This window comes from Lutjanus erythropterus, chromosome 15 (genome assembly GCF_056507025.1).
Source record: "Lutjanus erythropterus isolate fLutEry1 chromosome 15, fLutEry1.hap2, whole genome shotgun sequence".
In the NCBI taxonomy this organism is placed as follows: Eukaryota; Metazoa; Chordata; class Actinopteri; order Lutjaniformes; family Lutjanidae; genus Lutjanus; species Lutjanus erythropterus.
Window position 1 is genome coordinate 11,253,559 of NC_139331.1, and position 72,089 is coordinate 11,325,647.

Here is a 72,089-nt window from a genome sequence, read left to right on the forward strand (position 1 = left end):
TTTTAATCAACTGGCATCTATCACTAAACACTGCATAATAAAGCTTAAGCTGAAGTCTGGGTTTTACTGTGGGGTTTCTATTTTTTCATTATATTTAACTTTTTTTAATATTACAAATTCATTATTTACTTCTCCGTGCCAGCATTATATTATCTACAATCATCTACTACTGTGTAGAGAGTATAAGGCTCCCGGAGCGTTGTTAATTCCGTATATGGGTCGTCATATTTACAGTTGGCCTAATTCAGTAAACAAGATCACTGAGCATTATAACGCTGATGCGATCAGTACAAGTTTATTTTCCTCTTACCACCTCTAAACTACATTTCCCAGCAGCAGGCATAATTATTGGTCGTCATATTCGACACGAAATCTCGCGGTATGTGCGGTTTGACCCTGCCCTATGTCTCGCGCACTCGCAGCTCCAACGCTCAGTATATAAAGCAGAACAACGACGGAAGGAGGACGGCTGGGGAGTCGCAGCCCGGGATTGTAAATAAGACCGTTAAAACTGTGTTTTATTTACAAAAGTGATGCCGGCTGTTTTAAAATATCGTTCCCAGTTGTTTTAAGTCGTTTTTCGTACTTTTTGGCTCTATTTCTCGCCTATTTCCGTGTGGTTTTTACACTACGCGTATAATGGCGAGCTCGGCTAACTCGAACCCAGTGGTAAGGATCAATCTCTAAGGATTGTCAGCGGGGAAAAATGGGGGTAAAGATGATGGAAAAGCTGTCGACGAGCTGGTTTTTATTTATTTCAGTACAATTAATCTGCTTTAACAAACACTTCACTGTTATATCAAATAAAATTAAGACTTAAGTTCAGCCAATCGGCCATTTTAATCAGTTTTCGAAACTAGAGTGTTCTTTCAGATAAAACCACCTGGTAAGAGCAATTGCTATCGTGAGAGGGAGCTGTATTTGGTTTAAAAAAATCAGAAAATAAGTGAAAATTGTGTCAAGTTTAGCCTTACAGGATTAAAATGCATTTTTAAAAAGTAAATTTTGGGCTGTTTGTCAGATTGGAGCTTTCAGGAGTTGACCAGTGGTTCATTTTAGGGTCTTGGGCTTCTGACATTGTGTGTATGGATAAATCAATTAAAAATATAGATTATCTGTATGTTCTGGTTTTGCTGTTACTTTAGTTAACTGTCACAGCACGGTTTGTGTCGATGTATCGGTTATGAAAGGACAATTAGAAAATATAAGCTTTTTTATTTATATTACTGTAATTTTGATATGCAGATGTACGCAAAGCACATCGCCACTATCCACTGCGAATGAATTAAGCTTATTTTGTTGACAAATTAAAGTCTTTTTTTTAGCCGAAAGTCGTCAACGCTCAGTGTAACGCCTCATCATTGTGTCCACCATTCCACGACAAGAAGGCAGGGTTGTCGTCCCAAACCACCACTTTTACCCATCTCATAACAATTTTCTCCTTCTCCCCACCGAGAAAGCCATATTACATAGTCAAAACTGAGCACTGATAAGATATAAAACCGAAAATATACTCCACATTCCGCCACATGAGGTACAATGTACGGGGCCGTCGAGAGCGCGCAGTTCGCCGCTCCGTAAAATGGCTTCCACGTCTCCCCTCGCTCCGGTTCTGGCCCTCCTCCTTTCTGCTGCCTGGTTTTATACCGCCATATTGGCTCTCTAATATAGACTGCCCGGGATGGGAAGGTGCTACTCGACGCTACGTCACCGGCTCTACATATAAACACCAGACTGTGCTTTAAATAGTGGAGCAGACGGGCCGAGGGGGAGGGAAGGAGAGACCGAGGTCCGTGCTGCGGACATTGGGGACAATGCAGCACAGTGCGGTGGCCTGCTGCGTGTCTGTCGCTCTCGGGGCTACATTGTGCCGCTTTTCTTCTGCTGTTGACGGTTGTGTCGTCTGTAGACCTTTTAAACGGGTTGTTGTTGTTTTGATGTCTGCGCCATATGTGCCACGGTATCCCGAGAGACGTGCTGTATATGTACCTTATCGCTTGTGACAGACGCATATAGAGCTGGTTCTGATGGATTAGCAGGACAAACCACAGAGCCGTGCATATGTTATAGCTGAATCCCAGATTTTTTTAAACATGGACTAGTTTCAGAGTTGAGCTATCTCTGTACAACAGCTGTACAGATTACCCTATTATACTTATTTATGTTTATTTAGCAAGATAAAATGTAATGTATCATTACACGGTCTGTTATACATGGTGTTACTGCAGCTGTGAAGCACTGTTTGTACCTGATGTTTAATTAAAGGTTCAGTGGGTAAGATTTTGTTGTATCTATTGGCAGAATATGGCATAAATTGAATTTAATACTCTTAAGCATGTCACCTGAAATTAAGAATTGTTTTTGTTACCTTAGAATGAGCAGTTCATCTACAGAGGGCGCAGGTTCTCTTCCACAGAGGCCACAGTGTTTCTACTAAGCTTGTCAATAGTATTGGAAGTACTGGCAGTTGTTGAACACCACATTTAAAACAAAACAATATGAAAGTACTTAAGCCATGAAAAAAGAGATGCAAATGCTCATTCAAGACTTCAATTCAGTCTTTACTGAAATCGGGTTTGCAGTATATAAAACTAGACAGTGTTCAGCGGTGTTTTTTTCTGTACCAGCATCCTGTTTTGTGTGCCTAAGACTTTTTTTTATTTTTGCTATCTTAGGGTGCGTTCACCAAGGTTCATTTTTTGAGACACTGTGCACATCTGGTTAGTTTTGGTTTCACATTGCAATTGAGTAAACATTCCAAAAAACTTGACAGGTCATTCTGACGTCCTGCTGTGGACTGCGTCTGCCTAAATTTGACATTGGTTTGTAGACGGGTGTGTGTCTGTAATTTGGCAAGTAGCCTGACTTCTGTGGCAGTGTATGGAGAGACATGAATGAATAGATTCCCGTTGTTGTCACCATAATATTATTGTTATTATTATGGCACTACTACCAACAGTTCCACCATGAAACCACAACTGTAAAGTGTCCGCTTTTTTATGAGGTTTGATCAGTTGACTCTTTATGAAGTCGTCAGGCTAGATGACAATTAAACACGTGGTCTCGTCCTGTCCTCGTGCTCCCGCAGCTCATTTCATTTTTCCTTCATCTGACTCTGATGACATCCCATCATAAATTTCCTGTTACTGGTCCGAAAGTCTGAACCATCCAAAAAACAAACTGAATTGTGGTTCAGTTTGAACCAGATGAGACCCAGACCAAACTCCAGGACTATGGTCTGGACCAAAAATTACACCTGTAATGTATGGACATAAATGTGGATATTGCAGGAGCTAATTTCATTGTCTTTAAGTCTTACCTTCCTGCGACACACCTGTGACACATTCGGGTGTGTGGAGACCCCCGCCCCCCACCATCACCCCAGTATTTTTGCCATGTGCAAATTTCGCTGCCATTGTAGTTGCTCAAACATGCTTGGACAGGACGGGTGCGGCAAGGGGTAATTAACTGGTCACAGCTAGATGCCACTAAATCCTACATACTAAGACACTCAATAGATTATCATTATGTGTGTGTTTTTGTTTTTTTGGCTGGTAAGTGAAGAAAATCTAACAGCAACTTGTGACTGGTGCTGTGTGTCCTGATCATTGTAGTAAATCCCAACTGGTAAACAGATCACAACAGAAAATAGTACATAGTAATGAAATGTTTTTTTCTGTCCTTTTTTTGTGTTCACTTCCTCATAGCCTAAACTATATAAGTCTGTGATTGAGGATGTGATCAACGAGGTGCGAGAGCTGTTCCTGGATGAGGGGGTGGATGAGCAAGTGCTTCTGGAGCTGAAAACGGTAACTGTCCCCAGCACTATTGTTCCTCCTGCATACAAGCCCTATAGAGGAAATGTTACTCGTGCTCGTGTGGTGAGGTGTGCTACTCAATTGTATAGCAGGAACTAGCTGGTTTCAAGCTGCTATATGATTTCCCAAATGTCAGCTACACATTTGAGAATTCCACTTATACAGTAGTGAAGTAAATCTTTGTGAGAATACCCCAAATGGATTCATTGTTATAATGAAAGTGGTACATGACAAACTATCATGAAAACCAGGAAAATCCATGTTGGAACCAAATCAAACCAATTCTAAAATGGGGTTTCTACAGGTTCTTAAAAAGTTTAAAAACAAGTTCAGAATTTGACAGGTCTTAACAAACGAATGAATGAAATTCAAGTTACTTTTGTAGAGCTGAAGTCTTCAGTGTCGTTCTTAAATTACGGCTTAAATTTAGCTTGTTGAGACCTACAACAGCTACTGGTTGCCCTTTGCCTCATGTTTGATAAATGGTTCCTCTCTTGTGACTTGATGCTTCAGCTATGGGAAAACAAGCTGCTGCAGTCCAAGGCAGTTGACGGCTTCCACACCGAGGAGCAGGCAGCCCTGCAGGCCGCTCAGCAGCAGCAGCAGCAGCAACAGCAGCAGCAGGTTCAACAGGTCCAGCAGGTCCAGCAGGTTACCCAGCCAGCACAGACCCAGCAAGTCATCCTGCCCCCTCAGCAGCAGCAAGGTTGGTCAGCACTGGCACGACTAAAGATCTGACATCTGTTAATGCCATTTCTACATACCACAAAAATGCCCATTTCAACATGTCTTATTCAACCTTGTATTCTTCTTGTCGTGGAAAATTGCTCTATTAAAGGGATTGCTTGACAGAATGTGATACTCAAAAAGTGAAGTTATTATGCATAACTACCTGATTAGATTTTAAGAGCTAGTAGCTGATTCAATGACTTGACCAAATCAGTTCTCACAGATCGTTCTTTGCTCTGTTCAATCTAATTTCTAAGGATACTATTAGTAGCTTTATGATTTAAACATTTTTCTCTTCACAGCTCCCCAGCAGCAAGTCATTGTTCAGGATTCAAAGATTCTACAGCACATGAGTGCAACAGGGATGGTAAGTTGATAATTTAGAAAATGAACATTAAGTTACAGTTTGGGCTCCTTAATTGGAATTTGTAAGACATCGCAATCCAAATACTAGAGGGAATTTGCTTGGGAAGTGAGCGTGATGTATTTTATTACAGCTTGTGAGTATGGCAGATGTTACCCCCTAGTAGGAACCAGTTGTTGGAGAGGATGTGGAGAACAAAAAGAAAATTATACAAATACCTTTTTTTAAATGTCCATTGGTAATACTGTTAAGGGAAGACGTTTAAGAAACATTGATGAATATCTTTGAGTTAAATGAACATCTGAAGCCAGAAAATTAATTATGATATTAATTTACCGGGGACAATAAACACTACTGACATCCATCTTTATAACATACTGCATGTGACAGCCATGAAGCAGGTGATGAGGACATGGAAACAGCAAAATCCACTAAACTACCACTATGGTTAACAGCAATAGACCATATTTTAGATGAGGAAAAATTAATGTATACAATTAGAGATGACATACAAAAATGAATAACATCTACCCTAAAGATAGACTTGGTAGAATGTTTAATTGTATTAATCTAACCCAAGATTTGTAGTAGATAGGCGTGTTTGAGCAGAGGGGCTGGGGATTTATCTGTGAAACCCTTGAATTTTCTGTATCTGTCAATTTTGCATCATTTGCAAATAAAGACTTGTTTTGTTTTTTTTTTAAAAGTAAGCAAACCAAAAACTATAGTTTATAAGCAGTTATAGACAGTTTGATGAAGGGCACTGAATAAAACTATGCAGAAATATCAATTTTAATCAAACAGATTTTCTTTCTGTTTATTCTCAAGATTCTTTTTGTTACTTGATTAATGTAACAATTAATTTACGTAAAATAAATATCAAAAACTTGTCTCCTTAATATTTCAATGTTTTATTTAATCATCATTCTTAAATATATGAAGCACATTGGAGAAAAGATATTTGTGAAATGTCAAATTTTTAAATTTCCACCCTGTTTAATAGACCCTATTTGTCAGATGCCTGATAGGAAAAATACTGGATCTCAGATTCAAAAAGATTTCTGTTAACCCTGTCCCTGAACTGGAGAATCTGTATTTTTATTTAGGTATTTGACTTCAAATTTGAAATGGTTATGATATGTATTTAATTTCCCAGAGGAGAATTATGCAGTTAAGATAATCACTGATAAATGTATCTTTATCAGTTGGGTGAGGAAAATAACAAAAGCCACTTTGTGTCTCATACATGGCTGTCAAAGTAAACAAAAAATGCAAAACAGCTGAATAACAACAGTGGATGATGTATGGTGTTAGTATACTGTAAGAGAAGCAGTGCAGAAATTACTTTGAACATGGGGGCAACGAAGAAATATTTAAAAAATCAATTAAGTGCCTACTACTATATTATGTTTGGGTGGGGACAAGAGTAAACAGGATGGTGCTGTCTGTCTGACCTGACAGCACTCCAGTGTTTTCACCTGAAGTGGTCGTGCAGAGCAGTTGTAGTGCACTGATAAGCTATATCCAATTTGCAGAGCTTATAGAGCACCGCATCGTTCGATCCCTGTCTAAAATATTCCCCTCACTTCTGAGGATCCCAGACAAAGTCTTTTAGCTGCAGCGTGTTCTCCAAGGGAATCACGCTTTGACTGGGCGCTGCCATCGCAATGTGCTGACTTATGTAACGGTAATTAATGAATTTCCGTTCATGATCGCGTTGATGAGTCATAGAACACATTGCAGTAAATGCAGCCAAGCACAGCACGTCTTTTTGGGGACAAACTTGTCTGTGAGAAAATGCCATTTCTGATGTCTTCTTTTGTTGCAGTACAACTTCTACCTCAAAAACTTACAAGCACTATATTAATTTGCTTGTATTGAGAGAGAGGCAAGAATTCAAAATTATTGCATGCTTTTTTGCATGCACTTTTAGCAGTCAGCAAAAAAGAGGAGGATTTTAATGTTTCTTTTCAGGCCTTTTTTCTTCAGAAGAGGATGACTTGTCTAGTAAGAGACAGATGGGGGGGCAGAAGGACATGAAAAGCATGAGAATAGCAGAGAGGAAGAGACCTGGATTGCAGCGTCGATAAAGCTGGAGATAATACATCCTCTTACATGCTCCTGTTGTGTCTCACACACCGACAAACACACCTTTTCCTTCATCAGTTTTAATTTCGCACAATGGAGCATCAACACTTTCTTCCTTTTTATGCTTCCTACTCTCGACACTTTAGTTTGGCCAGCCATCTGTTAATGTCAAGGCTAGCATCTGTGCAGTTGTAGTAAACCTCATTTTTTAGTCTTAATTCTCAAATGCTGTTTTTAAGCTTCACTTGCAAATTTCTAACCTTTCACCATCAAACCTGGCAGATAAAACGAACAAATGCAAATGAGTAACGTCTGCTTTTATCACGACAGCCAAGGGAATACAAGTATTAGCACTTTAATTGTGAAGATGTTGTGCTGTATTTCATAAATATATTAAAATCCCTCCAGAGAAATGTACTTAACACTAAAGTCAGAAATACCTGTGTAATTTTAATACAGCTATAAAGCATTTACTCCTTGACAACCTTCAAACTTGTTTTCCACATTCTTGAACTCTAAAAGCCTGCTGTAGGGCTTTTGCCTGTGGAGTTGGTGTTTATGTTTATGTACCTCATTGCCGGTGTGTTCTCCTTTTCTCCTCTAGAGTGCAGCAGCTACTGCAGCAACCCTTGCTTTGCCCACAGGAGTCACCCCATACCAACAGCTCATCACCAGCCAAGGTAAAACACGCTCACAAGTTTACCTGTGCATCAGATTGTGCGGACACACTTAGATATCGAAAAGCACTCGTGGCTCTACTGTCTTGTGGTCTCTCAGGTCAGATCCTGCAGGTGGTTCGTGCTCCCAACGGGGCCCAGTACATCATCCAGCAGCCCCAGCAGCAGATCCTCCTGCAGCAGCAGATGCAGCCTGGTGGTGTGCAGGCACCGGTCATACAACAGGTATATGCCCTATTACACAGGAACACCTAGCTTCAGACAGTGTTTTATTATGAGACAGGATAGGTGATGAGTTTATTTTGAGTGTGTAGTCTTTTTACATAGTGCTCCTTTAAATTCAAGTTGATATAAAACTTTCAATAAGCAGATTGTTACAGTTACTCCCTAATTCAAGTGTTTTTTTCATTCACTGGATTGATTGCAGATTTGCCAGTGATGTCCATTTAATTTCGCTTGGGACACCTCATACGTATCTAAATATAGACCACTGATCATACCTGCTGCAGGTACATATCATGTATTGGTGGATTCATCATAATTATCCCTTTCCAGCATGCTTGGTATCTCTGGGCGTATCTCAGCCAAAGTTGCCGTAAAGTAAATGAATAGATTCATCATAGACAGTCATAGATGGACAGTTTTGATATTTCCACTTCTTCTACTTGGTTTGTTTGGTTTTTTTTAAACATGTAAAGGAACAACCCGACCACGCATTTGGGATCAATAGGAGCTTGTATTATGAAATTTCATGACCTGAGGTGTCTCATCTTTCATACGTCCTGACTTTATTTTGCACACATTTTATTCATGGGGTGCCACTGTGTCTGTTAATTTAACCACTTGTGCAGAAAAATATTTTTTCACATGAATCCATTTCATATGTGGGAAACCTTAGAAAATATAAAAAACGGAATCACTTTTGAGGGTCTTCCCTCTGGCCTGAGGCCCAAGTACCCCTAGTGATAATCTAAAGTATTGCAGAGGGTATGTGAGTTTTTTCTTCTATTTTAATTTTGATTAAAAATATATAATTTGTGCATAATTCCTAAAATAATTACACCAAGTTCAATAAAAAATGTACGTTTGATTCAGTCATATTGTCTTGTCGGTATTCCTTTTTTTTAATGTGATCATTAACTGCAGAAAACTGTCAACTGTTGTAAAACCTCACTGAGGAAGAAAACAACAAACGCAATCATAGTCACAAAGAGCAGGAAGCCAGTTTTGGTATTGAATGACAGACGAAAATGAAGAAAATGGATTTGTGGTTGAAATGTAGCCATAATACAGCTGAAAACGCAGAAGCAAAAAGGATGGGAAAACAGAGCCAACAAAATACTGTCAGCATCAAGAGGAATATGTTTGAATGGTATTTACATTATACAGCCTTTTTTCCTACCAAAAATGTTTTGGGCTGCTGAGGGGGTACTAACTAAAACATTTTTCATAGGAGAGACATTGAAAAAAGTTAGAGAACGACTGACTTTAGCGAGGCCTTTGAAAACTAAAAACAGGTGTCTGTATCTTGTTTATCTTTGGTCTTAAGAACAACAATCAATAGCTCATAGTACAGAATATAATCATGTTGACATTGATATCCTGTGTCTGATCTGACCATGAAAAATAATACTGTTTGACTGAACAACTGTGGTGTTTCAGCAGTGGAAGAACCAACTGGTGGAAATAATTGAATTATGGGAAAAGAAATGTCATGAAAACAGAATAATTTCTCAACTAGTCAACCCTCCACATTTTCCCTAAGAAATATTATCCATGACCTTTATATCAGTCACTTCTCCAGTTGAACCAGCAGTAGTAAAATGCCATTTAAATCTACCACTGCGCCATTAGCCAGAATCTGACTTTCGCTGCGTTTCAACAAAACCGCATCACTGCTTGAAATTTACAGTAAGACAGTAGACCAATATTTATCTTTTGTAAAACATGGCTTCTTCTTGTTTACTGTGTCTGTGCAGGTCCTGGCTCCTCTGCAGGGAGGCCTGCCCCAGCAAGCAGGAGTCATCATCCAGCCGCAGCAGATTGTCTTAGCTTCAGGAAACAAAGTCCAAGGCAATACACAGGTCAGCACTTCTTCAGCTCCTTCATTACTGATTTATTTGATCTTTTATTAGTCAAAATCAGTGTCTGTTTTAGACTGAAGTATGTTGGTTGTGTTAATATTACTCCTAGCATGCACAAAGGTGGACAAGAAGCTTGATTTAAAATTGTTTATTTTTTTTATATCTATTGATCCCATATTAGGGCTGCAACTAACAATTATATCTAATAAGCTAGTTAGATGATTGACATTATCATTTGCTCCTCTTGGGTCTTTTTCCCGTCAGGTGATGCAGGCAGCAGCTATGGCGCAGCAGCCCGGTCAGGCAGCTACAGCTCAGGTCCAGCAGGTTCAGCAGGCCCAGGGCGCAGCTGCACCACAGGCCCCGGCCCAGCAGCAGGCCCAGCCCCAGGCTCAGCCCCAGCCTCAGCCCCAGCAGCCTCCCATGATGCTGCAGGTGGACGGCACCGGAGACACGTCCTCGGAGGAAGACGAGGATGAGGAGGAGGAGTACGATGAAGATGACGAGGAGGAGAAGGACAAGGACGGAGGAGAGGACGGGCAGGTGGAAGAGGTGTGTTCTGGTAGGAAAGTCTAACGGACAGAACAAATCCTGCTGTTTAATGGCAGCTGTAGTACAGTGTTGGATGTTGTCAGGCTTGGCAGAAATAATTAGAATTGCTCTTAGTGAATCAGTGTTTGAAAAAAGTTCAACAGGCCAGAAATCAATATAATCTAAGACGTTCCGCTCGTGTTCAGGAGAATAAAGATGTCATACTGTATAATGACATTGTCTCTTCCCTAGATAATAAATATGGATCATTTACTGGTGTGATTCCCCTACAGCAAAATCAATGGGACATTTCAGCTTTCCAAGCTCAGCCAGTCTTTGTTTTTTAAGGCTTTATAGAGCAGAAACTCAGCTTCAAAGGCTTTTGCACACGTGCACATGATTTAATGTTGAACTTGTTGGTTTGGTTTCATCATCAGGAGCCTCTGAACAGTGGGGACGATGTCAGTGACGAGGAGGACCAGGAGCTGTTTGATACAGAGAATGTAGTTGTGTGCCAGTATGACAAGGTAAGAAATGATCGTTTCTGTAGGAGAATCAACCAGCATGTAAAGATATGCAAGTGCCAAAGTTGTAATTCCCTGATATCTATCTGTGGAAGTCAGTATTGAAAGTTTTTTTGTACATTTGAAGCTTCTGTTAAGGTTTTTGAATGACGATTCGAATGTCTGTCATATTATATGGTGTCATGACCCTCAGGTCTTTAAAAAGTCTCATTCAATTATCTGAATTTGAACTTAAATGGACACTGGACCTCAAAATCAAAAACATATACATATACTATACAAAAGTCATGACCTGGTGACTCAGAATAACCCACAGACCTTGTTGTGAGCAGTTTTATGTAGGAACTACTTTCTTTATGCAGTAATCTACTGGAACTAGTTTAGAATCTACCAGATATATTTTCTTTATAATATAAAGAAAAACAATTTTACATTAAACTGCTAATGATTTTTTTTTTCACATGTATTTTTTTTTTTTTTTGCAGCAGAAATCACTTTTGCATTACTTTTCATACATGGCAACAAGGTCCTGTGACTGTGTAGCGGGCATAATAAATATCAACGTCAGTCTTTTGTCCTAGAATCTCAGAAGAGATTTATGGCAAAGAAAAATAATACCGGATAAAAATTATTATTACTATTGTTTTCGTTTTTAACTGTGGTATCGAATTGGGTATCCTTGGGCCTTCTTCAATATTCTATCATCAAACATAATTTTGATTGTTTATGTCTCAATATCATCTGATTTAATGTGATGAAGTGAAATAATCATTTTGAGCATATATGGTATGTATGTAATTATGTAATTTACCACAGTTGTAAGGTGCTTGAAGAGCTTGAAAATACACCTTGAAAATTCTTAAAGTGCTTGAATTTGACTTTGGAAAAGGTGTTCACTGGTTTTTGGTATCAACTACTGAATTTCTGGTATTGTGATATCCCTAGAAACTGTGCAAAATACTGGGTTTAAACAGACTGGATAGACACAAAAAAGCAAAACAAAAAGCTGTAAAAAAACAAAAAGCTGAAATGTGATGATTTAGTATTCGTATGCCAAGGTTGTGAATGAAGCCTGGAACTCTTCAGTATGATGGATATAAACTGTGTTTTTTGCCTTGAGTGCAGCGTTTAATCTCCAGTATCATACAACCCCAAGTGTATTATAACACGATTTGATGCTTATAAATAAGTATTGGTGAATGCTGGGTAATATCTCAGTGTTTGTGTCCAGCTGAGCCTTCAGTGTGTGCAGGTTAAAGACATTAGAGCCTGCGTCTTCTGTAAGATGAAACAGTGTCCATCTGTCCTTGACGCCCACAACCTTCATTTCCTTCTCTTTGCTCCCCAGATTCACAGAAGTAAGAACAAATGGAAATTCCACCTGAAGGACGGGATCATGAATCTGAATGGGAGAGACTATGTCTTCTCCAAAGCCATTGGGGATGCTGAATGGTGAAGAAGTAGAAACAGAAAAAAAAAATCAGGAGCAGGAATTCTGTAACTCCTTCTATCCAGTTAACAGACACTTCAATATCCTTCCATATCCTGTGACTGGATTCATTTCAGGAAACTTCTTCTGAGTCTCTGAGAACTCTGACAAACCCAAAGGACTGTGAGGTACTGTAAAAACCCGGGTGTGGTCAAAAACAAAAACAAAAAAAAACAACAACAACAAAAAAAAAACACTCAACTAGCCTTGCAGGATGAGAAACCTACAGGGGAAGGGGAAGCCTGCAAACAGAGCATTGTTTATCTGTTTTTGCTTCTTCCAGGCTTCTCTTTCTTTTTTTCCTGAGAGAATTCACCTACATCAGAAAGTAAAGCATTTCACATCGTACAGGTGTAGTGGACCAGGGTGACCTGATCTGACCTGCCCCGCCACAGGAAGGTCAGAGGTCATTCATTATAACCCCGTAGATGAGAAACACCATCGTGATGCACTGTAGTCGGTTGACTGGATTGACTCGTGTCTACATTTAAGTCCAAACTTAGTGCCACCAGTCAAAATTGCTGCCTTTAGAACGGCCAGAATCACCTTTTTGGCTTTGAATTTTTTGTTCTTGGATCATAATTCTGTCTCAATTCATGTTTATGATAATGGTGCTCCAGAGTGTTTTATGTAGTTAACAACCTGTTTATTGTTTTAAGCATTTTTTTAAATGAAGGGTTAAGACAAAGAAGGTAAAATTACAGGAATTCTAAATTAAAAGTTGTTTAAAAGCATTTTTTAATCTTCTAAGCAGTGCTGAATCCAAGAAACTACTGTTATTTTCCTCATCGGCTTCTCTGGAGCTTCATTCCATCTGTATCCCAAAACAAAAAAAGAAAAAGGAAGAGCAGATCCAACACTGAAATCATTTAAGAATTGTACAAAAATGTCTGAAAGTTTGTCCTGTTGGTGTATCTTCTTTGCTCTTATTTTAGTTCTCTGCAGCCGTCTGAAAATTTGCACTGTCAAGTTTATCAATGTGTTGTGAAATCAGTCAGTCACGTTAATCAGTAGCCACAGCGTGCTCTGTCTTCTGTCCATTTGTGTGTATGTGCGTGTCTGTGAGACAATGACTGACTGTGTGGGAGTGTGGTGAGTGTCTGTGTGTGTGTCGTCACCGCTTTTCTCTGGAACTGTCTATTTCTCTTGCACACCCAATAATCTCAAAATGTCACAGTTGAAACAGTTAAATAGAAAATTAGATGATTTTTTTTTTTTGGTGGGGACAGGATGGAGTCCTTTTTTTTATTTATTTATTCCTGAAAGTTCATGAAATGTTCTATATTTTGAAGAGGTTGGAAAGCCGCACCAAACTGTGCTCTTATAATCTAATAAGTGTTCCTTTTTTTTCTGTTGGCTGGACAAAGCTGCATTATAACGCTGTGTTCCCAAACCATTTCGTCCACCATATGTTCTCCTGTGCTTTCATTTTATCCATGAATTTTAAATAAGAATATTTTCTATCGAAGTGAGTTGAACTCGGGGGCCCGTGTGTTTCTCTGCAGTTTGTTTTTAGTGCCCCTGTTGCAGCAATTTGAAATAAAGTATGTGTTTTTTGACTGTTGTGTTGATTTGGTTGATGGTTGACTCCATAGAATAGTGTGTGTTTTTTGAAGAAACCGCATCAATACCAAGGAAGCACTGAAAAAGATAACTGGTAGAACCATGAAGTGAAAAATAACATATTTCATACATTTTCATGATCTAATTGGAATAAATGGATTTTATTTAAGATTTTTCTTTCCCCACTAAAAAGTAATTGCATTTCTTTTGTGTTATGTTCACTGAAAACAGCAGTTGTAATGTTACGTTTAAATAGACACTGTTACAATGGCCCATCACCATCCTCAAATGACACAAAATGTACCATGAGACTAAAGTTTCCAACACATTTCAAGTAGAGCACTGTTTCAAGAAAAAACATCAGAGAGAAATCCCAGGCTTTCAGGTCAGCATTCAGTAGCTTGTCATTAATTTGATAATTAGTCACCAAAATCTGCTCATAGTTGGTTAATTACTTTACGTTAATCTCCTTATCATTGAATGTTGCGTGTGCCTTTTGAACTTTATTTCAGTTTTCCAATATTTGCAAATGATAGATGAGCTGATGAGAGGGATGTCTATTAAAAATGTATTCACTGCTTTCTAATTGTTTTGTTGTGTGTGTTCTAGCTGCTGTTCAAATGATTAAGGAATTGTATTGTTCTTATTATTCATTTAATTTTTTTTTTAAATTAAATCAAGTTTGGAAAAAAGAACTCAGAAGCTTGTGCTTTGAATAAGTCTCTTTGGCAAAGTTGACTTTTCCCCAAAAAGAAAATGTAACTCTTGCAGCATTTTAGTAATTTTAAACAGGTGAATAAATCACTGTCAGTGTGGACTTATTTATTCAGACCTAATAGTCTTCAAGCATTTGATATATTACCTTACTACACTGGATATCAACCTTTTTGCCTGACTTGCCTCCACAGCTCTATCAGATGAAGTCAAGTGCCCCTTCATGAACACCAGCTCCATGCTCAGAATGTCTTTATAGTTCTCTGTTGAATTGAGTTTCAAACTGGATGTTACTCAACACTATTCATATGTACATTAATATTACTAAAATACTATATTTTTATTCACACAAATTTTTAATGTTTGCTTCATTTATCCATTATTACTTTCAGCTGTTAACTATTCACCATTCATTTTTAGCTAACTACTGTAACAATTTATTAATTACTTTCAAATATTTCAACCTTTCATCCTTAATTATAAGGCTACTTATTAAAGCTAACATGTCTGCATAAAAATGTGGACAAACCCTTGACATGTTACAAATTTTGTTGAGTTGCCTACTGACATGTTTTGAACACAGAGAAATCCGTATTTTATTCAAGATAACAGTGTCTCCTGCTAGCTGTTGCTAGCTAGCTGGATATGTGTCATGTGTCATAGATTGTGAACGAAAGTCGGTGAACATGACCAAATGTAACGTGAATAAAACTTAAATATTACCCCTTTCATGAACATGGTTTCTGCCTGAGTCATGTTATATATTTTCATCATCTAAAGTGAAGAAAACTACATGATCCAATGCTACTTCACAAAATCATCAAACTACATCTTTTGTTATTGTTTTAAGTGAGAAAGACCACCAATGACAGAATGAAAATATTCTGTGATTAACACTACCCATTACTTTTGGCAATTCTTTGCTTTTAGCTAACTATTCATACATTACTTTTAAGTTCTAAGTCTTTCATTAACTCTTAGTTTTAGCTAGATTTCAACCTTTCCCCCAATAGGTCTTTTTCACAGCAGCCATATTGACATGAGATAGCAGAGTAAACACAGGTGCTACCAATAATATTAATTAAGATTAAGTTCCATTCAAGTCAAACAGAGTCAGGGTGCTGCTATTGTGCTTGTTGGCTCACTGGAAAGGCTGCTACACTGTTGACTGGGACCTAAAACAAATAACACTTGTGTTTACCCTGCTATATCTCATTCTAATATGGCTGCCATGAAAAAGGTCTCTTTTAACTGTTGGTCCTTTACTTTTAGCTATTCCTTCTTTCATTGTTTTTTGGCTGGTGCATTTATCCTTTACTTTTAGCAATTGTGACCATCCATTATTTACTTGTATTGTTGTAACAATAGCTGTTCCAGCGATTCAACATTACACTTATTTTTAGCTGTTTTCACGGCTTTGCTTTTAGTTAACTTTTGACCATTTATGCATCATGATTCACTATTTCATCTGTTTATCCATACCTAATATTTTATCATCCATTATTTTTTAGCTGTATTTTGTTATTTACCAAAAAAGATAGCTGTCTGACTTGTCTGCCTGCTTGCTCACTGGTTTTCACACAGTGTTCATGTGTCGTAGCTGACTCAATATGAGTATATTCTGAAATCTGGAAGCTTAATATCTGTTTTAATTAGTCGAGTTACTCTAATCTTTACACATATGTTGGCTAACTTTTTAGGCAGAAGTACACCCTGGGGCACAGGGAGCCCCAGTTGGGAAGCACTTCCTTATTACATCTGATGCAACATGGACTTGAGACCAAGAATCTGGCCCAGCCTGTCTTCAATTCCACTTCTCTAGCTGTATAATCCAGCGTCTGGATGGCTGTCAGGGTTAGCAGAGCATGGGCGTTCTCCCTGCCTTTCCTCTAATTCCTACCCAAACTGATACAATCCCTGTGTATTTCCTAACGGGTAATTATGAGATAAAGGTGTGGTGCTGTCTGGGATTAAAGCCGATTCAGAAACTACATGGAGATTTTTGCCCTTGATTGTAAATGGATTTGAGGCCGGCTGTCACTTCTACAATATATCACGCTTCACAAAGACTTATTCAGCCCTGAACAGACCTAGTGGAGGAAGAATGTATCCCTGGCTGCCTGTGATGAAGTGGGCCCTGTTGCTACTCCTGGGCACTCAGACATAAGAGTCTGAGCTGCTGGCGAATGAGCCTTATAATGAGGCCCTGGAGATGTCTAGCTTAGGCTCTATAGCTTTCTCTGCTTACCAGCTAACAGACGGTGACTGCCAATCAGCTGCATGGCAAAATAGAGTTTGTAGGCTTCATTGGAATGTAGTAGCCAGGCCTGTTGGCTGTGCTATGTTGAGTTTACCGTGTAGTCTCAGAAAATGTGAAGCTCTTTGGGACAAAGAGCCTCTATCCATTTCTAATGGAGATTCCTCCTTTCCTGGTTTCCCTCATGGTCTTATGTCTTTTACAGTGTCCCGTTATGAATGTACAGTGGTGTGTCTGATAGGTAAAGGTGGGAGAAAGTTCTTTTACAAGTCGCAAATAAATCTCAAGTCTTGGCTATGAGGTCTTGAGTCAAATAGACTTGCATAGCTAGACCTAACTCCACAATACTCAGTGCTGGAGAAAGGTTTGGCTCCTCACATGATCACGCTGCTATACAGGAAAGGCCCAGGATGCAGAGACGGTGCCCCTGCAAAATAGCTACTAGCTTGTTTATGTCTGTACCGTCAGCAAACCAAGTGCTAATTTGCCATTTTCAGCTTGTATGTTGCTAGCTCGGAAGCTGTTTCCAGAGAATTTTGAAAATGCAGATAGTGGATGATGCAATGCCTGAAACAATAATTTCTACCATATTTTTAGCCTAAATCTTCACTGTAGATCCTTAGTTCGGAGCCACATTCATGTGTGCAAGCACACCTTGTGAACTGGGTGTGTGTGGTGTGACAGTGTGCTAACGGCATGCTGGGGCTTTAGGAGACTTGGATTACGCCAGGCTGTTTGGGGTTGTTTTTCTGCTTGAAAACTGGTCACCATTCACTTCCATTGTTTGGGAGATTCTGCAATGCCGTTTTCCTGTGAAACTCCAGCAGTTTTGCAGACTAACAAAATAAATCAGCATGAGGTAAAGATGGCAGTAGGCTCCAATTGAGGTGCTTGTTGGATGTACAAACAGCATCTGAAGCCAAGACCTTTCCAATAATTTTACATTCATGCCCACTTCAGAGTGGGTGTGTTGACGTAAGAAAGTAAGGAGGGTTTGGATGTCTCTTTAGAGCTTTTTTTTCTCTTCACACACTCTTTGTACAAATAAGTACAACAGAGGTCATCTGCGATCTTACTCCTGTGCAAATCTGCCATGTCTGTAATTTGTAATGTAAAAATTCCATTAAACATTAAACACAGAGGTCCTGTGATGTTAGTCGCATGAATCTGCATCTTGATTATTTGGGGTTGTATTTTTTTTTAACATCTGTTTTCTGTTGTCAGACAACTGAGCAAGTATGAAATTTGATGGCAGCTCATAAAATGCTGAACAGCAGTCAACAGCTGTGCTGTGAGATTGGCTATATTGATGTTTAAAATGACTGATGCTTACAGAGGTTCACTGCAAATGTGTATTTATGCCCGTAATACATGCAGAAAGTGGAGAAACCATCTCCAAACTATATTATTAATGTTGCTGCTGAAGAACAGGTGTTCTACTTCTGAAACGCTGATTTTACGCAGCGCTTTGACTTTATATCTGGAGAGTAACGTCAGTAAATTTGAGCAAAATACAGACTTTGTTTATCCTGTGTGAATGCACCACATGAAACAAAGACATGGGGGGGTAATTTCTACACCCAAGGTCTCCTGGTATTAGTAGTCCCTTGCAAATAGGGCTTTAGAGAAAAAATGAAAGTGCATGCAGATATCTCTGTATTAAAGAAAACCTTGTCCTGCCTTAAAATGTGGTTGGTCAGTATAGCTTATACCTTTTTTGCTTTTAGACATGATCAGAAGACAAATCACATGACATGGTTTGTTTTTAGTATAACCCAGCCTTAAAGTCATCAGACTCAAAACTTGAGTCTGGCTCAAGTTCAAAACATGTTATTTGTGTTAACACCTCTGCTGATAGGTGAGATTCCTTAGGAAGAAAATAATGCGGAGAAAGCTGGATTTTATCTTTGGCAAAAGAAAGCAGTTCAAATATTGTGCTGCAAAGTCTCCAAATCTGCATTCTTAGTGCACCTCAGTTGCTTAAGGCCCCGGCATCTTTTGGTATCTATTAGGAGATGCTGTAAAAATTAAGTTGTCACAAGAGCAGTCCTTTGCAAGGATCAGTGCACAAGTAATTAGCCTCATTTGCCAGTTGCAGCCACCAAAGTTGGCACACTTGGGTAATTGAAATACTTTATTTGTTGACAGAGGCCTTTAGCCAGGTTTTCCTCTTGTGCACATTTAATGAACAATATGGCATTCTGATTTAGTCATTTTGGTTGGATGCCATGCACTCCAGCTGAGCAATGCCAAGGACTTTGTAATGGCCAAGACATCCACACATATAAGGCACAGAGTGAGATTCTTTGTCCTGCATGGTGGTAGATTGTTCATGGATCAGCTGTGTGTCTTGGTGAAATCTTTAGTGACAGAAGAAAAAACTCTAGTGTCCTAAATGTTACTGAGTAGAACTACTTTCAGTGCAACACAGGGACAAATGTTTTCACTTACTTTAACTTAATGGTTTGCTCTAGTAGTCACTCAAGCATTTTCTGTAAGAGAGAGGAACTTGACTCTTCAAGAGGACTGTCCATGCCTACTGGCCCACGGAACAACGTAAGGAATGACGTCATAAATGCAGGGATTTTATGTTCCCAAGAACAAGAGCTGGACGGATACTGTACTTGAAGACTGTGACCTCCTCTGAGCCGCCAGAGCTGTTCTAAACATCCTGACAGAAATCTCAGTTTCTCTGTTCAGTCCCACTCACAATTCTTTTCCCACTGTATTTGAGTTTAGCAACCTAATCTGGTGTTAGCGAGGTGCATCGTCGGATCCTGCCCTGCTTATTTGAGGAACAGCTCTGAGATGGGTTTATTTGAAATACCGGGAAAGGAATGATCAGGCAGGCCTGAGAACCAGCCACATGAAGGATATCAAAATAAATCCGGACCAAGTCTCGATCAGTTTGTTTGGCCCTCTCTGACTATCGGTTAGACTGTAGACCTTCATGCACACAACCTACAATTCTCTGATATTTTTATTACATACGTACTGAAAAAACAAAGCCATCAGGATTTGCTTGTCACTCACGTAAATGTGCAGTGACTTTGATTTTTATCAACCTAGACAAGCGCACACTTGTGAAACAAGTCTGAAGTGTGAGTTAACATTAACTGGCAGTGGAAGGGAGGAGGCCCTCACAAATGCAGCCAGGCACATCATTCTCCATCTCCGTGTGCTTAGCATTTGAAGGGTCCGCACTGGGTTGTTGTTAATGGGTGATTGGAAGAGATGGACACGGAGCTGTGGAAAACATTCAGCTGAAAATGATGTCCTGTTAGTCTGTTCGGAATTTACAGTGTGAGTCAAGTCTGGAACACAGCGAGCAGATGCCACTCTTAATTTTTTCAACTTTAAAACTAGAAACCCTTCCAGCTTTGAGGTTTTAACCATTTCAAACTCACTGATGCTATAAGAGTGCCTTAGACTGATATAGTTAGGAATTTTGTTCTATATTTTTCAAGCTGAAACAAACTGTACAGCAGTCTGGTCAAATATCTCCACAAAAGGGTCTGAAATTATCCCTCTTTCCTGGAAAGTCCCCCCTGTTCATCTGTATATTTCCTTGAAAAAATGTCACCCAGCAGATGAAATGCTAACCAGATGTTAAGCTGCCATTGGCAGAGGGTGTCCTTTAACTCATAATGGCTCAATATCGCACAAGTTTCAGCGGTGCGGCTCACACGTGTCTCAGCTGTATTTGCTTTAAGCTCTCCCTGCAAAGGCAAAGCTATCTCTGCTGATTGTATAAGTCACTTGTTTCCGCAAGAGGATGGAAAAATATCACGATCATGCTAGAAAAACAACCATGACATTCCAGTGGAGAGACAAGGGTTTAACAGTATATATTTGTGATTATCATACCTGTCTGTAATTTGTAGAAAATTGCTAATAATCAAAATATGTCTTGTATTTACTTTTGTAATTGGATCACATGCCCTGGAGATGAGGAGTTACCTCTTCAAACTGTTTTGTTTGATGAATGTGAAAAAAATGAAACTAACAATATATGGTTACATTGAAAAATTCACAATGACAATAAAAAGAAAAGTACTCAAATATTTTATGAATCTAAGAAAGTGATACATCAATTTGTTATAAGCCACATAAAAGTACAATTTCAGAGTGCAATTGCTCTCTTTCCAGCATGATAGTTGACATTTACTTTTGAGTTTCAGGTATACAAACAGACAAAGTGTCCTGTTTTCAACCATAAATCACCAAAACCTATTGGTTATTGACATTACATAGAGAGGTATTGATAAGACAATAAGAAAATGCAGTGTTTCTATAGTTTCATAATCTGGATAAAGTTTCCACTGTGAACGGCACTGAGCCAGCAGGCTGTCCTTGACACAATAACCAAGTATAAATAGGGCTCTTCAGAAAGGTCTTACCACAGGAAAATTAAGTACTGTTATATTTCCTTGTCTGTCAATGCCAGACTATGCAGAGATAATTTGAAATTAAACTCAAGATATAATTAAAGATACTGAAAAAACAGATTTTATTCATGTTTGAGTTTTTATCTTTGATAATCTTCCTTTAATAATCTCTGCTCTACTTTAGCCAGTCCCTCCAAATACAAAGGACTATAAGTGAGATGAAGTCTGGCTCATATTTCAGCGACACTTGATATTCTCCAACAACTGGAACCATAAAATCATCACAGCCGAAATTGTGAAAACAGCTGAACTTGGCCTGAAAATTGAAGCAGATACCGAATCCTGGAGCTTTCTGTTAAATATCCAAACAGATCTGTCCACAAACACTTCAAGGCCTCTCCTGTCCCACATGATGCTGTCCTGCTTTACGACCTCAAGCTGGTGTTTGGCTCACGTGTTCAGGCTCTGGCTCTCTTCAGGGCTTGTCTGCTGGCAGACAGCTTGCTGGTAGGTATGTCCGGAGCACTTCTTCAGGTGGATGGGCACCTCTTGTTGACTTCCACCTTTCCTAATCTTGTCCTTGTCTCTACGGACTTGAGATGTCCCACTGCTGCCCTTTGATGAGACTGTCTGGCCTCTGAAGAGTTGCGCTCGCTGCTGACAAAGGCCCACCTTACTGAGCAGGATGAATACATCCCCCCTGAAGGCCTTAGTGAAGATGGCATAGAGGAACGGGTTGGCACAAGAGTTGAGCGGATAGAAGAGCACCAGTAAAATCTTAGAGTTGGAAACGGTGATGAGCGGCCGGTCCAGCACAGCTGACATGGCATAGAAGGAGATAGGCGCCATACACAAGAAGTCAGTAAAGATGAGGATAGCCATACGCTTGGCGATGTTGGTATCCTTGGATCCAGAGTGGTAGTGAGGGTTGTGCACTGCGCAGTAGATCCTGAAGTAGCAGGCACAGATAACCAGAAAGGCCAGGATGTTGAGGACCAGAACTGACAAGATGTAGACCTGAGCCACTGTGGACTGAGTGTCCATCGGGAGACAGATGCTGACCTTCTGGTAACTGCTCACCCCAACCAGTGGGAGCAGGGCCAGGAGGAGGCAGAAGATCCAGCCACCCAGCATCACAGCTGCAGCGTGATGCAGATGCAGTTTGCGATCTAACCGCATTGCAAAGGTAATGGCGTACCACCTCTCCAGAGTGATCACCGTCAAGGTGTAGACGGACAGCTCGCTGGCAAAGACCGTAAAAAAACCTGCAAGTCCACAGCCAGGACCCGTCTGCCAATCTATGGCATGGTTGAAGTATTCGGCTCGGGTGTAGAGGTCTACAGATGCAATCAGCAGCAGATAAATCCCCATGCACAGATCTGCGAATGCCAGGTGACACATGAGGAAGCGGGAGACAGAGAGTTTGTAGTGACTGGTGAGTAGCACCAGGAGCACCACCACATTTCCAAGAACAGCCAGCAGACTCACAAACCACACGGACACTCGCAGGAAGCCAAAACCCATTATGTCCTCACAGGGATTGAACTCATCGGGCACTGGTGCACACGCAACCTCCTCTCCCTCCTCACACACCACATAATCGTAACGACTGTCAAAGTCTTGGCTGGTGTCCTCCTGGGGGTTCTTGAGGGTCTCTCCAAAACCCACATCCTCATCTGGCTGACCCCCAAAGTAGGCGTGGTAGTGGAGGCTGCCGTGGAAGTCATCTCTCCTCCAGTCTTGGTGGGACTCTGTGTGACCTCCGTCATTTAGCTCCTGGTCTGGGACTGTTTCCACCACGCTGTCCCCTTGGAGGGAGGGCATGCGGAGGGGCCCCACAGAGCGCTTGTGATGCTGGTCGTAGAAAGCAGTAAGGTTACAGATGATGTACTCCAAGAAGCTGAAAAACACACACAACACAAAAACACACATAAGACTGAGTCCATAAAATAATGCTGTAGTCCTGAATTAGACAAAAAACACACCTGACTTCACTGCAGACCAGCACTAAATGTCAAATCAAATGAAATAATTTATATATCCAGTTGAAGAAAAGTGATTCCTGTTTTGAGAGTCATTATTAGTCTGGCTCAGCCTTCTTCCTACAATAACAGCAATGACTGACATTAATTATGGAAGTACTGTAAGAAGTTATAGGTAAACACGTCAGGAGTTGATTCAATCCCTGCCAAAATCCACACCCTGCAAGTGCAGCTGCCCCACTCACTGTGGTAGATCATCCAAATATACCCAAAAAGCAGACTACAAGAGCATTTTATTGGACACTGTTTGTCTTATGGGCACACTTCTCGTGATGCTTCCACTTGACTTTTCTGACTCCCATGAGTACTTTGGTTGAGTACAAAATGAAGAATTGATGAACGCTCACCCTCGCTTCTTTTTGAGGTTTTTGAAGCCGCAGCAGTGGCTGGGGTAGGTGAGGTTGGCGATGGTGAGGTGCTTGAAGGTTTTGATGGGCGGCAGTTTCTTGAGGGCCCAGGCATCGTGGGCTTTCAGCTCCCGGAGAGAATCCATACCTGTGGTCGGGAGGGAGGTGATCCCTGTTTGGGACACGTCTCTTTAAGACAGAAAGGAAGTTAAAGAATTTAAGAATTTAGATTCAATAGATGCATTAACATTTGTGTTTTTGGTTGTAATATTGGTAGACTCGTGATGAAAGGAAAGTGGAAGGCTCCAATAATTCTTGCCAACGTTCCTGTATTTGTGAAGTCGGTGTTATACTTTCAGCAATTATAAGTGTGCAAGGGTCCACTAGGATCTGCATGGAGTAACTTTTGCCATAAGAGGGTGTATACAGAGGACATCTGCATATGCCTAATTATTTGTGACCATGCAGATTTGTTCACAGATTTGTCCACATGGCCGCTGTACTGACCCTGTAGACACCGATCTATTGTGGATATGTGGAACGCAGACTCCAGAAAGTAGTATAAACAGAACTACTACGCCTCCATGGAGTCCGCAGCTATCAGCAGCTGTTCATGGGTTGGGCGAATGGAAGAATATATTGGGGACTGGTCATTGGTCCATCACTGGTTGGTCTTCTTGGATGATTTTGGTCATTTTATGTAGCTAATTCAATGGTCTGCATGAGAGCTGCTTCTACTCTCATTCAGTGGTACAGTACGCACCAACTGAGCCGGGGTGGGAGTGAGAGGAAATCAGCCTGTAGAATCAGGATATTTTCACATCGAACTCTGTAAACTGTGGATTTATTCTAACCAAAACCAGACTTGATGATTATTATAACAGTGGAAAGACTGAGACCTTTTTTTTGGTGAGTTTTATCTTGTTTCTGTCTGTCAAGGTTAAATGAAGTGTGTTTTATGGAGTTAACAAGGCAATTTATGCATGTTTTAGTTCGCTAAAGAGAAACTTGAAATCAGAAGGCTTTTGGCTCTATTCTTCTGTTTAATAGGGAAAACAGGCGTGAGAACATTTCTCTTCTTTTTTTAGTTCCATTTGTTTATTTATTGAACGTAGTGAATGTAACATAACATAAATTTTTGGTGCACACACATACCTGCACAAATATATTGGCAATCATCGGTAATGCCCAATGTATTTGTAAGTCTCCGTTTGGGAGCATAATCCAGCCTTGTCTTTTCACTCCATACGTTACTCCATGACCCACTCACACAGCCTTTCCTAAGCAATCTTTTTACCTGTTGTGAAGCTGCAGGTTTCATATTCAAAGGTTGTTTTGTGATTTCACAGATGTATGCTTTCTCTCAGGAGTGATAAAATATTTGCCCAGGTCAAAACCAATGTTTAAATCAAATATTTCCACAGACTGCTTTTCTTCTTCGCTCGAGCGTATGTTAAGTCCGCTGCACAGGTTGTAGCAGTGATCAGCGCAGTCTGTGGAAATACTGGATTTAAATGTTGCTTTCGCCCTTGTCAAACAGTTTGTCTTTCCAGGCAGACAGAAGACACCTGTGAGATCATGAGAATGTTTTGATTTTTCCGAAGGTCTACGTAGGGAACTTCATGTGACCAAATCACAGAGGAGTACGGAGTGTTGAGGCCACAGATGGGGCTAAGCTACGTCCCTGATGCAGTGGATAACATACAAGAATGCACTTACTGGATGCTAATAAATAACGATGAGTACTATACTTTCATTTGACTACCTGAAAGAGCCACCCAGCACCTTTAAACACTGGACCAAACGTACTATCAGCAAATCTACAGAGGAGCTAGACATGATGAGACCAGAGAGCTCAGAGATGGATTAAACAACACCCTCCATCTGTTTCCTTGAGTGAAATCCTCACTCTTTCATCATCTTTAAACAATTACATGTGGTATTTCTTGCGCTCGGCCGTCATGCCAAAGCCAGCTCAACCTCATCGGGACAAAGACATGCAGGGGATTGACGATCTCACCAACATCCTGTGTGATCCCATTATCAGGACATTCCGCTGTTCAGCACCGGACACTCCCCCCCTTCTAGGGGCCAAGTAGAGGCCAAGCTCTCTTTTGCTTTCTTTAGTTTCTCAACCCATTAAACCTTTAAGTCATTGTAAGTGCTGCTCAATTTGATTAAATAAAAGAAACACAAGCCATGCAATTTCATATCTGCTAAGTACTCAATTGTTCTTTTTTAGTCCCATTTGCTCTCCTCACTTCTCTGTCCTTTGCTCTCTTTCCTCTCATGGGGCACATTGTGTAAGGCTTTGAAAAAAAAAAGGCAGCACAGACTCTATGAGTGTCAGTCTGATTTTGTCATTCCCAGATGTTTAGCTCATGACCTCATGGAGGTGACCTCACTCAGGACATGTTCCTTAGTGGAACAGAGGAAGAAGACCTGCACACGAACCCATTTACCTAACCAGACACTTAATGGCTAGATCAGAGCCATAACAGCAACTAGATAGCCGTGGTAGAGGGCTTTGGCATCAAACACCTTTAAAAACAGGGACTCGGCTTTAAAAACCCTGAGAATGACAAAAAAGGCGACAGTATCAAAGAAACGTCAGAAGTTTCTGCCTCACACGCTTGCACACAATGCGTTTCAGATTTCCTGGTTGAAGACACATCTGTGCAGGAGTGATTTTTACTCTTTGATGATATGCTATCCCACTTTGCAGACATGTCTCATCTAGTCTGCACATAATGAAATAGGAAATTTAACTTGACATGGTGTGAATAATGACATTACCAAACTAGAGCTATTATTTACTGATATGAGTTCAAAATGGTTGCTCTGTGTAAAGTTGGAATGTACCATTGAAACTGTAATATTTGTCTTTCTTGCAGGGAGCTAGATGAGAAGATTTATATCACTTTCATATCTGTCTGTCTGGTAAATACAGATTATAGATTCTGTATTTAATCAGTGAGCGGCGCTTCCAGGTGTGGAACGTGAAGCCAATGCCTTAAGTACTATAGTGCTGCAGAGATGACCTGGTCAACAAATCTTGTTCTCCAGATGTGTTTTTTGTACACACCAACACATGTCACATCATCATCATCAATCAATCAAAATTGTAATGCAAAGATTATCATACCCTCTAATTTTGAATCATATTGCAACATCTGCCAAAATAATAAGATTATGACTTTTTTTTACCATATTGTGCAGCCCTACTAAGACTACAAACATAGTTAATAAAAGGGGCTCAAATTTTCAGCCCTTCAGGTACTTACAGAAGCATGGGGCCGCTGATGGTCCCTGCAAAAGCCCTTTCATCCATCTTGGTAAGATACTTATTCCTGTGAATGTCACTGGACAGGAAAGCACATATTTAAGTTTATTAAGAGAAAAGCTATCCTTCACGTTTCAATCAGACTGACACAGGCGAGGCATGGCATAATATTTTCCCAAGCCTCATCACTGCACACTTCTCTGTTTATTTTCTCTCATTTCAGAGGTGAAACATGACAGAAAAGGGTCTCACTCACGTTGTTGATTCAAATTAGGCAGTATAAGATGTGATGGTGAACTCTTTAAACACTCTGCACCCTCACTACACATCTCCTTCAATCCCTTAAATCTAATAAGGATAATAAGACCTGTGAGGGGTGTGTTTGTCTTGGTCAGGCTGTGCTGGGATCAGTTCTCCCCTCAGAGCAGATCAGGCGCCAATGCAAACACCCATGTGCGAAGAATCACTAGTCGCCGACCAATGGCTTAATTGGGCTCTTATAAGAACCTGGGATGTGTGTAGGTGTTGTAAAAGAGGAGAGGGGTCTTAAATTAATATCATTAATGCCTCATATCCTGAATGTGCAGGATTCTGGACCAGAGTGTGACAAGAAGAAAGAAAACATGTTACCCGTTGTCTCGTAATTTATCCAACTGAAGCTATTGAATGTACACGTGTAAAATTGATTTCTCTGAGTCTGACACAGATCTCGGGGTCCAGTGTCACTGAGTGTATGGGAGAGGGGAACTCTTAATGCAGACTTCCTGATACCCTCTTTTGGAAACATATTTTCCCATGAGAACTCTAGCGTACTAATCAAGAGCTGGGCTTAGGCCCTTTTTGAGTTCATATGAGAAGGCCTGTAGAGACCCAACTATGATCCCGCTGCTTTTGTAGCGCAATTTTGGGCAAGAAAAATATACATGCCAGATGTCAGCGATGATTTAATCCAGGCAAAATAGTGAGCAAACTAATTTTTTGAGAACTGTAAGACCTCTAAATTGACTTATTTTAAAGTCCCAATGAAAGACATTGTGCCAGATTAAAAATTAAAAAAGTGATTTAAGATTTTAATCTTATAAAAACACTGTTAAAATTGTGAAATCTTATCAACTGAATAATAAATAACCCTTGAACGTAATACATGAGTAACAACTCTACAACATTGCTCTGATTATTATTATGAAATTGTTAAAGAAATAGTTTAATATTTTGGGAATTGGGCTTATGTTCTTTCTTGCTGAGAGTCGGATGAGAAGATTAATACCACTGTCATCTCTGTATGATAAGAAGGTAACACTTTATAATTACCATCATTAATAAATGGTAAATTGCTGGTTAATTAAACTGAAGTTAATAGTTATTTTACTGTTAACAATGTAATGATATAATAATAATGTTTATTAATTATTAGTAATGCTATATTTTATGCAATTTAATCACTAGATTGTGTACTATAAATTAATTAGTTATGAACTATATTGTATCATAGCTGATTAAAAAAGAAAACAGTTATACTGTGATTACATTACCAGATCTGATCACAATTTATAGCATCACTAATAATCAGTAACATTACTAATTATCATTTCATTGGGTTTTTTTTGTTTGTTTGTTTGTTTTTTTGTTTTGTTTTGTTTTGGGTTTTTTTAACAGTGAAATAGCCATGAACTAAAATTTAGAATTTACCATTAATGGTAAATGGTTATTGAAGTGTTAAATAAATATGAAGCTACAGCCTGCAGCAGTTAGCTTAGCTTAATGTTCGCATAAAGACAAAAACAACTTGTTTTTACACTTAGCTTTGTGTAAGGATTAAATGAGATGACATGTTAATAGAGTGCAGCAGGGATGACGTATTTTTGTAGGCCAACCAGTTAGCATCGCTCATGTTACCACCATAAAAAAAAAAAAAAAACGAAAAAATAAACCAAAAAAAACAAGGGGATTTTTCCATTAGATTTTGGATTAGTTCAGAAAATACACTCTATGAGGAACAAAAGTTTATGATACTTACATATTTTGTTCAGCAAGATAATCTCAAACGAACACTCCTTAGATGATTTTTGTAGCATAAATGCAAACGCTAGAATTAAAAAGTTAATGTTGCAGGCTATAAACAATTTACACCACATTTGTATGACTCAGTATTACAAACACTAAGTGATGATTGTTTGTTGTGATGATGTTTAATGTCTGCGACAACCTGCAGTCTCATTAAGACACATACAAGCTTCAAATTTTAGCAGTGGGGTATTTACTGACATATTTTATATTGCAGAACCAAACAGACAAATAATGCAAAACCCATTCAAAAAAACCACTGACCTCAAGATGACGTGCTAATCTGCTAACTAAGTTCCTAATTTTTAGGACTGATTCCTGCAGCACCTCCCGTGAAAAACCTGTTGCTGTTACACTAATCTTTTTGTAAGGATTAAATGAGATATGACTTGTTAATAGGTCAGCTTTAGCAATGCTGATCAGTGGATTTTCTTACCTTTAAACAAAAGCAGGCTAACTGTTTCCTTGTTTCCAGACTTTAAGCTTGGATAAGCTAAATGGCTGCTGGTTCCAGCGATACATTTACCTCTCAGAGATTAGTCGCAGGCTATCATCGTTTTCATCACACTCTCAGCAAGAAAGCAAGACAGGATATTTCCCAAAATGTCAACCTATTCCTACAACAGTTGTCAAATTAATCATACAAGGAGTTGGAGAAGTTCACATTACATAAAATACCTACACTTGATCTAGCTTGGTCCCATTGAAGGCATGATGCTGGATTTCTCTGAAGCCGTTTCCATACAGCATCCTGAAACAAAATAAGTTTGTACAAGAACATAAGAAAATAGCACTGATTAGAATTTGTCTCTTTAAGTTTAATCTGCTGGATGAAAATATCTTCCATGTGTCGATGCTTCAACCAGTGCTGCGCCGCAGTGACAGAGATAAGTAGAGCCTACTTATTTCACATTCTATTCTGAGGTTTTATATGCCTGTGCAATTTTGCGGTTTTTAGGCCGACACTTTCTGTTTTGTGGATTAAAATTGCAATCCCCCTCCTCTCGCTCCCAAACCTAACTGCATACATGTGATTGCCTGTTGTGTATGAATGTCTGTGTATTTGTTTTTGCTATCTTTGGGAGATTCGAGTGAGTTCAGAGTGAGGACATGTTTTTAAAATGAGGTAATTTTGACCAATCCCTAATACTTCTAGTGGATATTTTTGGGTTTGGATTGGATTTAGGGATAATAGTACAACCATTACGCAACACGACCCTACATAAATTGCAACAGAAACTCTTTCAACTGTTCTAGTCTCATAAAAAATTATTTTTAACATCAAAAATCTGATGCAATCCAAGTGGGGGAAAGTATCGAAAAATAGTGAAATCAGTGATACCACAATTTCCAATTGGTGTCCATGTAAAAGAAAAAAGATTTAAGCTTCTTATTTGGTGGCCACATTAACCAGAAAGTGATGTACATGAGACATGGAGCTGGACGCAGTACAGTGCATGGACAAATGGAAATTCTTAACCCTTGATATGTGGTTGCGTAATTGGTCGACTCTGTGGGTTTGTTTTCTTTCTGTTTTATCATTTCATTTTCCAGGTATTCCTCAAATATTTAAGTAATATAAAAGTGCTATTTTAATTTTTTTTTATTCTATGTTGATCAGTTCTGACATTTATATGGATTAGTGCCATTTTATGTTGCCCTGTGTACTTGTATACTAAGTGTAATAATATAGTGATTTAAATGATTAGTTTTGGGAAGCATAAAAGAAGAAACACCTTTGAATCTTCACTTAGAAGAACTTTTTATTGGTTAAAACAGAAACTTTTGAGGAACAAACATTTATTAGGGTTTTTTTGTTGTAATTTGTGTGAGGTTCACCCCTTTTTCTCCTCACAAAATTACTATAATACTAAAAAAAAAGGCATTTTTGGCAGGATTATATTTAGGTGATTTTCAAGTTGCAAGTTCATATTTCCTTTATACATTTTGTTTAAGTGTATTAATCTTTTTGTAGATTTATGTACAGTGTATGGATGTGCATGTGTGCATGTGGTTGGTCTTGAAGATATCTTACACTGTCAGCACATCGCTGGTGATGCCACGGAACGAGTTGCTCGGGATCTCAGTGATGTAGGGATGATCAACAATTTCCCTGCAAAAGAAGACACCGAATAGAGAGGAAATGAAGTGGTGTTGTAAATAAATACCTTTCACTGGAAAGTGGCACAGGGAGGAATGTAGCTGATGAATGTTTTCTCAAGCATTACGGCTGAGTAAGAAAATTAAATTAGAGTTGAGAGGGTGATGACACAGAGATGTGAAGACGTGTGTACGGATGCGGCTCATTTCATGCAGAGAGTTACACACAGAAAGACAGATGCTCATTGACTCAAAAACAAAGACGCACGCACAAGCACATACGCACAACTCTGTTTATGTAACATTTGGTGTAACACACAATCAAATTTATGATGATAAGTGGTCTTGTTTGTGGTAGCATTTCTCAAAATTGATACCACATTTCTTATAATCCCTACAATTTACAAATCAAGAGATGATAATTTTGTCCATTGCCCTATCATTCTTTATTCCTTATGACACTGCAAAAAATCTGAAAATCTAAAAGCTCTCTTTGCAGTGGAAGAACACATTCATCTTTCTGTTAAGCAGGATAAAATATAGTGCAGGAAGAAAAGCTGATAATGGCTTATCATCTTGCTGACAGCCTTGTTGGTTTATGATAGCCTGAGTAATGGCTCTGAATTAATGTGGCAATGAATCGCTGACATTAAAATGCTACAAGTAGCAGTTCTAGCGAGCATAAATATTGATTAGTGTGCTTAGTAGTTTAAAAGTTATAGCAACTTACAGTATGAAGTTCATGTCGTTAGAGTGGATGTTGCTCAAGTCAGGGAAGAAAGTAAGACCGGTATTGAAAATTCCCCTGAACAGCGAGAGTATAAAAACAGTCAGGACACAGAGTGGACACAACAGAGACAGCACAAGCTCCTGTAAAGATGTTGTGAAAAATGGTATGTGATTTTCTTATTGTTAATACTTTATAGGATTGTGTCAAACAGTGTAATGCAAATGGAGAGTGACCATTGCTATCACAAAAATAGTCCTAATTATCCTAGTTTAGTAGATGGCATAATTTAATAATAACCTGCCCAAATCATTTACTGGTACATTTATTTGTGACACCAAATTGTGTGGTTACAAGACAGGGATTTTTAAAGGACCGGTGTGTACGATTTAGTGGCATCTAGACTCCACTTCCAAGCATGTATGAGAAACTATGGTGGCTGCAAAACTTACAGAAACACAGATGGCCTTATTTAGAGCCGGTGTTTGCTTTGACCGTTCTGGGCTAGGGGAGACCTGGGTGAATTGTAACAGGGGGCAATTGTAACACACTAAAGTCCTCTAGTCAGAAACAAGCTAGGGTGAAGAAGACACTAAGACACTCACTCTGGACATGCTCAGTAAGCTTCTCTCTCTGTCTGTTGAAAAGAAGCAGGATCATTTCACCTGGGCAGAAGTTTTCAACAGAAACCTGATTTTGAGGTGAAAGTTACTTTTTGGATGTCCAGTATTTTTCTTCAGCTTAGGTGACAACAAATCTAAATTTATATCAGTTTTATATCTCAATTATTGGTCAAAGATTAACATAAACAACATATGCTAGCTAGCATACTAAATTTTATCATGGCTACAAGACCAGGGGCCATTGTAACACTGAGTTACACTGAGTTACAATGGCCCAAAAGCCACATGGCCCAAAATAAGCACCTGTTTGACTGTTTTGACATACTTTTCTGTCAAAGACTTTTGCTTTTCATGCATACAAAGCTGGACATCTTAAAGAATTTGAAAGAATTTGAAGGAAAGAATTTGGAAATAGTAATACTCTGATTTCTTGCAACAAATTTAGTATTCTAGTCCTGTCCTTATTAAGTGCAAATAAATTAATAGTATTATTAATTAGTACACATGTATGTGTTTCTAACATCAAATGATAACTAGTGTATTTTAAGTAGTTTTTGAACTACAAAGGAGGATTATAAAAATGTTGCAATTGCCCCTGGTCTCCCCTACTGTAGAAACATGACAGTACAACATGGCAACCCATGTAGATATGAATGGTTCATTCTAAGGTAACAAAAAAGACTATTCTTATTTTCAGGTGATTATACACTAATAAAAACATACTTATCAATATATACCATTTCTGCCATATGCTTCCAATAACCCATTAACATTACACACTGGACCTTTAAAGGACTTTTAAGTCATTGTGAGATCAGACTGAAGTACATAGTTTTGATCTGCTGTGGGGAAACAAGAACCCATAATTTTCTCACCAAAAGTCAATAATTTACATGAGGTTAACAACTTTCATTCTCTCCCCAAATACTTTGAATTTCTTCTAAAACGTTCAGAGTGCAGTCACTTTTCTGAGGTCAACCTGTACCACTGCATTACACTCAAATAAAGCATGACTCAGTCTCACCCGTACCGTTACACATGATGCTATGAATAGATCAAAATGTCTAAATTATTGCCAGACTTAAGAATTTTAAATATAGAACCCTCATTTTTTGGATTACCATAATTTTATCAATATGTGGAATTCAATGACAAAAAGGGTATGACTTTTTTATAGGACATGCAATGGAAAATACTCACAGGTATTTGAGGTTTGGGAGATTTTTAAAGGCCTCTGGATCAATGTAGGTCATACTTTTTGCATTACGTATTTCTCTGAAAGAACAGAAACAGAAAGGCAAAAATGTAACGAAAATGCTCTTCCTCATAAAGTGAATAAATTCAGAGCATAGTTAAAAGACAGAAGTGCGTGTGGTGGTCATGATGAAGTTATTTGGACACACATTCAGGAACACACGCTGTCTTTAAACTTGCTGACAGAACAGCACAAGGTGCATGCCAGTGTGCGAGAGAAGGGAAACTGGGTGCAGACAGCCAGGGCCGGAAGTAGAGTCCAATTAGTGTTTCATTAGCGTGTTTACTCTGGTCCGCCCTGGGCTGAACACCTCTGTGCTGTCTGAAGCCATGTGGTGCTCTGGAACGTGTGTGCTGGCCCCTCTTCACACACCTGGCAAACCGCACTGAGCCCAGCAGACAGACGTGGTCAGGTCAATGGAAGTCTCTGAGTGAGAGAGGTTCATCTTCTCACTGTATTAAAGAGCTACAGTGAAATACCGGAGGGCAATTTTATCAGCTATTATCACCACATAGTCTGTCAAACAAACTACAAAACTTTGTCATAACTCCAGAGAATCAAGCAGAGCAGAGCTGCTGGGAATTAGATTTTCTTTTACCCGGGTTTTCTCTTGATAAAATTTCTGTGGGTGGTCTTTTTCTGTCTTCAGCCATGGTGACTTTGGCTGGTCGTGTTAATCAAGCAATTGGAAAAGGTCTGCGCTCTTGAATCCAGCCTTTCTAAAAAGTAGAATCAGATTCATGCAGCCAAGGTTAACAGTACCATCATCCCATAGGCAAATGGTCTGCCCTGCACAAAAACAGAGAAGAGGCTGTTCAAATGTAAAAAAAAAAAAAAAAAAAAAAAGAGAGAGAGACAAATGTCAAAGAAAAGTGCCCATTTTGATTGTAAGGCCATTAAGTTGTGCTGATGATGCTCACAAGGCTGAAAAGTTCACTTTTATCTTATGGCTTTCACACATTGTCACAGTTGAGATATGAATTAAATGTGTCCTTTTTTGCATATGGATGTACCGCTTCTAGTTTTCTGTCACTGTTGGGGCCTTTTCACACACTTTTCACACATTTTATCTTTGTAGTGCATCACATATTATCACCTTTCAAAGTTGTCAAGGTGAATATGTTCACAAAATGTTGCATATTTAGTCATAAAGCAGACACGGGATAACATAAGCATTTGTTTAGAGTTGTTTCAGACAAAAGTAATCCCAATATTCTCTCTCATTTTAGCTCTGTGTTTGGTCTCCACCAACTCCTGATGGAAATCTGGCTCTTTCATCAGAATTAGAACCAGCTTTATTGGCAAGTCGGTCTCACATACAAGGACTTTGCTTTGGTATGTAAGTGCATTACAATAAACACAAGCTTAACACCAATAAAAACTAGAGGGGAACTCAAAGCGTGCAGATGTCTGCCAAGGACAATAGTCCACACTTCTATGATATGCAAATCTGCAAGCGCAAACTTCTCGGTCAATTTTAGCAAAGCAGATGTAATCAGCAACAGACAAACTTCTATATATTTTCATATGTATAAGGTCCACAGTCGTCGCCTTGGGGTTAACCATGTCACAGTCTGCTTTCAAGTTGTTAACCTAGCTGGCTTTGAGCATTAATGCCAGTTAGCAGCGCCAAACACAATCACATGAAGTTGCAGACCCAACAATGCTGCTACCTGCATCATTGAAATGAATATGAACTTGACGATTAGTAATAACTGAATTACTTTCTCAAAAACGCTCAACAAATGTTTACAAAAATAGCTCTCTCATTCAGCTCTGTGTTGCAGACGCTTAGTGATTATGTCAGTAACATTTGGATGTGAGTAAGAGTAGAATGAATTGCATGATATAGTAAAGAGTAGTAGTAGTAGTAGTAGTAGTAGTTTTTTTGTAATCCTGTTGATAAACAGCACTAAAAATATGCGGTGGAGGTAACAATGTGTACGATATGACTGTTATTTAAGAGAAAGAGCTGTATAGTAGTTTTATACAGGACGTGCAAAATACTGACCAGCTCATGTGTTGAAGTTCATAGTATTAATTTAAAGAATATTCGGAATACACGAGATAGAGTCTACAACATGTGCAGGTGTGTGGACTTTCCATTAATGTGATATATAGAGAGGCTATATAGAGGGGTATGTCAGTGGTCGGCCCCAGGCCTTATTGATGAGGCTGCAGAAGGGAAGAAACTTCTTATGGCATGAGGTTTTGGTCCTGATAGATTGCAGCCTCCTGCTGGAGGGAGAGTCTCAAAAAGGTTGTGTCCATTTAACTGCTAAATGCTTCACTATGTTCACTAGCTAGTCACTACCTTTTTTGCCTGCCATTACGTGTTTGGCAGAGCTTTTTTCTCCCCTAAAAACAGCTTATTTTTGTTTTTGGGAAAGAGAAACCCATATGATTGCATCAAAAAGATAAGATTAGGGCAGCTGTGGCTCAGGAGGTAGAGTGAGATGAAGTAAAGATTGGTGGTTTGATCCGCAGCTTGTCCAGACTGCCTGTCAAAGTGTCTTTGTGTCAAAGCTGCTGATCCCCAAATTGGCCAAAATGGCCGTTCCATCAGTGTGTAAATGTGTGTATGATTGTGCCACTGAATGGATGAATGTGACATGTAGTTATGAAAGTGCCTCACAATAAAAAAAATCAGCTTAAAGATGCTATAAAGCTCCATAGAGCTGAGGGACACTGCAGAATTGAATCTACACTGTTGACTGTATATAAAGATGGATGACAGCTCTCCAAAGATGAAGCCAAAACATCTTAATTGCCCCCTGGTGGCTGGCTGCAGTATAGGTCATAAAGCCTTACCACTCCGTGGCAGCAGATGGGATCTGGGCCAGAATAAAAACTCAAAGAACACGGCACATAAATTTTTCTCAAAGATGGTTTCTGTCATTTATATAATAATATACAGACGTCTTAGTCTGACCCACAGTTGATATAAAAATATTGATTACACAGCTTTAACAATCCAATTTCTTTCCTGTACATGATCCAAACAAACTGCTGTTATTGCTGTGATAAAGATGAAATACACTCATTCCTCTGTGCCAGATGTTTCACCACAAATGAGCAAGAATATAAAATCTTTCAAAACTATGTTCATTATTTCACTGTATCATTTGCCAAAATATCACCAAAACTGAGATTTATCTCAATAAAAAAACATTTAAAAAATGTTTTGCTTCCCAGCAAAAACCATAAATTCCTAAAACTGGTGGTTTATCTCAACGGTGGCATGATTCACACTTCACCCAGCCCCCTTCCCAAATTCTCAGCTCCGACTACAGTCCTGGATCCACAGCTGCTGTCGGCCTGAAGCAGCCAACAGGAAGCAGAGCATTAATTTGTGTCTGACCCTGAAGGAAACCTGAGAGAGATGCCATTATCTGATGTATGGCACTACACCACACCAATCAGTGGCAAATAGGCCCTGGAGATCCAAAATACACCATCAGAACACAGATACAATCCGGTTTGAATTATCGTTTCTGTCTGCACTTTGATGTCTGAAATTCGGCAGCCAATAAGGAAAGACCAAAGGGAAGAATAATTAAGATAAAAATGACAGCCAGAACACACACACAAGTCATGTCCAATTAATTTATGTAGCTGTTAATTATAGTTACTGTCTCAAACGGCTACACATTTTATACAGTAATTGAGGAGTGGAAACAAATAAACTGCTGTGTTACAAGATGCTGTAACTTGGAACAAATCATTCACATGGGCAGGAAGTCTTGCAGTAATATATGAAGTGCTAGGAGGTGTTCTGCTGGAAAGTGTGTGGTCCACCCCTGAGACTCAGCCATAAATCTCTATCCCATAATTGAGAATAGAGTGCACCTTGCTCGACTTTTTCCCCTGAGCTGCTTCAACGAGAGCTGGAACACGAAGAAGACGAGGAGAGGAGCCAAATACCGGCTGTTGTTTGGCCTCTCTGCTGCTCTAACACGCGTATTCTGACTGTCTGGTTAGAGTCGGCTCAATAATAATGGTCCAGATAATACAATCCCCAATTCCAAAAAAAGTTGGGACGCTGTGTAAAATATGAATCAAAACAGAATGTAATGTTTGCAAAAACCTTTTAAACTATATTCAATTGAATACAGTACAAAGACCACTGTGATACATCACATTTTCTTTTAAAAATGCTCAGAAAGCATTTAGGAACTAAGGACACTAATAATTTAAGTTTCTCATTCTTGCTTCAAGTGCTCCACATTGCTCTGAGGTCTCTGTTGTTGTATTTTGTGCTTCATAACGTGCCACATGTTTTCAATGGGAGACAGGTCTGGACTGCAGGAGCCACTTTAGTACCTGAACTCTTTCACCACGAAACCACACTGTACTAACACGTGCAGAATATGGCTTGGCATTATTGTGCTGAAATAAGCGGGGATGTCTCTGAAACAGACGCCGTCTGGATGGCAGCATATGTTGCTCCAAAACCTGTATGTACCTTTCAGCATTAATGCTTTCACAGATGTGACAGTTAAGGCTGATTAAGGCATGGCATAGGGTACACGGCTATATTGTAAGTGCAGCATCAGTCCGGCGTTGGTTCAGCGCAAAGGTATAAATCAGCCTTTAGCTATGGAAACTATCACACATGCTGGCTTTTGAAGTTAATGCTGGTAACAGTCAGGATGGTTTTTCTTCTCTTGATCCCTTTGAACATTAAATATCCTGTCTTTGTACTGTATTCAGCTCAATATATGTGGAAAAGGATTTGCAAATCATTGCATTCTGTTTTTTATTTACATTTTACACGGCATTCTAATTTTTTTGGAATTGGGGTTGCTAGTTATTTCATCAAACTGAATTGTTTGTCATCTAATTTGCATGTAGTAATCCCACAACAGGGTATTCTTTTTCAATTTCTTTAATTGCCAGCGAGGGAAAAACTGCTCTGCACCCCTCCGATGAGGAGGAGCAGTAAGTGGTGTGCAGGAGAGAAATAAGCTTCTAATGTGTTTCTTCCTTGCCTCCAATTGCTGCTGGCAAGGTTCAAAATTAAGCATTTTTCTCTCCGGAGACCAAAGAAACAGCTTAATCGATAAAGATCAATAAAGAGCGTGGCCCTTTTCCTTTAGTTACTCACATGTGGGTGATTTTCCTCAGGCTGTAGAACGAGTGCCTCTCCAGCCTCTGCAGCGTCACGTCCACCGATATATATCTACAAGAAATTCATAAAGCTTATACCAAATCAAATGTTGAAATCATCTTGGTATTATGAAAACAACGTTTTTTAACCGCCTCACTTAGAAAGAAGGCACTGTGCCAGCATGCACGTGAAATATAAGACCTGTTTTCACAAATGTGTTTGAGTGTGTGGCTCTAAAAATGACCCTAAAGCCTGCAACTCTTTCCTGAATTTATCAGCCCACCTTGTCTAAATCCTCCAAAGTCATGGGTAATTTTACAGGTATGCACCTCACATATACATTACCCAGTCATCAGTCACTCTGCGCCCGTTTGTTATTACTTGGTAACAAGTATGCTCTTTAAATAAACCATGAACTTAGTACCTGAGCTTACCTTATAAATGGTTTACTTACAAGAAAAAAGCACATAACATATGTTCTGTTTACTTACGGGGCACTTCATAAAACCCAGTGATCACAAACTAAAAAAAGAGCTTGTATTTGAGAATCTGACTAACACGTGGTTGGTTTTCTCTTATTTTATCTGGACAAACAAAAATTAATCAATGGAAACACTGGCTGTAAGCACTTGTGGCTGTTTGAGGCGTACAGAAAACCACGTCCGTCTCCCTTCATGCATGACTTGGACGCAGACGTCGGACTCAGCGGCTGGGGATCATGGCTCAAGTGTATATTTTACCTCTACACAGAAACTTCACCTCTACTGGGAGGCTAAAATCACCACACACCCAAAAAGCTCTGCCGGAATACCTCGCCAATGTCCAAGCCCCGCTGCGGCTGAAGGACCAACATTCCTACTGAAGGAACGCAATAGCGCTTCCAGCTGTGATTAGGAGCCAGCGGTGATACTAAACAGAGAGCATATCATCTGCTTGGGTGGGAGACAAAAAGGAAAGGGGTGGGCAGTTCGGAACTGGGATAGGTTCCCACTTCTCGAGCAAAGCAGTTGAAAGACAACAGGTGGATGAGAGCAACTGTGAAGGGTTTGTGTTTGAAAAGCAGCTAATGAAAAGTGTAGGAGCCTTGAATGGAATAATCCCACTGAATAAATTCCTACTCACATCCTTGAGATGTTGACCATGCTGGAAAAGGCATCTGCTGGCACGGTTGATAGGCGGGTCTCAAAAAACCATCTGGTTTAAAAAAAAAAAAAAGAGTAAAGACAGACATTTTAGTTGTCACAAACACATTTTACTCTCAATATCTCCTATGACTCAGTCACTAGCAAGGTGTTCTTTAACATTTTTTAAGACGAAATGAAAAATGCCTTTTTGAGCCTTTTAGATCACATACCCAATCATATTGTGCATCTTTCTGACAATATATGCCAAGAGAGACCCATTTGTATTCTCACATTAAAATCTAATCATGTTTTCTTCCCATAAAAGAAAGTATAATGTGTGCTTACGTACACTAAAAGTCATTTGCCTAATTAGCAACAGTACACCGAGCTATGATACTTTCAACATTATGTCCCGCCTGCTTACTCGTTTCACTCAGCAATATGGAAACATACAAATATTATTAAGTAAATATTATTTGTTTGCTGTCAGTTATACGAGTCGACCAAAACCACTTTCACATCTGTATGGTAAATATGTAGTTAACTAGCAGCCAGTTAGTTTGGTGTAGCATAGGAACTGGAAACAGCTCGTCTGTTCAAAGGTAACACCACCTCAATAAGTAGCACTTTAAATATTTTATAATTGTATCTGTTAAAAAAAAGCCAAGTGTGACATATTGTTTGGTTTTATGGAGGGTAGATTGCCAGACTGTTTCCTAGGCTAGAGCACTAGCTAGAAGTGTGGCTGCCTGGCAATTGCTCTTAGCCAGGAAACAGTCCTGTAATGTTTTTAAAAAAATGACAAATTGCTGTTTTCCACACTTTGGTTTTATACAGACTACGCAAAAGAGCTATAATGTGTTAGTTGGTGATTTGGAGGTGCTAGTAGGTGGATTTTCTTACCTTTGGGCAAAGCCTGGCTAGCTTTTCCAAGCTGTTTCAGGTCTTTAAATGCTATGCTAACAATCTCCTGGCTGCAGTACAGCAAAAAAATCTTGTCATTCATTGGGTGTTCTTTGACATTTTATAGGAATTGCTAAATATTTAGATAAATAAATAAGCCTATTTGCTTTCCGTTGAGAATTAGATGAGAGGACCAACTATTCTCATACGTAACTGGAGCCAGCAGCCAGTTAGCTTAGCTTAGCATAAAGACTGTAAACAGCTAGTGTGTCCAAAGGTAGCAACATCTGACTACCATCAACTCAATAATTAGCACTTCAAATCTTTTATTGTTTAATCTGTTAGCTAAGCTAAAGGTGATATATTTTGGTTTTATGGAGGGTAATGCACCAGACATTTGTTTGGCAATAACAGTCTAACCTACTAAAGGAGTCTTTAATCTTTAGTCTTTAATTGATTAACCAATTATTAATCTACTATTAAATTAATCACCAACTATTAATTAATTGTTTTAAATTTTTTATTTAAAAAATAAATTCTCTGACTTCAGCTACTCAAACGTTAATATTTTCTGGTTTCTTTACTCCTCTATGACAGCAAACTGAATATCTTTGTGTTGTGGACAAAACAAGATATTTGAGGACATACCCTTTGGCTTTGGCAAACAGTAATCAATTAATCAACAAAATGTTATTGTTTTTACATTTAAGTGTTTGTACAAACTAAACAAATGAACTATTATGTGTTAAATTGTGATTTACAGGTGCTGGACAGTAGATTTTGTTACCTTTGGATGGAGCCAGGCTAGCTTTTCCTCCTGTTTCAAGTCTTTATCCTAACCCACCTGTTTTCTGGCCTCATTTTAGTCCCATATTTAATGTACAGAGTATCACTTTTCTCATCTAACTCTCAGCAAGATGTCTCAAGTGTCAAACAATCTCTTGAATGGACTATGCTGAAATCTTGCACCTGGAAATGTTCTGATAATGAAAATGCTCAAGGTCCTCTTTGTAATGAAAGTGACTCTGCAAACAAAAAGTAAATTTCACATATAGATTTTTTTGTCTTTATAGCTGTCCAATAGGCCTAAGACAAGAAGAGAGAAGCGGTTAGTGTGCAGGTAAGGAAGGTGGAAAGGAAACACAGATATAAAGGCCAAACACTGATAAAGTTTAGAATCAGATGAAAGGTTCCTTTGAAGCAAATGGTGAAATAGACCCCCCCCTTTTCTGGGAACATGGGAAAAAAAACAAAGACTTGGATCTGACTGGACCTGAGATGGCAGCCAAATCAAACAATGTCTGTGTCTGTTTAGGACAATGTTTCAGAAAGTAAGGTCACACAGACTAAAACGACCTGCACATTGTTCAGGATAAATTAGCACCCAGTGTTATAGTTAGACTATCAAGGGTTAAGTTATGAAAAAGAAACTATTTAGACTTGGATCTCTACGTTGACCGTTTTAGCTCGCTGCCAGTTTTTGAGTGGAAGGAAGTGGAAGTGTTCCGGATTAAAATTAAAATTATTTCAAAGAATAAAGTTGTTTTAAATTTTGAGAAAGTTGTTTTGCTTTGTTGCTGGAAGTTAGATGAGAAGATCTATATTCTCTCTCTGTAAGGCTCTAAAGCTCACTAATTAACATGCAAAAACTTAAGTGTTGTAACCACACTTGCGTAATTTTACAAAAGTTAACATGCCACACTATTTCTGGGTGGGAGCCGTAAATTCTTTGAATTTTGGCGAGCATTCTCCACAATAACAAACTGATGTTTTCACACTTTGGTTTATATTTATACATACCTAATAAGACATAATTTGTTAAATGCACAATATGTAAGTTATTCTGTTCTGGGTCTCTCTCACATTAAAACAACAACAAAAGAGTACTTTGATGACATCTTTCAGTAGCGTGGGATCATGGGAGTTGTGTTCTTCATTGTTAAGTAACTACAAATGAAAATCTATCTGACATAACTAGGGCAGAAATCATGTTCATAGATGAAGTAACGTATTCAAGCTTCATTCACGGTATTTTTAGTCATCTTTGTGGACTCTGGTGTATCCAACAAATCCCATGATTTCACAGAAGTTACAGCAACTACTAGCAAGAAACATACTGTTACCTTGAATAAATAATGCTTTTCTCTGGGTTTGACCACTGTTGGAAACATTTGGGCTAACATTTGGCTAACATTTTTAGACATTTTAATGTAGAAATGTTACACATTAAGGGGTCATAGTTGGGATTTTTACCTCTGATCTACTTCGCTAGTGAAAATGTGTTATTTCTTTCCTGTGGTCTTGCTGCAGATTTTGTTATGGATTAGGGAATCACAACAAAATAATAAAGGAAAGAGATTAAGATGGTAGCCACATGTGTTGATGTCTTGTTGTCCTCCATGGCCACCCTGCAGGAGGATGCACATTCAGAGTTTGTTCCACTGCATCCTGTCTCAGCTGGAAACAGTGTATGCATCCATTTGTAAACAGGTATAAAGCGTGACTCAGCCAAAGCCACCATCTTCACGCACCTTTGCTTCATCAGGGGAACAATAGGCTAATTCAGAGGCTGAGATCTGGCCCGTGAAGTCTGAATCACGCTCACATGGGGGGATGGGGAAGGTGGTTTGTGAGTCAGTAGACATGGGAGCACAGCACCCTGCACACGCTTTGACAAACTCAAACAAACAGAGGGACACAGAGCAGACTCTGACACCAAACACCCCTGTCAGAACGGCTGTGTTTTGCCGCTGCCACCGCTGCACTCAAACCTAAATAACCAGCATGCTTTTTTCCTCAGAAGTGCAGGGAGAGCACCAATGAGCCCATCTCAGAGGCTTGAGGAGAAAAGTACTCCCCCAATTTGTCTTTTTGGATCGAAACCCGAGAAAACAAACAGGTTGGGAATTGAGTTTGAAGTGGGCAGAAGCCACATAATTCATAATATTGCCAGCACTGGATTGTCAGTGTAGCTGTGTTTACTGTGGCTCTGTCACATTTTGGTGTGTAATGGTCTGCGGTGACTGGTAGAGAGGGTCACTTACATATTCTGCTGCAGATTTCATCCTCCACTTTCTCCACTGTGATTCACTGTAAACTGCTATGTAGAAATGCTGTCTCGATAAAAAAAACCCTTAATATTCTCTCAGTCAGAATACTTATGTACTGAAGAGTTACAATTTTCCTTCATTTTTTTCTGTTCTGACCTCATGTCCATGAGTGTAGGAACATTATAAAACAAACCATTTGTTTTAACTTAAAAAAGGTAGGGTCCAGGCTAAAATTCTAAGTTGTCTGAATTTGGAAAGACAAGTTGGGGTAATTGATTCAGTTGATAAAAACTTGAGAAAAACATCAAGTTATCATCATATATGTTTTCTTCAAACTGTGAAAAAGAAGGGTCTCAGGAGAGTTTGAACTCTCAAACAACGCATGCTGCTAAGATGCTGATATTTGTTTAGAAACTTAATTTAATGAGCTGGTTGAACTCTGTGCAGTACATTTATTCAACTCATCATTTCAAGTCAGACGACCCCAAGTTAAAAAAAACTCATGCTTACAAGTTCTGGAAAATTTAAGTTAAACTAACTTTTAAATTCCTAAATGATTTTTTTACAGTGAAGGAGAAAAATACTCGGTTAGAACAGGTGCTGGGGAACAATGATTATCTTTTAAATGATTTTGACTCCAGGCTTTTATAAAAGATTAGGTTCCTATTTGTTGTTTCTCATAAATATATGAGGCAATTATTGCAGAATGTGGAGTAACAGTAACAATTTCCATTACATGATCCATTGGTACAAATTAATAGCTGGGAAACAGTCAGTATTTCCAGTAATCTCAGCTACGGCTCACGATGTTCAACGTCCCACTTCTTATTTTACAATTAATCCCAGTGCTCATCTGTTACCATTCAGGGAACAGCATTAGGATTTCACTCATCAGTCAGTTTTATTAGATGAGAGGTCGAGGGACAACAAATATCACGAGTTATCACATGTTTAAACTCCAATCCAAAAATTCTGAGGTTTTTGAAAGACTGGAGCTGCTGTGTTTTTCCCCCCTTTTCCCTTGAAGTCTTTTTTCCCTCTTAATTATTCTCAAATGGAACTCTCTGGGTGTTTGAGAAATGTGCTGTAAAAGGTAAATATTGTATTTGAATGCATCGTCCAGACACAGTCGGGAGTCACGCTACGCAGGCTTTTAAGCGTGTCTGTGCTTTCCTTTCCACCTCTCTGACTCCCAGTGACACATGGAGTAACCTCCACAAGTACGCACACACACACGAAGGACTCCAAACTCTAAGTAGCCACATATGCACACTCACACACACAAGCGTCTGCTTTGCATTCACATTTTGTTTTGTGAATAGAATTTTTACACATTTTCCTCCACAAAAGATTTTTTAACCAAACTCTTATGTTAGTTACTCTCAGGTCAGAAAGATACAACGCTTTTTCCCATGATGGGGCAATTTCAAAAGCATTGTATTAATAAAGAAGGGTTTTGAAAGCTGCTTGAGAGCAGAAACCTCCAGCGATGTTGAAAAAGTCTTTAAACCGAATCGTTTTGGGAAATGCACTCAGTTGCTTTCTGGCAGAGAGTTAGGTGAGAAGATTGTTATCACACATATCTGAACTACGCTAAATACAAGAGGCAAAAAATGAAGCCAATACAGCAGTTCATCAAATGGCCACTTGAGGCTGGCTCCAAAAGCAAGTTAATTCCCACAGATCTCAATATTAAAATGCCTGACTTTACTTAAGAAATACACATTTACAGCATGGTAAATAAAATAAAATAAAATAAAATAAAATAAAATAAAATAACTGTTTCAGGTCTCTATACCTAATTTCCCTCAGTTGCACCCATGCTCTTCCTCTCAGCCCGTTTTTGGAATAGCGTAGTTAGCGTAGTTAGCGTAGTCAGGCACTGCCAGAATGGCAACAACCCAAACAACCACACTGAGAGCTTCACGATGGCTTTTCAGAAACCTATGAGTGACATTGCAGAGCCTGCATCCATGTTTTATACAGTCTATTGCTAAATATAATTAATGCTAACAGCCAGCTCTGTTAAGCTTAGCTTAGCATAGAGTCTGCAAACAGAGAGAAACAGCTACCTGGTTCTGTCCAAGACTAAGAAATTTTGCTTAACAGCACCTTTAACACTCACTAATGATGTCTTATTTGTTTCTCCCGTAGAAAAACCAAAGTGTAAAACAACAATTTGTCATTATACTGGTGGTTATGTGCTGTGTCCCTGTGCTTCCAGTCTGTGTGCTAAGCTAAGCTAACCCACTGCTAGCTGTAGCTTCATCTTTAAAGTCCCGATGAAACTGTATTTTTGAGTGAAACAAAATGGGTAGGTGGGACATAACTTGGGAGGAACTTGATTTGAACACTGAAAAGCATGTCATAACCAGACATACCAGACATACCGTGCTGTTGCTAGCTAGCTAACTAATGAATCTTAGCTTTTTTATATAGATGAAAGTTGAATATTGATTGACAGGTGGATGTCATGATACTATTGATTGGAAACTTGTTGGTTCAAGCCTTGTTGGTATTTACAGGAAGAAAGCATGACTGTATTTTGTATTTTCATGTATTGGTAATTAGATTAACATTATGAGCAGGAATGTGATTTTATCTTTATCTATCAAACAGATGAGACTGGTATTAGTCTCCTGACTAAGAAAGCAGATAGTGTTTCCCAAAATGCTGAATTTTGGTTCAAGTATTTATCTATTTTAGGTTGCTTGGATAAATCCTAAGCCATCATAAAAAATTTTATTGAGATCTCAATCTCGTTCACTGACAAACTAACAGTCCAAAACTTAAGCTCGTGGCAGAGGTAACAAACAAGACAAAAGGTCAGTAGCACAGAGGGACTGCCAGTCAGTCAGGCTGGACTCATTAGGACTGGACCACACTGGCCTGACCTCACGAGGACAGCAGGGTCATTCATTCCTCAGTGTGTATACAACAAAATCAAACTTCCTCACGCCTCATCTGCTGGAACATCCCGCTTAATACACAGTCTATTTTGGGCTTATTTGGCAGATATTTTTATCAGGAGGGGTGACAATCCTGCGCTTGGTGGCATGCTTTCATGTCTCTCTATCCTCCTGGAGGGCTTTGGGTAAACTTTGGGCAGGAATGTGAGGAAATTGTAGGGGACATCAAGGAACGTGGACACGTGAATTGGGGCAGTGATCGGGAGATAATTTTATGTGATGGGTGCTGTTGGAGGCGATGCAAAATGGTGGTTGGCATGGAGGGATGTTCCAATAAACTGTAAGAAAGGAATGAGGATTATCACAACAGAGCAGAACCTCCTCCTTAGCCTAAATTATCATTAGTGAGCTCTACATCAGTGCTTTAGAGAAATTTTGTGTAAAAATTAACATCAGTTATTATCCACATGATATCTGTGGAATCTCACCTGTGCTTGCTTCATTAGAAATATAAATTCTTGGGGTAATTTGCTAGCTTTTTTTTTTCTGTCCTTCCTAAACGTTGTGTCCCAGCTGATACCAGTATGATGTATGATGTATGAGCCAATAACAGTATGTTTCCAAAAAATATATAGGTCTATATAATTATCATTTTTTAACAGCTGTATACTACTAATCCTGTATGGATGTAATATGATAGCTATCATTGTTGTATGGCCTAGTTCAGATAAATGAAAAAGGTGTACAGGATGCTGCTGAAAAGTAGCAGAGTCCCATTTCAGGGCAAAAAAATTATGGAATATCAGATCAGTGCATAGACCTATGTGCTCGCCGATACACAATTCAGCATTGAGTTGACACTGGTACTGAACAACCATAGAGCATCCAACAAGTTTATTCATCTTAATAGGAGGATTGATGCTGCATCTAAAATCCCATACTAACATGCTATTTAGTATGCTAAAACAGTATGTATGAATTTTAGTATGTTCAAAGCCTTAGTATGAAACCAACAGTATATGAGATGGATATTATTTCCAGGGAAACATTACAGTATACATGCAGTGAGCATTATGCTGGCATAATATCCCACAATGCAATGCAGTAGTGATGAGAACAACAACATAACAGACAAAGGTGGATAGAGATCAGTGCCCTGGCATAACATCAAAATGGCTTCAGTTTAAATCTACTAGGCTACTTTTTGTGGCAACTATGGTTAGGCTGGGTTCCACCCAGCAAAGAGGCTCACTGAGCAGTGCGTCAGAAAAGATACACACTTCTGTTTCTTTACACGAAAGTATGCTGAACGCTAGAAATTTGGAGTATGCAGTGCATAGTATGTGATTTCAGACGCAGTGTAAGAGCCAACAGTCATGCTAGTGTTTCCTTAAGGCTATATTTAACAGCAGTTAAAAGCATGCTAAAAAATATAATACAGATTTTCAGCAGGTATAATGTTTACAATGTTCACCATCTTACTTAAGCGTGTTAGCATGCTAACTTTTGCTAAACACAAAATAGAGCTGAGGCCAATAGGACTGTCATTAGTTATCTTGTCATGGTGCTAGGTGAAAGATTATAACAATTCCTCCTGAGGACAACAGGAATATCTGGATCATCACCAACATCAATAGGATTTGTCCTCTGGGGATCATGGACATCTATACCAAATTTCATGACAATCCATCAAATAGATAATAAAGTCAACCTATGTTCTAATTATTATTTTTTTTTGCACGATGTCCAACCAAAGTTAATGGATAGTCTATGACACAATTTAATTTAATTTTGTTAATTTCTCCCCAATGCCAGATCTGACTCCTGCTTGAACATGAGCGGTTTAGAAGCGGTTATTCTGGTTGTATTCATGGTAAAAGTGCAGCTAAACTTGGTCAGATTGAAGAACAAATACAATTGCGCTTAAACCGTAAGAGTTAAAAATTGGTGGGGCAGCACAAGGTGGACAGATTCTGTCCACTGTCCACCTCATGGTGGCATAAGAACAGAAGGAATGGTAACAACAAAATCAGTGGGCTTTATTCTTTGGGGCCATGAATGTCGGTACCAAATTTTATGACAATTCACCCAACATTTATTTAGACATTTCAGTGTGGACCACAGCAGTGGACTGAGCAACCAGCAGACACACCAGCATTGCCATCCCTAGAGTTGTGCCGTAAGCACGGCTATAAATGTCATCAGTAGAAATTTGATGGATCAATTTGTGGATATATGAACAGGTTCCTGACCTCAATTCTTTTGGAAGAGGTGAAGCATTGTTTCTTATTTGTTCAATAACATCTTTAGAAAACAGTGCATTACTTGTAGTAATGTCCCACAAGTCTCAGCCATCCCTCAACACAACTGCCAACACTGAGCACTTCCTCTGTGACAAAACTGCAAAATGAATATTCATGGTGAATATTTCAAATGCTGATATAGTTAGAGGTGGGAAGTAACTAAAACAAATTATTTGTTACTAAGTTGATTATTCAGGTATCTGTACTTTACTTTAGTATTTTGTGTTCTGACAACTTTTTACTTTTACTCCCTACATTTTAACACAAATATCTGCACTTTCTACTCCTTACATTTTCAAAGCACCTTTGTTACTTTACTTTTTATGCAAGATGAAAACGGCATAAAAGGACTAAACAAGATGAAAATGATGTAAAAAGACATAACAAGACAAAAACATTGCAAAAGACGTAACAAGACAAAAATGACATAAAATGAAAGTAACGTCAATGACGTAACAGGGTGAAAACATCTTAAAGGGTGTAATTAGACATAACAAGCTGAAAAAGAAATAAGGTGAAAATGACGTAACAATACATAACAAGATGAAAACAACGTAAAAAAAAGGTAACAAGGCAAAAACAGTATAAAAGATATGACAAGATGAAAACAATGCATGATGAAAATGACGTAAAAGACATAAGACAAAAACAGCATGACAAGACAAAAACACTGTAACAAGATAAAAGACGTAACAGGACGTAACAGATCGAGAGAAGACTCGACCGCAGAGAAAAGGTGAGGCTCAGTTAGCTGTGCACAGAAACAGCTTTTTACTTTTATACTTCAAGCACATTTCAGAGCCTGTACTTTTCTCACTTTTGCTTTAGTAAAGATGTCGAATCAATACTTCTAGAGTCTTTTCTAGTATATTAAGTATATGTCCTTCTACTTGAGTACAGAATGTGTGCACTTTTGCCACCTCTGGGTATAGAAAAACAGAGTTTTATATTTCAGGAAGTACAATAACATAACCAGAGGTTCAGTTACAATTTAACAGTACTGCCTGATTTGTCACTGTAGAATGCTGATTTAAATGGAAACACCCGTTCTAACTCTTCCACTTCTATGTTTCCACACATGCCACGGAGTCCCTCTGAAGGGCATGTGTTTCCATCACTCAAGGCCACAGCAAACTGGTCGCTCTCTATTGCATAATTTTCACCCTGCACTTAAGCAATTTATGTGTAAAAGCCCCGCTACATTTTTGAGACGTGACCCTGACATATTACATCATGCCGGCTCCCAGGATTCTTCACAGACTCTTTGGGCTCTCAGATAACAAGACGCCAGATTACACACAGATCAGCTGTTGGTTGGGTCAATTTTGAACAATTGGTTTCATTTCCCACTGCTAACAGAGTCATAAAAAAGCATTGTCTCCACTCTAGTGGTATTGACAAGGTTTTTCTTTCATTTTCTCATTCTATAGTACATAGGTGAAAGATGCTGTAAAGCCTTGGATACAATGTGCTGCTTTTCTCCCCTTTACAAAAAAAAAAAAAAACACATCACTGTAAACTGAATATCTTTGGATTTTGGGGGGGACAAAACAAATAATTTGAAAACATTACCTTGGGTTCTTGAAAACTGTGATGGGGTTAGGGTTTTATAAGGCAGGCAATTATTAAAAAAAGAAATCAGCAGAAAATCAACAGTGAAAAGAATTATTTGCTGCAGCACAATAGCTGGCAGGAATATTATTGTACTGTTATTTTATTTCTGTTAATGGGGTGACTGTTCTTGGAAAGGGAAGTAGGCATACCGATTCCACTTCACTGCATAAATGGTGTATCCCGTAGTCTGATAGCTGGTGGGCCAAATATAATGAGCCCATCATCTGAATAATGTGTCTCTGTGTTAGCTTGGTTGTTAGTTATTAGATCAGAACCATAATAATCCATGAACAACAAAATGGTATGTCTGTTTGCAAACATCAAAACTGAAGCTGTTTGTGGTTCTCCTAAAAATGTCCTAAATGTCAGGCCAAGTGAGACAGCCTACACTGTCAACAATTTAAAGAATTTGTTTTAAATTTAAAAAGTTGCCTTAAAATTTTAACTTTACTTTAATACTTTAATTTGAAAAGACAAGGTGAGGTAACTTTGTAATTATTCAAATTTATAAAAAAGTTGTAGTAATTACTTCAGTTGTACTTGGAAACAATCTTAAAGTGTATTTGAGACACGCAGCAAGGTTTCATCATATATAACTGTAAAAAAAGAAGGGTCTCAACACTCAAGAGAGTTTTGACTCTCAAAAAATGCATGCTGGGAAGTCGAGTAATATGCTGATCATTTGTCTTTAGACGCTTAATTTAATGAGTTGACTGAACGCTGTACAGTACATTCATTCAACTCATCATTTCAATTCAAAAGACTAGGAGTTTCTGAGCTCTGAAATGTTCTGAAAATAAACAGAAATTTTAAGTTTACATGACTTAAATTAATAAAACTTGCAACAACATTTTTCTCCATTTTGTGTAATTTTATGGTACAAACAACAAATCACTTGATCGAGAAAATGACTGACAGATTAATCGATAATGAAAATAAGCATTAATTGTAAGCTTAGTCTGCGACATGGGCTCTTGCATGTTTAAATATCCTGTAGCCTAATTTTTAAAATCCTCATTTGTGTTCTGTTTCTTCCTTTTGCCTCATTGTCACTGTCTTTCCCTCCATATGTCCTCATATCTTGAACACAGTAAATCTACATTTTAAAGATTTATAGGCAATTAATAATGATGTTGATATTAGGTACTATGTTGTATTTGTAATTATAATAAAAAGGTGACTGAAAAACACAAATCACCTCTAAACCTGAACTAAATAATGAGAAAATGAGCTATATATATTTGAGAAAGTTTTTTTCACCTGATGAACTACATTAAGTGCTTCAGAGCGTAGTATTATTATAATGGTGAATTAATAGTTCAGGTTTTAGTAAAATATGGTGCAAATTAAAGAACAATTACAGACATTAAAACAGATTTTTCCAATTATAAACTATTTCAAGGCCTGAAGTTTGGGGTTCTTTTAATAGATTTTAAGATTCACTTAATTTCACATCAAATCAAGAATACAAGTCACACTGACAGCTGGAACAGAGCTTGTTGGTAACACTATCACAGACGAAGATAATACCTTCAAATGGAATAACTACTTAACATCACAGACAGCCTCAGAGTCCCTGTGGGAACACTTTGAAGGAATATTCATGATATTATAATGATTTTTCCTCGGGGTTAAGAGCACTTTACATTCGAAATGCATGAAAAGAAAAAAAACACACACGGCAGAATCGCTTTTACAGATGCGTTTTGTACGCCTACTTACAGTGTCTCTGTGCTGGCTGGGAACCTGGGGAGAATATCAATGTCAAAACAGGCGGTGTGAGTCTTCGACTCGGAGCACTCGCAGAGAGCAGGGCAGGAGTCAGCTGCTGCCTCCGACTCGCTGCTGCTGCTGCTGCTGCTGCTGCTGCTCATAGGGAGGCTGACGAGCGTAAACAGCGCACATGTTATCACCTGCATAGCTGGAGAGTCACTGTCGGTGCAAAAAAAAAAAAAAAAAAAAAAATCCTCAGACTGACTTCTGTTTCTGCCCTTGGCGTCCACAACTACAAACAAGTCTGACTTAAGTACGGTGGTCTCGTCTAAGATGTTAGTTGTTGGTGTGTGTAGTCCTCAGGTGGAGCTGCGCTGGAGCGCTGTGCTCAGTCTCTCTGTGCTGCAGGGCCCCTGGACTCTCTGTGAGGCTGTGAAGGTGGGGATGCTGTAGGACGGACAGCTGCGGCTCTGTCTGTGGTGGGTTTGGAGGAGGTGGTCTTCAAGTTGAGGGGAGGGTGGACTCTTGTGGCACTCTTGTGTTAGACTTGAGAATAGTTTTTCTTCTTCCTTCACGACCCTTGTATTTGATTGTATCCAGTTCCATTCAGTAAATTAGTTGATGTAAACTGCCTATTCCAGTATATTTCTAGCAATCTAATTTATGCCCAATGAATTATTGATTTGCACTGTTAAAAAAAAGACACAACTGGCCATTTTAACTTAAAGCTGCAACAAATAGTTTTTAATTCATTATTAAATAGACTCAGTTTAATGGTGATGCTTTTATTTGACCTACATAAGCAAAGAAGACCATGCCTATCATCACGCCTTTCTCCTCAAATCAGATTAAATAAAGTTGTGTTCAAGGCAAAAGTTTCAGCAAGTAGCATGTCATCCAGTTAAAATTAAGTAGAAATATGTTGCTTAAAGGTTTTATTTGTGCAGTGATCATCATGCTTGATTAACACCAAAATCAATGAAATAGAAACTTGTAGCTTTTAAAAAAAAGTGTCAGGGCTGCCTTGAAATTTTAAGTTGACTGAATTTGAAAGGTCAAATTGAGATAATTTTGTAATGGTTCAAAGTAAATATGCTTTTTTCTGTAGTCAAATAAATTTTATATTGATTACATTGTACTTAAAAAACATGTTCAATAAGCTTAAGATATTAAGTCGAATCAACAAATCATTAGACACTGACAAACAAATTTGATTTCATTTTACATTTTTTTGAAAAGTCACTTCTTTATTTCACTCAAAAAAACTTACAGCTGTGGCTGCTTCTGTTGGAGTTACTTCATTCTCCCATTGGTACAAAGACAACATGTGAAACTGCTCCCAGAGAACTTATTCAATTTCAAGTATGAGGGGGTAGGGACTCAATTCACTATTAACCTTAATCACGGTTCACAGTTTTTTCAGAATTGTGAAAACTATCATAACATAACTTGAAAAGGTTATAACTTGGTTAAAACTTGAAAGGTCTGGGCTGCCTAAAAAGTTTAAGTTGAATGACGCAAGTACACTTTTTCTACAGTCAAATAAACTTGATATTAATTCACATGAATTTGAGGAAAACATTTTAATATGTATGAGAGACACAGTACAGTGTGGTATTCTATTATTCTAACCAGGTGGAATTCACAATAAATATCTGAGCCAATAAATTATCTGCTGATAATGGGAAATATATATTATTATTCTTATAATGAATTAAACTTGATAAATACTGATTGTAATAATATCCGAGTTTACCAATTTTGTCAAAGCATTTACTTTTAATTCTTAGGGCAAACAATGCTCCATAAAAGCCAAAGTATATTTGTGAAGTTTTTGTATGTACTTTAGAGTCAGACTCTTTGCATAAAGTCAGTAGGATTTGTCCGAGCTGTTCCTAAATGCATGAAAACATCAAACATCAGGGTTTTGGGTTGGTGAAACCCCCTGAGCACAGGAAAACGATGAGAAAAGATAAGGAAATACAGGCAGGGCCTCTGCAGATACAGCCACCACCACCACAATTTTCTGTTGGGTCATACATGATGATTGAAAGGGATTAAATCAGAGGAAATGTTGCAGGTTATATCTTTAATACAACTGTCCATTTCAATATGTCTGTAGACCCTTTTCACAGCAGCCATATTAATATGAAATAGTGAGGTAAACACAGGTATTACCAGTGATACCAATTAAGGTCCCGTTCCATTTAGTGTAGCAGGGCCTTTCCCCTGAGCCAACATGCACAATAGCGGCACCCTGAATATAAGGAACCCTGATTATAGCATCATTAGTAATACTTGTGTTTACACTACTTTTAACCTGCATGTCAAATGCTGTCGTGGAAAGGGTATATATATATATATATATATATATATATATATATATATATATATATATATATATATATATATATATATATATATACAATGACCAAGTTTTATTTTCTCTTCCAGTATTCCTTTTATCAACATTTTTTCTCTTCTTGTTGAACAATTATTTTAATTTCTTTTCTTTTCTGTTTTAACTGAAGCGCGGCAGCACTGGCGCAAACGCATAACTTTGGACAATGTAGTTCACAAATAACAAATTCTCACACTCCTCCATCCTGGTCAGCCTACAGTTCCCGGCGTTCTTTGCGGCCGCTGTGGTCGGTTGTTTTCCTACTCAGACGCGGCTAGTTCAAGTTGCCATAGCACGGTGAAGCTGAGTGTTGTTCTTCTGTCAGCTAACACTCGCAGAGCGAAAAACCAACGACTTGTTTTTAACGTATTTATTGCTGAACATATTTCCTTTGTTCCTGTTGGACATTCGGAGTGTTTTGCAGCTTTTGCAGTATTGTCACCAGGCTAAATGACTTGGCTAACGTTGGGTTAGCTAGCTAACGTTCACAGTAGTTGCCACTTGTTGCTAGCCTGAGGAGCATCACCCACAACAATGGCCAGCAGCGCAGTGATTGATTGGGAAGAGGACGGTTTGAATTGGACTGTTTCGCTGGTCAGATAGCTGTCTGTCTCCACGGGTTGTCAAGGTAACAGTGACAAAGCTCACATGTTTGCTAACTATGACAAACATATGTACTTCAAAGAAAGTTCAAAAACAGCTCAATTTGTGCGTTAATCTGATTAACGATGCAGTTAACAGCGTTTTGTGCTGGTCACTAATCGTCAAATTTGTCTAGTCAGCCATTTTCCGCCGTCGACCTGCCCTGCTCCAAATTATGGACACATCCAGTGGGTCGGATTCCTACGACAGGCCTCGGGGTCGTGAAGCCCACCGCAGACATGCTGGCCAGAACAGGGGCAGATCCAGTGGGAGTGGAGGTGATGGTCGAGCAGCAGACATATCTGAGAAGATCAGCACACTGGCGAGCACATTGCAGGTACTCTGCTGAGACACCATCATCTGCTCAGCTTCAATCCAGCTGCCTATACTGAACATGCACCTGTGTTTTGTAGTCTGACCAAACCCTTAACGTTAAGTATTTTAGAGCAGGGGTGTCAAAACTCATTTTAGTTCATACAGTTAGTTCATTCAGTTTGATCTCAAGTGGGCCAGACCACTAAAACCATTGCATAATAGTCTGTAAGTAACAACACTTCCAAAACGTCCCCTTTTTTAAGTACATTCTGAAAATGTTAACAGTTGAGGTTAATGCAATTTGCAAATTAATGCAATTTTGTCTCAGTTTTTTCACATTTAGTCAGTGCACTGTCATTACATTGCATTACAATATACAGATCACAGTTGAACTAAACAACAATTTAGTATTTTACCTTTTTGAACAACTTGTCAAGATCAAGAAGTTCATTTCTCATACATTTACACTCGTTTGTAGCAATTCTGTCATCACCACACCACTCCTACTAAAGTGGAAGCCAATTAGAAAAAAAACTTAAGTTATCAAACCATTTGCAAATAAAAACCAGTATACCTGATGAAGGTCGTCCAGACCAAAACATCAGATATTTAATAAATCAACAGAAAGTGAGACAGTGTGCGACACACCTGTCATAAATTAACAATTGCTCTGCAACTTTTTTAAACTTTGCAAAGTCATCTAGTGGACTGGATTCCACCCTTTAACAGCTTGGTTGTGGCCTGCAAGCTGTATGTCTGACACTCCTGTTATAGGGTCTTCCACCACCTACCATAATTCAATAGTTTTTGTCTTTATATGTTTAGTTATAGCTGATAGCTGATACTGATTCTTAAACGTAAGTCAATAATTGTCAACCAAGAGCTTCTTTTCTCTGGCAGGACACCAGCAGGAACTTGACCAAAGTGGATCAGATGCTGGGCCAGTACAGGGACCATACAGATGATCAAGCTGAGGCTATGGCACTGGTGAGACACTTGTTCTATTAATTAGAATTCAACTATAATATTTTCTGACTTTAAAGATGCATATGATTTTTAAATTGATCTTTCCATCACACATATGTTTCAAAGGCATATTGTTGTAACAACAATAAAAAACACTTATTTTGATACTTACGGCGCTATTCTGAACAAAAGTTAAAGGAAAAATTCAACGAAGTTTAACTTTTTTCCCCAATAGCTGTAAGAAGGCTGGTGGCAACACTAGACAGTGTAAAACATTTGTCACATGTTTTATACATCCACATATTTAGTGCCCATCCATAACATACCAATCTGAGTGCAATCTGTCCTCATTAATTTTCTCTCACTGTCGTGGCCAATTCTTTTAATTTATTTTTAAGTCTACCACCTCAACAGGGGCTTACATCTTGACTCAGTAGTACTGCAGATGCAGATTCTGTTTCCTTCATTTGGCTGATTTATTCCCATCAAGTCCAACATGAAGTCAAAACTGTATAGATGCTCCATTCTACACGTGTTTTCTAGATATTCGCTGAAGAAACCAAGACTCAATCCCACCCCCTCCTTCTATCACAGCTGACCATCATCTGGATAATCACAATAAATCAAAAAATACTTGTTCAGAACATTGACTTTACATCAATTCATGAGTCAAAACATATTATTTAGATCACCTCAATAAATTAGTAAGTTGCAAGAGTATAATTAACACAAGAATATATACAATGCCTCAAACACCCACATTTTAAACTTTGGCTGTCATTCCTCTATTTCTTCATGACTTTTCAGGGATACAATTTATCTTGTGTTTCTTCTTTTTTTTTTTTTTAACTGTTTGGTTTTTGCTTTTTAATGTTTCTAAACATTTTTTGGTTTGTCTGCTTTTTTCTACATCAGCTCAGGGAGAACCTGGAAGAGTCGATTAGTCAGCTGCAGACACAGAGGCTGGGCAGAGCCAATGGCGCACGGAGTGCTTCAGGTTCGGCCTCCACCCTGCACACTAGTGACCTGGAGGCTTGCTCTGGATCAGGTATGGAGAACCAGGGAGGATTTTGCTGTCTTCAGCTGTTGTCTCCCTGTAGTGTTAGTTCTGGTTAATTTACAAAGAGATTAAACATAAATGCTGATAACACAGAAAGAGTATACAAAAATGACACAAAGGCCACCTTAACATGTTGTGCGCTTTTAGTGAGTTTGTGTTTGGTTAAATATTATTTTCAAGTAACGTGCCTACAGAAACTCTGGTTCTTGATTTAACACTTAACGTACTGTAAATCTGTTATTGTAGATGAGCAGCGTTTCTACCCTACTTCTCCACTGAGGGATTATACAAGCACTCCAGGAAGGAGAAGGAGGTCTCATTCTGCCAGTGTTCGCTTCAAGGACACCAGCCTGGCAGGAGAGAATGTAAGGAATAGAGACGGACCAATTAACAATCGGCATCACCTGTTACTGTCATGCAGTTTCAGAAAGTTGCCACAAGAGGGCACACTGAGTCAGCAATATAGAAATCAAATTTGTCACGCTAATGTTGAAGGGTCTTCACAAGATTTCATTCTAATCAGCTATTGTTCATGTTTGTATTTTCCTTAACAGAGGGCTATAATGTGGTCAGAAGTCCCTATTTATTTCTGAATAACAGTAGTTGCAATAAACATCTCTGGAAAGGTAACAATAGCCAAGTTTTTGCTGTACTTCTCTTTGCTTGTGTGTCTAATGTTTTGTATTCTGTATCCATCTGTGGCTGTCCCACATAGATTCACACCATACACCAATCCTTGAGAGATCTGCGCTGTGACCAGCAGAGGTTGTCTCATGACCTGGATAGAGAAATCCTCAGGAGAAACAGGTACCAGGGAGAGGGGTCAAAGTCTGAACATCAAAACAGAAAACCTCTGTGTTGTTTTTTTTTGTTTGTTTTTGGTTTCCACATAGATAGCACACTGGTTGGTACACAAGTGAGTTCACCAGTCATTTCCATTTTTATGAGACAATAAGATTTTTAGAGCTGAATTGGATCTCTAGATGGTGTTTTGTTACCTGCCATAGCAACAAGTAGCATAAACAGTCTCTCTAACTAAAATAATTTTGGCTATACTGAATAGTTCAAAACTCTACATTAACATTCCAAATCTGTGCAACTTTTCAACCCTGTATTTCTGCACAGTTGTGGATAAAGACTAGGCTAGACTAATATTATATGAACTACATTGTAGTGGATGTAGCACAGGATTGTTTCTGATTTGTATAATGCAGCGATTCCCAATAATTCCAGAGTGTTGTAACACCCAAAAACCAAAATTTATTAATAAAAGATAGATGTAACCTTTTAAAACATTCACAACATGGTGCTAACAAAATATTCTGCGTCAATTCATTTTTGTTGGTTTAAGCCTTTCAAAGGCAACATTTTCACTGTGGTTAAAATAAAAAAGTATTTGCATGCACTTGTATTAACGGGGCAGTCTAACAGTAGGGGTGTTGATGATTACTCATTAATCAATTATGCGCCCTTAAGAATTTAAACAATCAAAAATCTATTAATTCCTAATTAATCAAAAGTCTAGACTGGCAGTCATTTAGCCTCCTTTGACATAGGGAACATTTCTCAGTCTCTTTTTTTAGGGTTGCTCTCAGATTTTCTGTTATTTTCTAGAGATGGGACTGATCAATGTAATATTGTTATTGGGGTCCAATATTGCTGTACGTCACTGGACTACCAATCTGCATTCTGATCTAATTTTTCAACAAAGCCATGTCTTATTTATTTGCAATTTCTATTTAGCAGTGTAAATTGAGACCTCTTAATGTTTCCTCTACATTACCATGTTATTCAAGGGAAACATGTTTTGTTGTGGATATATAGCTGGAGTGAAGACATGCACCACTTCACTCATGTTGTAACAATAAGCCAGGACAAAAATGACAGCTACCAACTTAAGCCACCATAAAACACCTTGTTCTGAACACATTACAAGGTGCACATGTGAATGTGACAAGCCAGAATCTTACAGTGCTCCACAATAGCTGACACTATTACACAAAAGACTTTACACAACCTAAACAAGCTTTCCAGATCATGAATACTCCAGCTGGATCAACATTAACAAACACAGAACATTTCACAACTAAACTGGAGTTCAGTGTCAGCCTCATCTAATTCTATTATTACCAATAATAATAATGCCCACATCATATTGATCTTTTGTTTTTCGTATCCACTGTACATAAAATGCTTTTGCTTGTACTTTGGAAACAAGTGTATGTGTTTTCAGCTCTATGAAATCTCCTTGATGAGAAAGGGATAAAAGTGTCATTGGAAACTTTAAGAGAAGCTGCACTGGAAAGTCAAAAGTCAGCAGATCTTTCTCTCAACATGCATTAGAATTTGACATTTTCAAGTTATTAAAAAATCTCTCCTCCCTGCTGCTGCTGACCAGACCAAATTGATCCACCACTATATTTCAACATCTGAAGCTCAACTGCATAATTTATTTTTAGTGGCGTCACATTATGCATTCACATTTTGATCAGTGGTGTCCTGGAATAGGATTTTTCAAAACGACTGAGGACTCTGCTGTGTAAATATTTTCAGTCCACTGGATTTGTCTTTTTTTCTTTTTTTCTATAGGTCTGATATTGACACCAGGCGGGCGATGGAGAGTCTCACAGACACCATGACAACGTCCCAGAGACAGGCCTCAGTGAGTCGTAGCGGTGCTTTTCACTGCTAATACTTCAAGTGTGCTTTCTAGTTCTGTGGACTTAAGAAAAGAAGTGGATGCATCCTGAATTTAAGGACATCACTTCAGTTATTGATGAATGAAAGCTTCTGTATAAAGCAAAATGCAAATGTTTATGTTTCCTGAATAGAAATGGGCAAACGATGTCCTCTTCTTAAAATGTCACTTCCATGAAGTCTAACTTTAGCAAATATATATTTCAGGATCATTTCCAGGCATATTGCTCCTCACTGCACCATCACTGCTCTGATAAATATGCTGCTCCAGATGACAGCCAACATGTTTAATATATTTTTTTATCTTGTCATGTCTGCGGACGTGACAAGATAAAGGTGATGCTTCCTGATTAGATGGGGAATTCTTGCATCGTAAATGTAATACTTGCAGTCAGTTCTCTAAGATATTTTTGTCATCCACCCTTTTAATTTCCTGGTGTCTCATTTATCATATCTCGCTGCCATTCCTGCACCGGTTATGTTTGCGTGACCTCAGGCGTCCTCCTGTCTCACTGTCTGCAGGTGTCGTCTCATGTGGAGCGGCGTCTGCAGGAGCTGGAGAGAGAGATGCACGTCGAGCGAAGCGGCGCGGAGAGAGAGAGGAGGCCCGAGCAGCGGGCGGCCATGTCTGACGAGCTGCAGGAGGTGACACTCCTCCCTATCACTCATCTGCTGTGATCTCTCTATCCAACACCTTGCTGTTGACACTTTCATAGTCTCTCATATTCAAAGAGAATGTTAAAAAATAATTTACATGAGTAAAGGCAGATAAATTCAGTGGATGGATGAGGACAGGGCAAGATGGAACATAACTATACAACTTTATTTACTGACCAGAGACAACAAACAAATCATCATATCAATATGATATCCCAGTATATCCCAGTGCTAAGTGGGGTTTTCAATTTTGTATGTTTTCGTGTCCTTTTCCTTGCAAACCTAATCAATAATGGATGATTTATTAATCATTAATTAGCCACAAAATGCACATCTTTTTCTCATTTTAAGTCTTAAACAGTTCTAGCAGCACATTAGTTATGTGAAACCTAAATTCATGATGCACAAAGAATTTTAATGAACAGAAAACAATAATGCTCTCGCTTGAAACAGCTACTCTTGTCCATCTGTACCTTATCAACAAATGGCTCTGCCAAACAAAATCATGCTAAATAGGGCGTTAGACCAGATCAACCCAAACTGTGAGAACATTCTCGAGCTCTGGAGAAATGGTACACAAAACATACATTGTTGGTTGATATATTTTAATTGATTAAATTCTTAATGTTGATTAATCATTAACATTCCTACTGCTAAGCAATGTACTGCTGTTAACAGGATCAGCAGCCAAACGTTAAGCTTAAAAATGTTTACCGTGCAGTCAGACAGCCTTTTTAAATTGAAAATTGCTGCAATTGAAGCCAAATAGCTCTCTCTTCAAAGAAACCAAACTCCTCTGGTCAAATAGTAATTTTACTTTGCAGAACACAGGAGTTGCTCGTCTACTGCTGCCTCAATTGATGGGTAATTCTTTAGAATAATTTAGTTTGTTTGTGTTAGTGTGACTTCAGTGAAGCTGGTCTAACTTTTAAATCACTGAATTCACAAAATAACTCAAAAAACTAACTAACAGCTCAAGGCAGAGGTAGAAGAGGAACTCATGACTGTTTTTGCCAAAGAAGTCTGGTGGCTTTGAAGAGAGTGATATTTCACTTATTTAACGACAGTTTCCTGTTAGAATAGTCAAACAGCAAATTAAGTGGTAAAAATATTATTAATGTAGCACACACTTAAATTGACATTGATTTTTAAGGTGGGTAAAATATGTTTTGCTGCTAACTCTGTTCACAACAGTACATTGCGTACCTTCCTACACTGACTACTGCTTCTTCAACCTGTGGGTGTGCCGACCACCATCGACTGTTCAGTAATACACTGACTATAGATAAGTACTTCATACTAGCCCACTTCAAAATATTTGAACTATCCCTTTAATGAAGTACAAAGCAGACAAAACAATGTCAAAGCATATAGAAGAAACCTAGTAAAAGAAAACATAGTAAAAGCATTACAGAACAGATGCATACAAGCAAATATGACAGTCAGAACAACAAACACAATTAAGCATATAGTTCGTCTTACAAGTAAGTACTAAAGACATGTAGCATACATGCCATCTTAAACTCATAAAAAAGAATGAAGCAGGCTAACAAGGCAACATATATGGCATGTAGACTTCAAAAACACTAGTAATCGATGAACTGGCAGCAGGAAAAAATATATGTCAAATATGTTGTTCCAAAGTATTAGAGATTGTAAAGTCAAATTGAAGTGTTCCAGCCATGTGATGCTGTTATGGTAGTTGTTCCAACAAATTAAGGTAAAATGGAGGAAAGAAGACTTAAGTACTGTTGAAAATGTTATGACATCTTCTCATTTTATCCATTTGTCCTAGCTTAAAATGTCACAATGATGGTGATGATTTTGCTTTAGTCTAAAACTGCAAAAGCTTGATTGTACTATCTCAGAAAGCTTGAGGGTGGTTTTACTTGTCTAAGACCAACTATTCAAGCAATATATAATATGAGGGGGAATCACTGCCTTCATAACTCATTTTACTCATACTTGGAGGAATTCAATGAAATATTTTTTTCATCATGTGGAGAAATATGGCCGATGCAGAAAAGAGAAAGCAAGTCAGCAGGACTTTCTACCCACACAGGACCAGCAGCAGCAATAAATGCCTGTTGGTTATTCCTGAGTAATAATACAGACCACTGACATTTACACAATTTATTAATGCTCAATTTAAAAAAAAATCATAAACTGTTCTGGCTGCCTGTTCTGGTATGGAAAGGTTGAAATACAAGCTTGAAGTGAATGCTGAAACATTCTCAATTGATCTCTGTTGAATAATTATTCCTTTACCAAAAAAAGAGGTCAGAAACCAACCAAAACCATTTACTGTAATTGGTGTGATTAGTAATCTTCCACACAATTAGATGCAGCATTTATTGCTGCATGTTTGTCCATCAAATATCTTTGAATTCAGTCACAGAATAGAAAAATCTCTGCATCTCCGTGGAGGCTTTTTCTCTCTAATGTACCACCATCCTCTCTTGTTTGTTAAAGCGGCGTTCCCGCTGTGTCACCTAGCCCTCTTGCTCTGCTTTATGAGACTATAAAGCACACCTAGGCAATTACTGTGATGCAGTGAAAATGGTTGCTAAGCAAATAATTGCTACTTTCTCATCTTTCATGCCAATCATGCTTTTTTTTAGGGAGGTTGCATTTGTCTTAAAGCATTAATAGCTGTAAGAGCTCTGTTATTAGGTGCACTTTAGTGTTAGACTTATAGCTAGATGCACTCAATAGACATGTCACAGTAAAGAACACATTATATCTTGTATTATTGCTGTCTTGTATTGCTTCTTTCCATTTAGCCACATATTATACACCATCAGCATAATGTTAGTTAATTTTTGAAACACCTGAACCATTATTTCGTGGTCACTTATTTAGAGGACAGAGTTTTGTATAAGCTAATCAGTGTCATGGCATCAGTCCCTTTTAAATCTCTCATGCTTACTGTAGTTTATTAGCAGACCACAGAGGGGCACTGTGTAGCTGTATCCAGCCTGATAACCTTTTGTGAGCCAGACTTTTCAACACGCTGTTTAATGATAGTAGCTACCAATTCATTTGCATCCAACTCCTCCGTAGTGCCCTAATGGGACACCAGCAGGGCCCGGGGCGATGGGAAATAATGCATTTGTCCAAAAATTAAGGGTAAATAAACAAGCATGAGGAAATGAAGAGGAAAATAATCTCTTTTACTACAAAAGAGCAGGAGGGGAGGGAGAGCAGAGGGCACATTTATTCCCCACCGATGGGCCCGCTGTGATGTGAATCAAATAGATGATGAGTCACTTGGGTAGATGTTATTGCTAGCAGCCGGTAATTCATCACCACAGCCTGCTCAGAATGAGTGGGATTGAGTGGGATCTAAGCTCTTGTACAAATCCACCATGATGCCAGCATCTCCTTCCAAGAAGACAACATGGGAGATGCTGTGATGCAATAGCACCTCTCATGTTGCATTCTTACGCTACTGTCATGTGCTAGGGGTGCACAATATGGTAAAAAAAAAAAATCATATTGTCATTATTTTGGCAGACTTTGTAGTGTGATTCATGATTAGTAGGAGTGATCATTTTTGCATTACAATTTCCATTTTCCCTGAAAAAAAGATAAATTAAAATCATGATGATGTGACATTTGTTGGGGTCTGTACCAAACAAACATGTTTTCTTACATCTGGAGGACAAGATTTGTGGGCCAGCTGGCATCTCTGTAGCACTACAGTACTTCATTATAATGCTGTTTTGTCACATATTTTTCCTTTATCAAAAAATTACAGCTTCTGGGATTTGGATATTGCACTTGGCAATGTTGCAATTTCAATAATATTACCATTAATTGTGCAGCCCTAATGTGTGCTCAAATGTTGCATGTTGTGGCCTGTTTACTGTGTTTTGTAGACTTCAGGGAGACGTCAAGTTCAAGCCCATGAGAGAGAAGAGACCACGACAGCCAGGTTATTGAAAGCAGAGAGAGAGAAGTCCAAGGTGAATATATTTTGTCTTGAAGTCATATTTTTGCATTATTATTTGCCCATTTGTTCCATGTTTTTGTGTCTAAGTGGCTAATCGGGACAACAGTTTTTGAGATTGATCCAGTATTTGGCTAAAGAGTTTGCACTGTAATCCTTACGAAGAACTGCACACTGCCAAAGCAAGTCCACTAAAAGTGCCTTATTGTCACTGACGGGCTCAGACTGTCATTTTAAATGTTTGACAGCATTACGGAAAGGATCAATACGGAGATAAACCTTTTACTAAAGAGTAAGATATGTTTTGTTAAACCACAAACAGTGGTTTGTTCAATTTCACCAAACTAACCAGGCTCTACTTATAGAACAGTAATTTTAGCAAGCTCTATTACAATTTGTCAGAAACAAAAAAAAAAAAAAAATGTAACCAAAACTGGCTTGTTTTTCTGTTCTGATTGTTCCAGCAATCACCAACGCTGGTTGTTTGGTCTAAGTTAACTTTTTTTTACACTGTTATATGTGAAAATATCGTGAGAAGACTGAGAAGGAGTTCATCAGATATAGCCATTATTATACCAAACGTGGTGAATTAAGAGGTTACTTCAACCAAGCAACCAGAGTTGGTGATTGTTGGAGTTTTATTATTTAAGTTTTATTTTATTTCTGTCTGTTGAGTTTCTGTCAAGACGATGGGGATTATAAAAATACTGCTGTGTAAATGGAGTGTGGTGAGTCTGGTTTAACAAGTGTATCTTTCTCTATAAAAGAGGTCCATCTCTGTAGCAGCCCATAATGTTGTCAACACTTTGAATAACAATCTGAGCCTGTCAGTGGCCAAAACAAGCACTTTGAGCTGACGTACTTTGATGGTGCCCAGTTGCCCAGAGGGATTACATTGCAGCTTAGTTTCGCTTTTGCCGGCTGCAGCTTTCTCCCTAAATACTGGACCAATCTCAGAAATTGTTGTCCCCTATTAGTCACTTAGACACAAAACCATGGGAAAATAAGGTCCATGCTGAGAAATACAGAAGTTACCATTTAAAGGAATGTTTTTGGATTAAAAAAAGTAAAAGCCTTTGGTAAGTGAGTCTGAACTTAATTTTAAGGAATTTGTAAACGTTGTTGCATAATTTTACTGAAATTGGCAGCAGCAGTAGTTAGTGTTCCAGCTTTTACTTTGGCAGTGACTGTATCAAAACTTTTTAGATAAAAATTGAATAGATCAAATTTCAGCACTTTCATAGTTGTGCTTTAACTCAAATTGTATCCATTTTAAATTTATAGAATGAAGATGCTGCATATCTGATGATATACTGTAGGTGATGTGAACACATCAAACCAGGCTCCTGCTACTTCCACATCAGTTTCCAGACTCATTATGTGTTATCCTGACATTGTTATTGTTCTGCTCTCCTTAGATGGATCAGGAGCTGGAGAGAGCTAGACGACTGCTTGAACAGTCTGAGCATAGCAGAGAGTCCCTCGTTCAACAGGTTTGTTTACATCTATGTGTACTGTACCTGACAGCATATGCAGATCTACAGTAAACCTCAGGAGACGAAACAATAAAAAGTGCAGCGTCTTTCAAGAAAACTTCAGTGTTGTTTTTTTTTTTTTGCCCACTGTCAGACAGTCAGATGTCTTTCTCTCTATCTCCGCTTTGCACGACTGACGATCCCCAGGTGGAGGACATGCACGGTGAGCTGCTGAGGACGAAGAAGGAGATGAGTGAGCTTCAGAGGGCCCGGCTGGAGACTTTTCAGCCCATTGCTCAGCCACATGGCAACCACACTGACAGGGAGGAGGGAAGAGGTGGACAGCGAGGGCCAGGTACTGAATAAAGGTCTGGGTAAACAGGAGAGGAGAAGACAGAGAGGATTTGGATGCAGGTTATGGGTGGATGGATGGGTTAAAAAGATTGCCATGCCAACTCTGTAACCGCAGAAATAGCTGGTATTTTGTCTTGTTATTTTTATGTATCACTTTCTCCTTGAAGAAAATCTTCAGGCGGTACACATGCATCGGTGATTTCTGGATCAAAATGCCTTTAAAAGGAGGTGAATGCATGGCAGTGTGAGGAGAGAGGCCCAGCAAGAGTAAAGACCGAAAGGACGGGACAAGTGGAGTCTTTGAGAGAGGACAGAGAATTGATTGGACCATAATGTAGAAAGTGAAAAGTAATGTCAAATGTTTGATCGTAAAAGGAGGGAAAATTGAGAGCAGATCAGAGGAAAGTATTGAAAATCTGTTTTTGGTAACGTTATTGATTTTTAGGGCATCACTAAGTGACCTTAAAAGGCAGTGAAAGTTTGACAAAGAAAGATTCTTAGGAAAGTTTCTTATGTTCTATAGCAGTTCAATATGCATTAGCAATTTTCATCTGATTTCTGTATACCGCATAAGATGGTGAGATACTTTATGATGGCATCACCAGCATTACTTAGTATTTATAGATCAGCACCTTTTTTATTGAATCCTGATTCATTCACATCTCTTATCACTTCAGTTATTTTCTATTCACGTCTGCTCCGAGTGAAGTGACTGTCAGTGAGCAATGCATATGAGCTTCCAATATTGTAAGTGAAGAGGTTAAAAAAAAAGAAAAGAAATATGGCTACCCCTGGAAAGTTGAAGATTTGATTAATCAGTAGGACACCCCTAAGTCGAATGAGATTCTTCAAGCAGATGCTTTTGTTTTTTTGTTCAGTCAGTGAACCTTAAAATAACAAGATTAAACAGATAGAAGCTTACAAAAATACACAGGAAAACATTTCAGTGGTGAATTTTAAATAAGGAGAATCATAAATTAAGTTTTCTATCAGCTGGCGTGCAAAAAATCTATGTGACAACATGCGCTGGTGGTTCTTGATTTTTGGCTGCATCTGTGCACAGCTGCAGCAGCAACAACAGCGTGTCACCTGCTCTGCATGCTGTGTGCTGGGATTTTGTACTATGAGTTCTTAGAAGAAGAGTGCACACTTTTATTTCCTCTGACTTTGTGGAGCCATGATGTTTTCTTATCACAGATGACAAAGAAAGCTATTAAAATGTGACTCTTAACTGGTTGAATCTTTGTATTGTATGGACAAATCTGATTCAACTGACAAATTCTGCCCTAAAGAAAAAGTTCAGTGTAAGTTTAGAAAAAGTGACTTAAAGTGACTTTCAGTGTTGTGCATTAATGTGCTTTAAGTTCATTGAATGTGCTCATATACTTGGTTAACATTTAACTGAACAAATCATTTTGCAATTAATGGACGTGAGCGTCTTGAGAGATAATGGTGCTCACCTTTTCAGCTGATTAAAAAAAGTCTGATTGCAGTAGGGAAAGACAGACAGAAATAGCTATGTAATATAAAAAAAAAAAAATTTGGTTGATCATGCAGCATGAAATGTATAAACTACACTGCAGACTGGGCTCTGTTACAGTGAGAAACAGACAGATAGATCCATGTGACATTTGCCTCTCCTCCGTTTGCTTCCTGCTTCGTCTCCTTGCAGTTCTCATGCATTATGTTTCATTCAATTTGAACTGGAAAATTGGGGTTCCCTGTAATTTCAACTATATTTTGGTTTTCAAGTTTGCAGTCTGCTGTAGTGTAAAACTTCCTAAAATTGTTGTTAATAACTACAGATACAAGCAGCCCAAAAATTCTCTATTTTAAATTAAGTAAAAAAACAAATACAGAAGAAATAAACTTCATCTATCTCAATTTTGGGGCTGTGAAATGAGCTAGCTCTTTTTAACTCTAAACAAAAATTGTTTCCACCACCATAAAGACAAAATTCAACATCAACTATCAAATTATCTGAGGAAAAATCTCTTACTGTTTCTTTTTAACTGTACAATGTACTACTCACTGTAACTTTGCCAGGGAAAATATAAAAATATGCTTTTGCAGTCTCGATGCTGTAAATCAGTTCATCTGATTTCACATTTCAAGACTCTGAACTGGCGGCAGGCATTAAGACCAGCTGTATAGAAATAGCCGATCTTCTTCTGGATCGACTTGTTTGCTTATGTAGGTCATATGGAGGCATCCGTATTAAATTGAGACTGTTTCATAACCAGTTGAAAACTCCTTGTAGTATGTTTAAATATTTATCTCACTCAATAAAATGTTGCCTAGGTTTTGTCTGGCTTTTTGTAGAAGAGACGGTGTATTTCTTGTGCTCTTTAATCCATCAGTCTCTTCATTGTCACTATATGTTCTATTTTTCATGTCTCTACATGTAGAAACCAGTTCTAACAACACTTTGATTATGCGCCTGCATGTGTGTGTGTATGTGTATAGATCGTGTGAATCTGGAGAAAGATGTGGCAGAGCTGCGACTCCAGCTGCAGGCAGCCTCAGCCCGCAGTGATGTTGAAGAACTGAAAAGGACTCTGGACCGCAAGGAGAAGGAGAGGGTCCAACTCAGCTTACAGGTGGAGGTGTGTGTCAGAGAAATTGATTAATTAATTGGCAACTATTTTCATAATTGATTAAATGTTTCAAGTCATTTTCTAAGAGGAAGTATTATAATTATCTGATTTCAGCTGTTTCAGTGAATATTTTCTTGTTTTTTTAGTCCTTTATGACACCAAACTGATATCTTTTGGTTGTGGACAAAACAACTAATTGATTAATCAAGAAAATTATTGACAGATTCATTGATAATGAAATAATCCCTAGAAACAACAAGAGCTTAAAGAGACAGTTCGCAGTCAAATCCAAAATCCATATTTTTCTTTTGGCCTGTAGTGCTATTAATCCAGCTACACTGTTTTGGTGTGAGTTGCCTTGGTTTGGAGATATCATGCATAGAAATTTCTGCCTTCTCTAAAATATAACAGGACTAAATGGTTGATCCAGGCACCAAAAAAAAAAAAAAAGTGGTTAGATAAATAGCACTACATGCCAGGGGAAAATTATGTATTTTTAATTTTCAGATGAACTGTTCCTTTAACCAGTGGTTCAGAAAAGGCATGCCATGTAATTTCCTACATGGCATGTCACCTAGTTAGCTGTCTTTGCAGCACATTCTAAAGAATGAAAGGGAAATACTGAGGATCTCTCAGCTGAAGTGCAAACGAACACAACACAAGAGCGCTTTTGACTTTGCCCGTTTCGCCGTCTCCACCCTGAGCGGGGGTTATTTCAGTTTGCCGGGTGCCTCTCATCCGTGGTCGCATCCTCCGCCAACTCCATGCCGCTTGATCCTCTTAAAATCGTCAGATGAATTGACAGTTAGAATAGGAGATCAGAAGTCAACCAGCAGTCATTTATCCTCCTCAAACTGGTGCAATGTGTCACTTCCATCACCGTAACAAGACATGAAAAAATGCCTTCCCTTGCTAAGCAGGGGTTTTCAAGGCTATGGTGGGTATCAATAAAATGTTAGTGGAAATAGCTGCACTTTAAGCATTGGCACATTCCCCTAATCTCTGATGTTTCTTTCACTGAATGTGTGTTTAAACTCCCACACTTCCCCTATTGCCGAGTAGGTGTTAAAAGATGAGGTGGGTGCTAGCATGTATCACCTGGGGCACCTCTTATGGTTTTTATGTCTAGATCAAAATAGACATTGGAAGTGTTTCATTTTAACGGTAAATGAGCAAAAATGAAGTATAATGAGGAGAATGGTGTGGAAAATTCAATTTCTCACTGACTGAATTTATATACAGTCTAATAGGTCTGTGCCTAATCAGTCTGTGACTAATTACTCCTAACTGACAGTTTTATTCAGTATAAATACCTAAATGGCACCAAGCTAACCTTACTTGCCCTTACGTAAGACTTCAGTCAAGCTTTAAACTTAAAAGTGATTGTGATTTTATTGTGGATATAAAGTTAATCCAGTGCAACTCAATACTTCTCAGACTACTTTTCAGATCAGTCTTGCAGATAATCCAATCGTAGGAACCATGTAAACATTGTCTCAATCATCTTTGACCTTTCTGTCTTTGTCTTTTGTTTTCTTCTCTCTTTCACTCTTTTCTTGAAATCACTCCTACTGTTTTTTGCTTTTCTTTAACCTCCAAAGTCCAGAGCTTTGATTTTGTATGCATTATTAATTTCTCCTAGCTATCTTAAATTAGTAGGACTTGAGTAGTAAGTATAAAACTTTTTGAAAAAAATTTATTGTATAACTCAGTAAAGTCACCAGTGTGTAACAAAGTAAACTGGTCATTTCAATGACTAAACATGGCTTTTGCTAAAACAAAATTGCAAACAATGCTACACATCTAAAAGCCTTGTGATTTTGTAACTTCCTTGCTCCATACTTCAAACCTACTATTAATCCTATTATTGCATTCAGCACTCTGTCTACTCCCTCTGCCCTGAAACGGTATCCCATCAAAAATAAAATCTGCCTAGACTAATTTGTACTCACTGCTCAAATAGGCAAAAGACAAAAAAAGAATTTAACTATTAAAATATTTTGTTTTTTGATGCATTATTGAATTACTTTTTCATGCAAAAATGGCAAAACATGCTGTTTTCTGCCTGTCAAGTATGGATATTTCCTGCTTTTCTCCACTTATTATCATATTAAATTGAATAACTGGGTTTTGGACTAACAAAACAAGACAACTCACCTTGGACTTTGGAAGAACCTGCAAGGCAAGTAGATTTCTGGTCCACTTGCCCAGTTGAATGTTTAACCCTGCAATTAACATTATAAAGTATAAAGTTTCCTCACATGAGTTGTTCCTAATTAGCAGCATCCCAGGTTGTTATTATTACTGAAATTTGTCAAATTTGTATTCCATATTAAACAACATGCATAACTAAGGATAGACAACCAAGTTTCAAACATAAAATTGATGGTTTTGTGATTTTCCACTTTTATCATACTCTCCCCCCAGACTGTTCTCACAGAGATCATCCCCTCAAGAGATCAAGCCATCTTGTTTTTAAGTGTTTAATAGTGTATAATAAGTTTATTGTGCTTTGGCTTCCACTAAAGAGCTGGCACAAAAGCACTCCCACAAAAGGTCAAAATTAAAGTTACTACAAGT

The 72,089-nt window shown here is 38.5% G+C and overlaps 3 protein-coding genes across 3 annotated transcripts in view; 2 read left to right on the forward strand and 1 right to left on the reverse strand.

Annotated features, from left to right (window-relative positions):
* Window positions 1-419: 419 nt before the first annotated feature.
* gtf2a1 (general transcription factor IIA, 1) lies at window positions 420-13,863 on the forward strand. The gene is made up of 10 exons (XM_084737303.1): window positions 420-669; window positions 3,708-3,809; window positions 4,332-4,524; window positions 4,850-4,914; window positions 7,604-7,679; window positions 7,777-7,901; window positions 9,656-9,760; window positions 10,025-10,312; window positions 10,729-10,818; window positions 12,164-13,863. The coding sequence occupies exons 1-10, from the start codon at window positions 640-642 to the stop codon at window positions 12,269-12,271; spliced, it is 1,182 nt and encodes a 393-aa protein (XP_084593429.1). The 5' UTR covers window positions 420-639; the 3' UTR covers window positions 12,272-13,863.
* A 6,938-nt stretch (window positions 13,864-20,801) lies between these two features.
* tshr (thyroid stimulating hormone receptor) lies at window positions 20,802-52,683 on the reverse strand. The gene is made up of 10 exons (XM_084736745.1): window positions 52,403-52,683; window positions 39,900-39,971; window positions 38,775-38,849; window positions 33,613-33,687; window positions 31,793-31,867; window positions 30,998-31,075; window positions 29,645-29,713; window positions 26,900-26,977; window positions 23,616-23,804; window positions 20,802-23,126 (listed from the first exon to the last, which is right to left on the reverse strand). The coding sequence occupies exons 1-10, from the start codon at window positions 52,597-52,599 to the stop codon at window positions 21,677-21,679; spliced, it is 2,358 nt and encodes a 785-aa protein (XP_084592871.1). The 5' UTR covers window positions 52,600-52,683; the 3' UTR covers window positions 20,802-21,676.
* A 2,896-nt stretch (window positions 52,684-55,579) lies between these two features.
* The window catches only part of cep128 (centrosomal protein 128), a 58,866-nt gene continuing 42,356 nt past the window's right edge, over window positions 55,580-72,089 (forward strand). Inside the window, exons 1-11 of the mRNA XM_084737347.1 lie at window positions 55,580-55,773; window positions 56,652-56,738; window positions 57,633-57,765; window positions 58,024-58,142; window positions 58,493-58,584; window positions 60,367-60,439; window positions 60,997-61,119; window positions 65,013-65,099; window positions 66,502-66,576; window positions 66,766-66,913; window positions 69,379-69,518. Coding sequence (XP_084593473.1) covers window positions 55,612-55,773; window positions 56,652-56,738; window positions 57,633-57,765; window positions 58,024-58,142; window positions 58,493-58,584; window positions 60,367-60,439; window positions 60,997-61,119; window positions 65,013-65,099; window positions 66,502-66,576; window positions 66,766-66,913; window positions 69,379-69,518 — 1,239 coding nt within the window. The 5' untranslated portion in view covers window positions 55,580-55,611. The remainder of the gene's footprint in view (window positions 55,774-56,651; window positions 56,739-57,632; window positions 57,766-58,023; window positions 58,143-58,492; window positions 58,585-60,366; window positions 60,440-60,996; window positions 61,120-65,012; window positions 65,100-66,501; window positions 66,577-66,765; window positions 66,914-69,378; window positions 69,519-72,089) is intronic.

What these genes read in the sequence shown, in the direction of transcription:
- gtf2a1 (XM_084737303.1), top strand. Translation starts at nt 640, where the DNA reads ATGGCGAGCTCGGCTAACTCGAACCCAGTG. An exon ending in CGGCTAACTCGAACCCAGTG is followed by an intron (nt 670 to 3,707) that starts GTAAGGATCAAT and finishes ACTTCCTCATAG; the next exon opens with CCTAAACTATATAAGTCTGT. An exon ending in AAGTCCAAGGCAATACACAG is followed by an intron (nt 9,761 to 10,024) that starts GTCAGCACTTCT and finishes TTTTCCCGTCAG; the next exon opens with GTGATGCAGGCAGCAGCTAT.
- tshr (XM_084736745.1), bottom strand. Translation starts at nt 52,599, where the DNA reads ATGCAGGTGATAACATGTGCGCTGTTTACGCTCGTCAGCCTCCCTATG. An exon ending in GGGACCAAGCTAGATCAAGT is followed by an intron (nt 26,978 to 29,644) that starts GTAGGTATTTTA and finishes TTTCCTGTCCAG; the next exon opens with TGACATTCACAGGAATAAGT. An exon ending in ATCAGCGGCCCCATGCTTCT is followed by an intron (nt 23,805 to 26,899) that starts GTAAGTACCTGA and finishes TCTGTCTTAAAG; the next exon opens with AGACGTGTCCCAAACAGGGA.